The sequence below is a fragment of the Tachypleus tridentatus genome, chromosome 13, assembly GCF_004210375.1.
Source record: "Tachypleus tridentatus isolate NWPU-2018 chromosome 13, ASM421037v1, whole genome shotgun sequence".
NCBI lineage: Eukaryota > Metazoa > Arthropoda > Merostomata > Xiphosura > Limulidae > Tachypleus > Tachypleus tridentatus.
The window spans coordinates 91,804,458-91,876,546 of record NC_134837.1 but is presented as its reverse complement, the minus strand read 5'-3'; the positions used below and the strand labels follow the sequence as shown (position 1 = coordinate 91,876,546).

Sequence of the window (72,089 nt, the reverse complement as noted above, 5' to 3'; positions counted from 1 at the left end):
GCTGTCTGAGGCAAAGGTCAAAGCTGGTGTCTTCGTTGGTCCACAAATAAAGAAGATCCTAGAGTGCACACAATTCACCAACAAGCTCAGTAGGAAGGAAAGAATAGGTTGGGGCAGCTTTGTCGCAGTGGCTTGGGGCTTCTTGGGCAATCACAAGGCTGAAAATTATGTGGAACTGGTTGAGGCTATGGTGAAGAACTACGGCAAAATGGGCTGCAAGATGTCCCTGAAAGTCCATATTCTTGGCATTCGTTTTGATAAATTCAAGGAGAACATGGGAGCATACTCAGAGAAGCAAGGCGAGAGCTTCCACCAATATATACTGGACTTTGAACGCCGCTACCGAAAATCGTATAACGAAAACATGATGAGAGACTATATCTGGGGCTGATTCGTGAAACTGATTTACAGTCACAAATCTCGAAAAACTACTCACATCTAAGCATTTTTGTTCATTTTTGTGTAACTTTAGTATAAATACATGTAAATCTTGATTCATATGTTGTTTTATTCAGACCTTATGTAAATGTAAATGTGCAAATTTGCCTGCTTTTACATAGAAAATAGGTTAATTTCTAAATTTCATTATTCAGATCACAAAACCAAAGTTTGAAGGGAATATTGTCCATTTTCTGTACTTTTACAACATTAACAATTAAGAAATAACACGTACTATCCAGGAACATAATTTGTGTTACATAGTACAATTACTATAGGTGTTACCACTTGTAAGTCTGGAATATTATGACGTAAATTCATATTTTTGTCACAGTTTTACACAAAATTAACATTTTGCTATATTTTGTTATGTTGGCAATAATAAGTAAATATATTTCATATTTTATCAGGAAATGTTAGATAATTGTGTGAAGTGAAATAGTAATTGTTAGATAGGAGAGTCTAAACATTATCACAAAAACAAGGATTTTCAGGTTTTGGAAAATCACTAACTGGAGATTTTAACATTATTTTTATCAATATCTCGAGTTCTTTAACTCGCAAGTCACACTGGAAATAATGCCAGTGTTATTTAATAGCACATGTTTAACAAACAGTAAAATAACTAAAAGAAAGGTCTAGTTACTTTTCGAAACGAAAAGTGTAACATGATATGGGCACGTTGACTGAGTGCCAACGTTATTAAGAAATATTGACAGTATATTAATTTTATAACTTGTTTCAGATTATTGTACAATACTTGTGAACAGTACTTGAATATGGCATATAGGTTAACACAGGACCGACAACCCTTGACGTTCTTAACCAATATTACCCACACAGAAGAGATTAAAGTGGGGTACAATTAACTTATAAACAAACTTGCATTTTTATGATAAAGCATGATCATTAAATTAAATGATCAATTCACAATTAATAATTTTTGTGGTTTGGTTTGGTTTTTTTGGAATTTCGCACAAAGCTACTCGAGGGCTATCTGTGCTAGCCGTCCCTAATTTAGCAATGTAAGACGAGAGGGAAAGCAGCTAGTCATCACCACCCATCGCCAACTCTTGGGCTACTCTTTTACCAACAAATAGTGGGATTGACCGTCACATTATAACGCCCCCACGGCTGGGAGGGCGAGCATGTTTGGCGCGACTCGGGCGCGAACCCGCGACCCTCAGATTACGAAGCGCACGCCTTAACGCGCTAATAATTTTTGTGTCAAATAGTAATGATTTTGCGTTTTGAGTTTACCCAATTGATATGCTCTAAAGTGACGTTTTGTTAGTGGTATATAAAAATTGTGAATCGTTATTACTTTAAAATTATCTTTTCTGTAAGGCTACAATGGAGTTAATATGTAGTTATTATTAAAAAAACCTTCTATAACTGAACATGAATGTTATAGCTGTTTAGTGAAATATATAAGACCTCACGAATAGATCACATACTGTGCAACGTAAATAATAAAGAATAAGTAAGATAAGTTATTAAAATGAGTTTTGATTTTGTACAGTTAATTTTAACTTCAAGCGATCTACGTGTGAACTTATAATTAAAATCAATATACTTGTCCAAAGGTAATATGTGACAACTTATTAGCTATTGCAGCGTAGGAACATGAAAGAGAGCGTATTCAAAAATGAAAACATAATGTTAAATGTATAAAGTTATTATAATTTACTCTGTCAAAACCTTTGATATAAAATATCAATTTACGCCAGTGTCATCAAAAGATAATTTAAATGGGTTATTATATTAGTAGTTGTTGTTGTTTTGAATTAAGCACAAAGCTACACACTGAGGTATCTGTACTCTGCCCACCACGAGTATCGAAACCCGGTTTTTAGCGTTGTAAGTCCGCAGACGTACTGCTGAGCCACTGAGGGGCTATTATATTAGTAATGAGATTCAAAATATTGTTTAAAATATAAATAGAAACAGTGTTTTAAACATCTTCGGTCTCACATAGCTCTTGAGAAACGAAACTAAGTTATCATAAAAAACATCTTACCATATAATTGACATCTCTGTAATATAAATGCTTTGATATTTTGTAAGGGCTGGAATTGGAACATTCATGCTTCTTTGATTTACTAGCTTTGTACTGGTGAAGTACTTACCTTTTTTGATAATTGTTTTGCAAATTGATTTTCAACTTTAATATATAACAATCCTTATCCAAACATTTAATTAATTAACATTGCGACTTGTGTCTCATATTATTTTTTTCGTGTAAAGAAACTTAAGCATTAGATTTTATACATTTAAACTATCTTTCTTTGTCTCTTCTTCCTAGAAACGTAGGTGGCTGACTAGATACAGTTTCAAGGATTAACGCGTATTTTACACTAAATCTCGTGTAAAGAAACTTAAGCATTAGATTTTATACATTTAAACTATCTTTCTTTGTCTCTTCTTCCTAGAAACGTAGGTGGCTGACTAGATACAGTTTCAAGGATTAACGCGTATTTTACACTAAATCTCTCTTTCGCGCCTTTCATACCTCTGGATTCCTCGAAAGTTCAATCGATTATCTTAGCGAAAATGTCAGGTATCTAGGCGGTGATTACTGTTTATGCCAGTATATGTGTGTATGTTGCTAAATCACATATATATTTTTATAGCGATATCCTGTATAATATTTGAGTTTTTTTGCGGTGACCTTAATGTATCTTCTCAAGCTTACACAAAGTCATCGATTATTATTCAAACCTTATAAAGCTACAATAGTGAAAACCTATCCATATTATATTTACCATTCAATAAAAATGTGATAAAATAGAATTTTTGGAATTATTAATTTTTTAGTTATATTTTATAGAATTATAGTATTTTTGTGCGAATGATTAAGCTGTGGGGGAACCACACTTTATAAAATTGTTTGTTGTTATGCCCAAAGGGCTATCTGTACGCTGCCTACCACGGGTATCGAAACCCATTTTCAAGTAGTATAATTCCACCAGGAAAGCACTTTATAAGGAAATAAGTTTTCATCTATTGCAACAGAACACGTTTTAACTTCATCAACTGTTTCCTTAGACTTTTGGACTAAGATGTATATTAAACTGAACCATGTTTGTACATTTTCAAATATCAATTTTAATTGGTTTATTTTAGATCTTTGAATTTTGCTTTATGGCCGATAATATGGACCTATTGTTTTCAAAATTGACAACTGTTATGAGTATTCAGTTTTGGTAGACAAGTTTTGATGAAATTATTAAGCTATTAAAAGACAAAAGCTATATCGCAGTGACCTTTCAACATTTTTTTTTTTTTTGATAGAACAATCGAACACTATTGGTTCCTTGGATGTGTTCTCTGTCAATAACCACCTTAATGGACGTCATAATGTGTTTCTACATGTTTACTCAAGCGGTAAGTGTAGATAAATAAGGTTTTAACCATTTCTGTTACATCGGAATAAAATGCAATGAAAGATTTATCATAACTATATTTTGCTGTACTTCTGCAATAGAAATGTCAATCACAAATATGTCTACTTGGAAGTGTAACGAAAAAACATTGTAACTCTAGAGAAAAACTTAAATATGCTGAGCGACCTCAGTGTTGGAAAAAAAAAAGAAAGAAAATTAAAAGCAAGAATCCGTAATTTATTGGTAGTCATGTTAGTATTGTTATTGTAATTCTTTAAATTCTGGGGTTCTAGGATAATATAAAATAATTCTAATCGCAGACAAAGAAATCTATTTGCTTTAAGTGTAATATTACTTAAGCCTTTATTAAATACACTTTGTTTTGTTATTATGCTCAAAGCTACACAGAAGGCTTTCTGTGCTCTGCCCACCACAGGTATCGAAACCCAGTTTCTAGCAGTATAAGTCCGTACACGTGCTACTGTGTCACTTAGGGGCAATAAATAAGGCCTATGTTCGATGAAGATATAAATGCGTGTGGTTTTTGTTTTATTTCAGTTAGGTTTAACTCCACCGTATTTAATTCTCTCAATAAATAAACTTATGTTTATTTACGTTCTCGCTTTGAACTTAAACAAAAAAAACAACATTGATACGTTTTAAATACATGGTGCACAATATTATTTTTACTATAGTATATTTACGTTCGTCTTCGTTGAAATTAAGAGCGCTAGCAGGCATATTTAGATAGTAAGATGCTTGCACATTTTCAGGAGAGACCAAAACATAATACTATTATAATATAGTATAGAGGTCTAAAGTGAACACGCCGTTATAATCATTATTAAACAAACGACAACACAATTTATTCACAAGGCATGGTCAGGTGATTATGACGCTCGACTCCCAATAAGAGAATTGTGGGTTCTAATCTCTGTCACACCAAACATGCTTGTCCATTCAGCTGCGGGTGTGTACGGTAAAAGAGTAGCCCAAGGGGTTGGCGATTATGACTAGGTGCTTTACTCTAGTTCTACACTGCTGAATTTGGAACGGTTAGCGCAGATATCCCTCATGTAGCTTTGCGCGAAATTAAAATCAATAAATAAACAAGTTATTCATAACAACAACACTAATGTAAATTCAACATTTAACAAAACACCGTTAATAGACAAGTACCTGGCCAGGACTTTACACTAATCTTAATAAACATCTAATCATAAATGTTAATAAAACAATAAAAATTAAATCAGGAAAAAGAACTATAAATATAAAAACCTATTTGCAAAAGAGTAAAAAAACTACTAAAATAAATACAGCATATTAAGTTTTTAAACAATACGCTCCAATAAGTATCGGCCCGGCATGGCCAAGCGTGTTAAGGCGTGCGACTCGTAATCTGAAGATCGCGGGTTTGCATCACCGTCGCACCAAATACGCTCGCCTTGTCAGTGGTGGTGGCGTTATAATGTGACGGTCAATTCCACTATTCATTAGCAAAAGAGAAGCCACAGAGTTGGCGGTGGGTGGCAATGACTAGCTGTCTTCCGTTTAGTCTTACACTGCTAAATTACCGATGCTTCACTAAAAGATAGAGAGAGTGTCATGAAATACTTATTGGTTGGTTTGTTTGTTTTAGAATTTCGCGCAAAGCTACACGAGGACTATCTGCGTTAGCCGTTCCTAATTTAGCAATATAAGACTAGAGGAAAGGTAACTAATCATCATAATCCACCGCTAACTCTTGAGCTACTCTCTCACTAACGAATAGTGGGATTGACCGTCATATTACAACGCCCCACGGCTGAAAGAGCGAGCATGTTTGGCGTGATAGGGATTCGAACCCGTGACCCTCGGATTACGAGTCGATGAAGCATCGGCTAGAGTATTTATTCAAAGAGCACAAATTTCTGTGATCATAAATTTACACACTCGTCTGCAACATTAATAGTATTTGTGCGTCAACGCTAGGGCAACTGTTGTTAGTTGCTTAAAATACAAATTATTATGTAGAAGGTGAGTTAGCGTTTTAATGCAACAAAGAGTTGGTGGATAAGCTAAACGATAGAAGGAAGTAATAAGTGGACAGTAAACACAACCGTAACCATAAAAAAAAGAATAGAATTTGCTCTCTTGCAATACCAGCTGGAGATATTGGACAGATGAAATAAGAACTCGTTGGTAACTAAGGGTAGGAAATTGTGTTTATATTTCTGTCTTCTTAACATAATAAACATTAAAAATGCAATAAAAATACACAAAAGTTCCAGTACTGAAAATAAAGACATGCTGTTTTCAAGAATTCTATCAATATAAAATTAGATGAGGGTCTTACCCCCTCATGTCATCTTGTATCAACATAGAATCAATTCGCTCTCCGTAAACTGTCGATAAAAGGTTCAGTTTCAAACCAGATAGAAAACTCAGTACTGTTTGTTGTTGTTTTGAATTAAGCACAAAGCTACACAATAGGTTACTTGTGCACTGCCCACCACTGATATAAAAACTCGGTTTTTAGCGTTGTAAGTCCGCAGACATATCGCTGAGCCACTGGAGGGGGCCAGTATTTTTTGTAAAACTCTTATATATAAACCTTTATTTGATATACATATTTATAACAACAGTTATTATAAATTTATTGTTTTTTTGTACATTAAAATATATTTGTGTTGAGAAAAAAATTCTGTGTATCAAGTTTGTTGGTAAATATCATAAATTTGATATATACTGACATTCAATTAACTTCTAAATTAAAATTTCCGGGTATTTGAAATCGTAATACGTAACGTACGTGATGCAATAAATCGGAGACTGATCCCAGATAAATTATATTACGTAACAATTGTCCTCGTAAAAATACTAACGTCCGAAGTTAATTCACTGAAGTTAAATCATTTGTAATGTTTGAAATCTATAAATGTTCCTGGTCAAATATCTGTTTCTCTGAAAACTATCTCTTGGTGCGTCGATTTATAAACTTCAGGCAAGGTTCTCCAAAGTTCAGTTGGCAACAATGTGAAACATATACTGTTGATTCTTACACCCGAGAATCATCTACAAATTTAGAGAAGAGGCTGTATTTTCGCAATACACATTTAAACTATAAGTTATATGCATTTCTAAATATATATTAAACTGAAACAAACATATTTATTAAAATAAATATATGATAGTAAATCCGTTACATAAGGAATAGATACATGTAGATATTGGCGTTTATTCATATAGATTAATCATCTATGCAACTAATACGACGTTATTCGGTTATAAACATCCAATCTGCGATATAGGAAAGTTTAAGATTTAAGTGTCAACGACTATTTAGGATAGAATATCAGGATTTAATACTTATAAAAACAACTAGAAATAAAGAGTTTACAGTAACATACTGAAAAACATATGCGATTTATCAGATAATTCTATTAACCTGTCATCAAATTATTGATATAAGAGAAAAGTACGCACGTAAGTATTCATTCATAAGCAAGTTTCTTCTGTCTTGAATACTGCATGAATTGTTCTTAGAGTGACATTGCATAAGAAAATAGACTGTCTCATGAAAAGTAAATCATAGGAAACCACTGTTTTTAAACAAGTTAATCAGGTAGTATACTGCATAATTTGATATCATATCAGCACTATGACTTTAGTTTATGCTGGTTTCGCTACATATTCCTCGCTTTACTTCATATTCCATATTCACGTATCCTTTTCTACTTAATAACTGAACAGACCAGAATATATATATTCCTAACGAGAATAAATTATGCGTTGAGATCGTTTTTAAAACAACAAATATGCACATATGTTTTTCATGTGCTAGTTTCATACGATTACTTACGTTGCAAATATGAAACTGTAACAGGATAATGTACCAGCATGTTTTTTTTCTTTTTACCCAAAGATATTTTTAATGGTTTTAGAGTTATCGCTAATAATTTCCAAATACAAATTCTGTTGTTTATTTGTTAGTGTACTCTTCTTGTCATTCTATAATTAATAAATTATATTTATACTTTCAATAATCTCGTTCATTACACGTTATTAATATTTCAAAAGTAAATGTTTTAAAATATGAAATGTTGAGGAACATAGTGGTTTGTAAGTTAAAAATCACTGTTTGTAACATTTTTTAGTTTCATATCCCAAACGCTACAGAAAATTGGAAATTTCTCCAATTTCATTATCATTTTATACCCCACGTTTAGACATGAATTCGAAAATAAAATAGTCATTGTATACCGTCGATTAGTTGCTAGTTACCATAGGTAAGCTTATGGTAACTGAGCCAGCCAGCTATTCGTGTGTGTGTGTTTATCTTATAGCAAAGCCACATGAGGCTACCTGTTGAGTCCACCGAGGAAATCGAACCCCCTGATTTTAGCATTGTAAACACGTAGATTTACTGCTGTACTAGCTAGATATCGAACTGTTCGTGATGGAAGTCAAAAGTCCATTAAAAACAGGGATATTTCTTTTTCAGGGCTTTGTTCTTTTTTCTGTGCTATTTCGAAAAAGCAACCTAAAGATAAATTGCCCATGTATTCTTTTGGACAGTTTCCAGTTGCTATTTCAAAAATAATGGTATTCAAACCATCTAGCTCTGAGCGGCAGATGCTAACAGATCTAACACACACATGCACGCACACACATATATAGTAAGATTCATCAACTCCAGTTTGAAATACACAGTTTTTCCAGTCTGAGTCTCTGTACTAGAACTCCTCAATAAAGGTGCCGAACCGAAACAATGGGTTGTAAAATATCGTTTTTCTTGAAGTCTAAGGCCTGGCATGGCCAAGCGCGTAAGGCGTGCGACTCGTAATCCGAGGGTCGCGGGTTCGCGCCCGCGTCGCGCTAAACATGCTCGCCCTCCCAGCCGTGGGGGCGTATAATGTGACGGTCAATCCCACTATTCGTTGGCAAAAGAGTAGCCCAAGAGTTGGCGGTGGGTGGTGATGACTAGCTGCCTTCCCTCTAGTCTTACACTGCTAAATTAGGGACGGCTAGCACAGATAGCCCTCGAGTAGCTTTGTGCGAAATTCCAAAAACAAAACAAACAAAACTTGAAGTCTAAGGTATTATACTAATTTGATCAAGTTCAAAAACACTTTAGTTTGCATTAAGACAGCTAATCAAAACGAAATATTACATAACTTTATAGTATAAAAAAAATCGTCTGTCACCTCGTATGATGTTAAAGTAAGACAAAATAATCAGTTTGATAATTTTATATTTTAAAGTTTACTGTCGTTTAAAGTTGCGAATTTAGATTGAGTAACATATCGCACAAAATAACCAAATGATAGGGTTGAGAGCACAATGAAGTTTTATATAACCTTATTTACAGAATATGGCTTAACTCTTTTCTTTTCCTTTCCAGATCTACACATACTTTATGATCTATCATTTCGGATATGGCGTATGTTTAGTTTTGATTTTTCAGCTCAAAGCACAAGTTGTGAATGTTGTATATAGTGGAAAAACATAATAACTTAAAGCTTTCTTTGACACCACAAGTAAAAACAGATTGAGGATACATAAGCTCTACACAAAATAATTCTCCACACAACTGCATAAATTACTTGAACGTGCTCTTCTGGATTTTTATTTTATTAAAGCACCATACATCGTGAACTTCGATGATAAACATAACCAAAAATCGAAATTTAAAGATAAAAGAGAAAATAAGGTTAGAACATGAAATAATAATGTATGGGTCAAAGTTAAAATAGAAGAAAGGGTAGTAAAATCCGAATTTCCTTCAAAAAATCATATTTTTAAATATTAAATTTTCGCTTAATAAATTCGGTATCAGATATTAATATTTTAAAAATATATATCACTATAAAAATATAAACATTTTTTTACACTTTAAAGACATTACGTATGTTAAAATAACTGAAGACGTATTACTTCAGAAAATAATGGAAATTTATTTTCGCATAATTTATAAATCACAAAGTCTTTAGTTTGTCTGCAATAACTAAAAATATGCTTCAACAATATAATTCTCTTCAATGCGTTAATTGAAATTAGTAGCTTTTGGGTTTTTTTTAACTGTAGTTCAGCGTATTTTCAGGTTTCTTGTGTAGCTTGGATGTTTACAAAAACACACAAAAAACAAGAAGTTTATTAACATCACACCAATAAATATGTCTTTTTAGGCATGAAAAACCTGGTAGTGTGTGTTTTCTTATAGCAAAGCCACATTGGGCTATCTGTTGAGCCCGCCGGAGGGAATCGAACCCCTCATTGTAGCGTTGTAAATCCGAAGACATGCCATTGTACTAGCGGGGGGGTAAAGAGGGTAGTATTGAATAATAATGTGAATTAATAAGAATTTAATACTTTCTAATAAAGTCTAAATAACAAAATACTAGAATATCAGAACATGTGCTTTGTGGCCTAACTGCTATAGTAAAGAAACAAAGTGGTATCCAAACAGTTTATATTAGTCGTTTGCTATCAAATGATTCACATCTGATGAATTCAGTGTGTTAGACCGACATTTTGACTGTAAAGTAAACTTACTGCACAATAAGGCTATACCTATAACGGTGACAGTTGTTATTACAACACCCGTGATAATTGACAGAAACAGATAACGCTTAGTGATAGCTATCATTGATTGTTAGGAAGATAAACAATCAAATATTTATCCAGCCAAAGAACCAACTTTTATTCCTTTTCGATTTACGAAAGACAAAATTAACAACTGTTTATTATCATTCAGTATTTACTACAATAAAGACCCCTGTAAAGGAACAAGTTTGAATCTGGTGTTAAAAATAATCCAAATATGTTCACGACTATCAAACTCGATATCCATTACTCCCATTGATTCTAGAGCGTTTTTTCTGTTTTTATCTTTCTTATAAATAAATATATTAGTTCAAAGGATTATGCGGAAGATGCAAGATTGAGATTTAATGTAAAATTAAATTAGTAAGGATTAACTTGAAACTGGATCTCTTTTAACTGTTTTATTATTTTTTACCTCAAGTCATACAGAGGTAAAGTTATCGAGCTTGACAAGCAGATAAAATACGTATTTCAGTATAATACGGTTCTATCTAAACTCTAAGAGTGAATACAGAGTTTCAGGACGCGTGATATTTCACACTTCAATGCTTTTGGAGATCGAAAGATTGTTCTGTTTATAAGTGAATTAGTATTTCAACAAACTGATTTGTTTATGAAAATTGTCGATCTCTTTTATTACTGTCTAATAGTTACAAAAATCTAACCTAACTTTTATCAACTTGATGACTAAAAACTGTTTAAGTCACATGAAGTTTAATGAAGTCACATTAAAGACGAATTACGTATACAGGTTCAGATGAGTTGATTTATTAAGCTATGAACATCTCCAATCGCATGTAGCTTGACTACAAGTTATACAGCAAATAGATGGCCTTCAAGTAAAAAATATATTTACACTGGAAAGTTATTTTTACTTTTTTATTCACTTTCGTGCAATCTGTCTCAAACGGAGTGTTTTAAATTAACAATTGGAGCAGTTCTAATGTCCGTGATTATATTTAAAGCAGTCAACGCATAAACATGTATGCATTTTGTTACGTACTATAATTCATCTCGGAATAGTCTTCAATTTATTTTGTTGTGTATTACGATTTCAAATAGCCTGAAACTGAGTTAAATTGTAATTTGAACTTAGAAGTTAATTAAATGTCGAGATGTATAAAACTGATGACATTTGCGAACGTGATTGATACACATAATTTTCTATCTTAATACAAATACATTTTAATATGTAAGCAATAATACAATAACGGCTATTACAAATAATGATTTATTAACAAAAGATTTACAATACAAATAATATTGAGTATTTTATCCGATCTGGAACATTCTTGATATGTTATGAAATGTTCACGGTGAGTGAATTAATTTCTAGTTGATATAGATACAATTCACTTAACTGGAAGACAGCTAGCTATTGGCTGATCACGCATGAGTTGTTTTTTTGTTTTTTTTTACCACTGAAATTATATACTGTATTAGTAAAAGTACTATCGTCCGATGTTAATCCGCTGAAGTTAAGTGGTTCGTAATGTTCGAAATATGTAAATGTTCCTGGTCAAATGTTCGTAATTTCTCGATTAATAAACGTTAATCATAGTTATAGCTTTTGAGGTTTATAATTCCAACTGTAACAAACCAACAATATAAACTGATTTCCGCGTATTGAGATGGCTACCTTTTATAATCTTTAGGCAATATTCTAAGAATTAGAATTGTTGATTCTTACACTCGAGAATCTTCTACAAATTAAGTGAATAGGCGGGCGGGAATTTCGCAATACAGATTTAATAGTAAAAGTTACATGCATTTCAAAATACATATATATTACCTAAAACAAACATCGATATTAGAATATATAACAGTAAAACCGTCACAAGTTAAATAAAATATACATGATTTTTATGCTTTTATATATTTATACTTCTCGTGTATTTTATCTATTGAGTTGAGTTTTGACAGCCAATTTGCAAATAATCTTGTTAATTAACACTTGTTTTCTTTTTACATCGACGAAACTTAGCTTTCGTTTGAGAAATCAGCTTTATAGCTTTAATTTTTGATATGTATATATAAATACACGATGTACTGTAGTTTATGATTAATAAAGAACGTTGTTTATTCTCGTAGCGTTATTTATGATTATCCACACATAAATAGTCATATAAGCTTTAACGACATTACAGTCTGAAACTCCAACGTTTATTAGTATACGAATTAGCATGTAAATGTGTCAAGAAACGTAAGTGCATCCAATTAAGTAAAGCTGCTCTAAAATATTTTTATTATTGAAACATACACTCAATCTTCTCCATCTCAGTTCCGTAGCTACTTTAGTTGTCTTTTTTTATGGTCGCCATCTATTTTAGTATAGTTTCTACATTTAATTCATTTTTCTAAGGTACCAACAAACTAGTAAGTTCAAGATAACATTCATAATCTGATTATGATTTAAGATGCTATTTTCAACTAGTTTGCAACTTCTGCTATAACTTTAATACTTTGAATCTTCTTTCCATTGCTAATTGAATGCTAGATATTTGATGGAAATCTCTAATTGTTAAGTCTTAGTTGAAATATTCTGTATTTACTGTAGAGTACAATGTAGATTTTAAAATGGTTATAGACACTATCAGCAACATTTATATGCTAAATGTATATTTCTTAGCTAAAAAGAGTGATCAAGCTATAATTTTGAAGGACAAAAGAAACTGATGTCATCAGAATGGTTTTTGTTATTTATTTCTCGTATATTATTAAATTTTCTAAGGCTGAAAGCACGAGATTTTAAGATAGATAAACATTGTTGTTAAAGTAGTTATTTTGAATTAGAAAGTATTTACGGCACAGTAAGTACACGTGTAAGCAACTAAACTTTTCCTTATTTCATGTAACATTTACTTTAGTAAATAACGTTACTGCCTTCACAAATTCTCAGTCTTCATTTGAACTTGATATTCTGCTGTAACAAATTATATTAGAAGTTGAATGAAGCTAATATTAATGTTGAAAGGAGAAGCGAATGACAGTTTTAGTGTAATTAAATTACGTTAAAGTTATAAATTAAATTATAATTGAACGCGACACTGTAAATTGCTTATGTTTCAAGTCCATTATCTACGATTTTCTGCTGAGAGTAATAATAGTGTTTAACACAATTAAACTGTAGAACCTTTTTTTTCAGAGTTACAACCCTATACTTGGAGTTGTTTTTATCATCGATGTGTTCATATGTTCATTAAACGTGAGTTTTGTATTTTCATGGTTGTTTTGAACAGTTCTGTGTTCTCTATTTATTTTATTTATGTGGTTATGATAAGTTAGAGATGAAACTCTGTAGAATGGACGGCAACTACCTGTTGTGGAGACACAAGTGTAAAGGACGACGTTTCGAAAATCTTCCGCCTTTCGTCTTCAAGTAAGTGTGTGTATGTATGTATTGTCGGTCTTTTATAGTGTCCTGGTGGGGTGGGGAGAGCGTGTCATGATTGGTTGGATTATCACTGTTTCTGATTGGAGGAGATATTTCCTGTAGATTCAACCAATGGCAACTACAGGTTACTCACCTCTAATCCGAAATCTCTTTTTAGTGAAGGTTTAATAGTGTTAATATAAAATGATTCTTTGATATTTCTTGTCTTCCAGAATTTGTCTGTGTCGATGATTCTAGTTTTCTCCCAGTTTATTCTGTGTCCAAAACGTGGCGTGCTCTGCAATGGCTGAATTTTGTATTTTCATAAGTCTTCTGCTATCTTTATGTTCTTTTATTCTTGTCGTGAGTTTTCTTCTCATTTCTCCAATGTATGTATCGTTGAAGGAACACGGAATTTCATAGATGACGTTTAAGAGATTCTCTTTGGTAAGTCGCTGTTTGTTTTTTGCCAGAATGGATATTAAGGTATTGTAGGATTTCCACAATGTGGACTTCTGTGTTGAATTTCTTAGCTATGCATTTAAGTTTTTTACTGAAATGTTGTAAGCATGGTGGATAAATGGTGGTAGTAGTAGTGACTTTCTGGTCTTTTCTTTCTGTCGTGTTCTTCTTCAAGGAGTTTTGATCAAGGAGGAGGTGTAACCATTCTGTTTAAACTCTCTACGATCTTTTGGCATTCTGCTTCGATGGATGTCTTATCACAAATGCTTTCTGCTCTCTTGTTTAAGCAATGGATAATACCACGTTTTATCGAAGTTGGATGATAGGACTGGAAGTGTAGATATCTGTTGTTTTTTTTCACAAAAGAATCCACTTCACTATGGAAATAGAGGAGCAAAACAAGCTACCGTTTCTTGACATACTCATCAGCAAACAAGCAAGACAAATAATCACAACTGCACACAGAAAACCCATCTACACGAACAGATTTTTGATAGATTTTTCGGCGCCCAGGCCGTGAAAGTGGGATTTCTCGGGGTACTCCCGTTTCCTCCCACACCTAAATCTCTGGCACTGGATCTCTAGATCCCAGCCAAGGCAACATTCTTGCCTGGTCCTGAAAAGAGCTGTTTAAGTTAATCTTAAGTCAATATTTAGTAATCGCCAGCGGTCAGGTTATTCTGACCACGGGCTCTGGCCCAGCTTACTTCCCTTATGTCACTCTTGTCCAGGTCTCCCTTCTCTCGCGTCACTTTCATATCCCCCACCTCACTTCTTCATCTTAAATAAGTTAAAACAAAATAAAGGTAAACTTCAGCGTAAAGTTCAATAATCTTTCACGAGAGGGGAGAATTCTTCAGACTTCTCTCTCTCTAAACTAAACCCCTGCCAAGTTCGTTTGCGTTTGCGTTTATGCACACACTGATCTGAAGACGAAAGGCGGATTTTCAAAACGTCGTTCTATACACTTAATTCTTCACAACAGGCACTTGGCGTCCATTCTACAAAGTTTCATCATGAATACTCTGCCTAAACAATCCATCAAAGAATAAGTTAGAGTTTTTGATGAGCTTAGCTAAGCATTTGCTTATACATTTTTACTATGTACAAGTATAGTATTAAGATAATCAAACTGTGTAAGTCTAAGTTAACAACTTAATTATCGCAAATCAACTTTTTCATAAACTACTGGATATTTTAAACATTTTGTACCCAAATTATGATGTGACTGTCATATGAGTTTACTCATCCAGACAGTAACTCTTTTTAAAAATAAGAAAATAATAAATTAGCAAAAAACTTTCTCTCAGTCTGCTGCAATATTATAAAATGTATTTGTTAGTCGTTAGTCACTCAAAAACATTTTGCTTGTTCGTTGAATTTCGCAAAAAGCTGCTTGAGAGCTATCTGTGCTAACTGTCCTTACTTATGAAGTGATAGCTAATCAATACCATACACCACTGTTTCTTGAGATACCTATTGTTCAGTGAATAAAGAGATCGATCATCATATTATAATGCCACTACGGATAATAAGGGGAGTCGATATCGTAGCAAGCAGATTGACGAGTCAAGAGCCCTAACCATCAGATCATGTCAAGAGAAAAAAATAAATCTGTTCTTAAACTAAGTTTTTTTTTAGAGGTGATCTGATATTATTTCTTCAAAACATAAATTGATTTATTTCAAAACTTTTTCAATGTTAAGTTTGTTTGAATAAATAAAGTTTTCTAAGACATTACTGATTATTAAAACGTTTAAAAACATCCTGTGAATGTGTCTTAAGTAAATAGACTAAAACACTATGACACATTGATGCTGTACATCATTAAAAAGGTGTACATGCCGACCACAATAACTATTACATCCAAGCATCAAAATAATACATAAAAGTTCATAATGTTCTCCAAAATAATACAATATATTTCAGAACTCAGTTTTTAAATAAGAGGATAAATTAGTGTTGTTATACAGAAATTGATAAATGAAGATTTATTTGTTTGTAATTAAGCACAAACCTACACAGTTAGCCCATCGAAATCCGTATTCTAGAGTTATAAGTCCGTAGATATACAGCTGTGCCACTAGAAAGACAATAAAGCAAAATAAATCTATAAATTACTAAATCTCTTATATAACAATTTTACAAAATATTTCCCGAGAATTACTTATTTCAGTCTTTAATAAAATATTGAACAATCAAATAATTTTCTTATACTAATTAATTAACTACATAACTTATTTGATTTCAGGTTTATTGTCTGCTTTGTGTATCTTCTCGATATCAGGATCTTTCCTTAGAACTTCACAATTCAAAATTTCAAGAAGAGCAGGTAAGTAACATACTTAAGAGGTGTATTATGTATGTATGTATTTATTGTTGTTTATACTTTAAAAATGATATCTTAGAAACAAAAATACGACAAATAACATATAGTTTTACCACTTATTATACAATACCTATTTCTGTACAGCAGGTGTTTTATAAAAAATATGTACTGTATGATTAGAGTAAAAAAATACTATTTTATTCTCTTTGTGCTACATAAACGTGCTTAATTACGTAATTGTTGCATTAAGGAGGTATTTCACTATTTACGTTAGTTAACTCTACCTAACAACTTATTGCGACTTTTGCTTATTTTGAATTTCGCGTAAAGCTACATGAGGGTTATCTAGTGTAAGACTCCAAAGAGAAAAGAGTTAGTAATTGCCACTCACCGCCAACGCCAACTGTTGGATTGCTTTGTTTTATCAACGAATAGTGGGATTAACTGTCACATTATATCTACCCCACGACTGAACCATGGTTGGTGTGACGAGGATTCGAACTCGCGACTCTCATATTACGAGTCGAGTGCCTTAACCACTTAGCCATTCCAGGCTGCTGCTGCTACTTTAGTAATAACATATTTGTACTGTTATAACATTTAGTTAAGTGTGTATTGTGTATTTTATACACTCGTGGTGGGCAAAATCTAGCTAGCCCATCGTGTAGCTTTGTGCTTAATTACGAACAATACTCTAACTTCGACAACTGCACTGACATAAAATCTTAATGTCTGAATTAACACACTGAGCTGACTAATTTAAATACATGAGCCAGTGTCAATCTTAAAAAAAAATTAAACAAACGGCAATATTCATGAAATATGAAATGAAAGAATTTTGTTGAATTAAGGTAACTTTACGGACTTTTTTTTATTATCTGTTCCTTTGTATTTTAATTATGCTAGAGGGCTGCCTCTATGCGTCGTCAAGAGTCATCTAAAGTTCTAACCAAGAATGCCCCTTTTAAAAAAAACACTGTTTTAAGAAATGATGGTTCCACTTTGGCGATACGGTTGCTTCCGGGTGGCCAGAGAAAAGGATCAGCATCAGCAAACAACCAGCTACTTCCGGAATTAAGTACCATTTCAGAAGAGCGAAGTCAGATGTATTTCAACCGGAAGTTGAGTTCTGAAGTCAGTTCCTTTGGACCTGATAGTCAAGGTCTTTCACCTTCTGTTGATAAAAGAGCTTTTGCTTTAAGCTCCCCATCTCCGACACACTCTACTGATGGCCATTGTGAAGAAGACTTGGAATGTAGAAATGAATGTTTGGGTTTGTTCACAAAAGATGGTCACTTATGCCCACCGTGTACAGGGAATGGGTCAGTCTACTGCTCCCAGTTCGAGCTTGTTAATCTTTCTATATCTGAGGAGCCTTCTGATACACATTTATAAGGAAGTATTTACAGAAGATCTTCTTCTGCTTGTGAAAAGCAACTGCAGGTTCTAAATTTTAGAGCTTCGCAAAAGATACATTCTGATAATTACTACGTTTATTTGAAATAATACTTTAATTTCATTGCTGTGTTTTTCAAGGGTTTAGAAGGTTCAAAATGAATAGTGTTAGCTGGTTAAAATGTTAGATGTTTCAGATTTATTAAAATGAAGGAAATTCAATCAGTTTCAACCGTGCTTCCGTTCCAAACAGTTGAAAACTAGTTGGAATTACATTGTCTTATTATTTACTGTTCTATAAATGTAAATACTTAACAATATTCTTAACGCTTATGCTCTTGATTAATTGTTGAAAATTATGTATTTTTTATTTTAAGGTATTCAAAACTAATATAAGAAAATTATCATTTCATATCTATCTCTCTAATGAAAACTTTGATATTTTTCATAGTGTAATATGAGTTTGCGTCTGAAAATAAATCTTTAACATTAAAGACGTGATCTCAATGATCATTAAAAACAAATAATAATGAAAGTAAATAAAACTCAAGCTAATTAAAAGTTTCCAAAATTATCTATTTCTGTTTTTCATAATGTTGTAGCTTCATGAGTCTCAGCCATTCACTCAGTTCTGATTCTCAAATCTTCATTAAGGTGAAGAAATTTGCTTCTCTAAAGATTTTTCAGAAATTTCATGAGCCACTACTTTTTGTTAAATGAAGAGATATTTTATTTACTAGTGTTACTTTGAAACGTCCTTAAATATTTCCAAAACTGAGTTGTAGTGTTTTACGTAGAAGACAAACAAAATAAACTTCTTTTTATTTTATGTAGAAACTGTCAAGAATAAAATTGTGAAAGCAACTGTCTTATAAGTTTTGAAATATATTTTTTATTTTCGTTGTATATTAAGTTTCTATAAGTTTGCAGGACTAATTTTTATTTGTCTACATCTCTCTAACATTAAATTCATCCTGTGTGGAGTCAGCGTATAGGAGCCGGTGCACGCCGTAACATACTCAAAAGTAAAATTATAAATATAATATAGTTGAAACAGCTATTATATTACGTTACTTCTTGAAACACACTGTTTAATTTGGGAAAGCTTTAGTAGCGTTTCAGAATTGGTTCTTAGTAGTTCAATAATTAAAAGTAAATTGGTTTGTTAATCAATGCAAAGAAAAATTTGCGGTAAGTTACGAGCAGCAATCGTGTCATTTATCAATGACAGAATTAACGATACTAATAGTTCAAGTACGAAACAAACTTAACGCAACATTAAGCAAAACATCTCAAGAATGTGGTAACTGATAGTGTAAAATATAATTACTAATAAATAAAAGTTGGTGCATCAAAGTTTCTGTGATGTTTAGCGATGATTTGCTGATGTACTTAGACCTTCGACATAACTTTGGGTGTTTCATGGCTTAGATTTCTTCCTAATGGAAATCGTCAGGTGATTCCTTATATTCAATTCTTAATGATTCAGAGATAAAGAAGAAGAATTATTGTCTATTTGGGTTTGACAGTAATATTTTACGGTTGTGTACAAGTTTTCATATTAAGTAGACTTTAAGGTAGTTCGCTAACTTAGCAAACAAATTATCGTACTTAATCTGAATAACATTGATTCGGAATGAAAAACAGCAATTAATCACGTTATGACATACGTTGCACATTACACCTAAACTGACTTGTTATTTGCAACATAATGTTGAATCATAATAAAAAGTAAACAAGAAAATTCGAAAAAAAGAAGTTATCTTGTGTTGCGATAAACACTGACATTTGCATATAAAAGGGAATTTAAAATGTTCGGTAGTGTAGTGTGAAATGTGTTCGAAAAAAGCGAAATAAAACTAAATACGTCGCTATACTTCACATATAACACTTATTCAATGAAATCAAAATTAAATATATTGACTTGAATTTACTGGACTTTTTTTCTGTCATATTTCCCAAACAACTGTGAAATAATATGAAAATATACCGGTCAAGTAGCTAGTTGCAGCGTCTATTGAATTTTCATGTTCGGTCTATTGAAACGGGCGATGAAACAACCCTTTTATTCGTACACTAGATATTTTGGCTTACAGAATGCTTGCAGTGGAGGTTTCCTGAACATGGTGGCTTAATTATGTAGACACTTAGAATTTAAGCTACGTCACATGATTTCTATCAAGATATACAGTTGGCAGACAGAATGTGAGGGCATAGATTGTAACGACATGGTGAGGCTCCAAAATAATTTTTATTATACCGTACTCAACCTCTGTATAACTCATTGTCGTGAGAAAAATAGTTATTTAGGGATATCTTTGCATTTCACAAAACGTTAGCAACATTAAAGTAAAAAAAAAAAAAAACCAGTCTGTTAGGGGAATAAGAAATTCACATGCTACCCCAGACTTTATTATATGTTTTTTCCAGAATTTTTAGTGTTCATGCTATCTAGCTTTACAGTCACATTTATCACCTGTTTCAGCAGAAACTGTGTAATATTCATCACTAGAAAACTGAGAAAGTGTAGCTCTCGTGGTATGATGCAGAAAAAACAGACGAGAGTACAATATCACGTGCTTTCAAACAGTAAGTAACAATACTTCTGAGATTGAAGTTCTACTATTACAGCCAATGATGCGAATTCAAACCTTCTGGAGATAGAACTAATATATCTGTGCTTCCATTTTGGGCACTTGTATTCATACACTCTAACTTTTTATATGATACATTTTATTTTTACAACTGAATTTTTAATAAACTTATCTTTACATAGGAAACATTGTATTTCAACCTAACTTAATCAGTTTCTTAGTTTTCTCAATGACTATGATAGAACAAGATGTTTAAACAAGGTATGAATAGTTTTGATTACTTCATGAACAAAACTGGTAATTTACTGACATTTAAAGGCTCTGTAGGTTTAAAGTTCATGCAGGTTTACAAACCAGTAAAAGTAGGTTTTAGGTAACATTTGATCTTTATTTTATTACTGCATTTTAAGGCAAGAACGTCTAAAAACGGAAATTTGTGTTTGTGAAGTAACACTTATAATCTGTCTATTGTTTGTTTATTTGTTTTGAATTTCGCGCAAAGCTACTCAAGGGCTATCTGCGCTAGCCGTCCCTAATTTTGCAGTGTAAGACTAGAGGGAAGGCAGCTAGTCATCACCACGCACCGCCAACTCTTGGGCTACTCTTTTACCAACGAATAGTGGGATTGACCGTCACATTATAACGCCCTCATGACTGAAAGGGCGAACATGTTTGGTGCGTCCGGATTCGAACCCGCGACCCTCAGATTACGAGTCGAACGCCTGAAGCCAACTGGCCATTCCGGGCCAATCTGCCTATTCTAACGCTGCCTAAATATATTAAATGATTTAACATTGTAGTGTGTGTGTTTTCTTATAACAAAGCCACATTGGACTATCTTCTGATTCCACCGAGGGGAATCGAACCCCTTATTTTAGCGTTTTAAATCCGTAAACTTACCACTGTACTATCTGGGGACTAACATTGTAGAAAAAGCACAACTGAATCAAATGTATATATATATATATATCATACTATTTAAGCCTATACTGTTTAAGACATTATTTTATCCACATAATTTCATGAAAGCAAAAAAGTTCGAACCAATAGTCACACTGCCTAACTGCTCATACATAAAGCGCGATTGTTTTTAGAAGAGCTTAAACTGCTTTATAGCCAGTTTTTGTACAGTTTTGTTTTCAGAATAAGTTACATTAGTACAAAGATTGGTGCTATATTTATAAAAAACTGATTCAATATCATAACAGCACAATGAAAATTTTATTTAAGTTACACCTATTTAATACTGTCAACACATATATATATATATTTATTTATTCTATACAAAATTGTTCAAAACTGAGTTAAAACTTTCATTAATGGTTGCTATAAAAGCTTATTCTACATTCTGTATGACCTTTAAGCACACCAGCTATACTTTATAAAACACTAAGTTATAGAAACATTGATAGCATTTTGTTATTCTTTTTAACTTAATAAACTTTTTAATATCTTTCTTTCTGACTTTCCTGATTGTCACTCGGCTCCTTTAATTTGCACAAACATATAATTTAATATAGTTTTTGCTTATTAATGTAATCGCTCTTGGTTAATCCTTTAGTTATCTTACTTTTACTATTTTGAAATCAATCAATGCCTCAACTTACTGTTTTAATTTTCTCTACATTGTTACATCCACTGTATTTATTTTACAGAATTTAAAATTACACTAGTTGTCGTAGAAAACTCTCAAAATCTGCAAATAGCACTCTTTAATCATTCGATCGGAAAAATAGCAAATTATAGCTCTTTATTACATTCGACAGATATAAAGAATGGTGAACATACATAACGTATTTCATTTTATTCAAAAAAGAAAATATGTAAAACTATTTTAGAACACATACATAGCACTTTTGACTTGATTAAGCATCACACAACATACAGATTGTTACCTTTATACAACTACGAAAGCTAAACGTCTGATAGCTATACTCATATAGTGACATTTATTATGAAAACATGTATTATTAGTAAAAATTGTCTTTACTAAGATTTTATTTACCTATTTCCATCTACTAATTAACGTGCAGAATTCTGGGATCGATAATATTATATTCTATAAATCATGCTTAACATTTTCAGCGTTATGAAAGTGATATTAATTTCTAACTATCCTGTAAAATGAAACAATTAAATGGTAGTGTTGCTAACAGTGTGCCCTCCAAGTGGCCAATAGGTCAAAATTAGATGAGTTTCTTGTTGTTGTTATCAAAACCGTAGTATCTCTGACTTAGCAATATAACACTTGTTACGTAAGATACCACATAGATTGTGAAATACTAAGCGTCACTACTTCTTAATACTGAATGTCTTTTCCCATCATTTTGTATTATTTCTTCCATAATGTTAGCTGAAGACTTAAGTATATTTACACGAATACACGACAATGCATTATCATGGGTTGTTTATATTACTATTAGAACAATTAAAATGGTTTTTAATTTTTGGGTGATGAAATAATGAAATATATCAAACCAAACGATTCCTACTATAAAATTAAAACTTTGATAAGTTGTTTTATAGTTCGATGTTTTTATAAAGAGATGATACATGTTTACCCATAAATAAGAAACATAAGACGTTTTCTGATATAATATTAACTCTAATCTACGTTCAGAGTTCAGCTGAATCAAATGGACGAATTACTAATCTAGTTAACTTCATAATACCTTCAAATAAAAATATTAACCTTTGTGCTTAAGAAAGAGTACATTTGTTAATATAAAATACTGTTTATTTAAAATATAATACTGATGTTGGAAATGGAAGCATTACGGATCAAGGATCTTTAACGACCTTATTCAAGATTAAGTCTCTTTCCTTTCTTCAGCATCTGGTTTTCCGGATACATAAACTTGGTTTGTCGAACTTAACAGAGGATCCTGCTCATTATCCTCATGAACTGGATCACCGAAATCTATATTTGGTTGTGGAATTACTTGTGGTCTGATGTCATTGGTAATTCTGCTTTGATAATTATTTCTAGCAAATGAATTTAAATCCAAATTCTCAGAAGAGCATAAAGTGTCTTCAGGAAGGGTAAGGGTGTTCTCGTTTCTGAGGTTCTCACATGGTTGCTTCTTCATGTTATTTGAAACAATCGGATCTCCGAATAAGGAGCTTAACTCAGTGGAGTGACAAGAACGACCGACAATGCTAGAGGTTGGAGTGGATGTAACAATCCCCTTGGTATTAGAAACATCTGTAGCTTGAGTTGCTTTCAAAGAAAGATCTGGCGTTCTTGTTACCGCATTTATGCCTGTAGGATTCTGCTGGAAATGAACACTTGGAGGAATCTAAGAGGTAAGACGAATAGCTTTGAGTTGTTTACTGGAACCATGCTTGATGTAACATACAAATAATACATAACTTAAAATAACAGCCATCTTGTGAGATATAATGAAATACATCTTTATATATAAATAATATGAATTGTCATGTGAAATATTTGAATGAATCTCATTAAAAGTAAATTTGCTTTAATATCTGTCAACTGTTTACTTTTAGGCACCACCATGCCTCTTCGTATAATTACGCTTTATTGAATCAGTTAAGATAACAAATTAACTGTCTTGGCAGTTATAAATTAATAATTTTAATTTAAAATGTTTATGGTTATTTTAACACACAACCCATAAAGATCATCAAAGAAGAACCAATTCACAATAAACCATTTTAAATTCATGGTGTAAAGAGATATTTCGTTTTACTTTTGCTACTTACTTATTTAACGGGGTGTTCTAATCAGTTGTTTTCAGAGACTGTCTTACGAACATTAAAATTTCTCAAAAAACTTACAGTACAAAATTACTTTAAAAACCATTTCGATGCTTAAATAATTGTCTTAACAAACTATTTGCATAAAATACGTCAACCGTATTTCTGAAGACTGCAAAGGTAAAAATTACTAGTAACTGTAAAATAGAACAAAGTTTCACACACGACTAAAACTTTACCTGCAAAACATGGTTTCTGCGGTCTTCACTATATTCTTGAAACTTGGAAATAACGCACAACAAGCAGTATACCTAACCAAGAAAGAAATCGTTATTAAATAAAATAAACTACAAAAAATTTTGTTTGAGAGTTTGTTAATGCAATGTTTCAGCCATGGAACTGGAATTCTTTTCATTCATAATTTAGTTAACGTAGGCCTAAGGAGACTATTCAGTCAATATCAAACGTAAAATATGACAATGTTGCGATCTAGTTTATCGCATTTTCTAAAGTATTTATAATGAACAAGATACAATAAAAATATTTTTACAATGGTACTTCTAAGTAACAAACTCAATTAGGTAAAATTAAAATTGTTTCGTTAAGATGACTTTTCATCTCTTCAAAGGGAGATATGACTACATCAAATGGTGATCCTCGAAGTTAACAGTTAAGATGTTCTTATTGTTGATATTTTTAATCGCTTTATATATATGTATGTGTTTGTGTGTGAACTACGTTTTGAACAATTTACTTTTACTTTGAATGAAGGAAGCAAGGGTGATATTCAGTAGATGGCGTTATTTTGACTTTTCCCGTGATGTGGACCAAAAAGGAGTGTTGTGATGACAATCATAAAATCTTTTGAGTGAAACAGGGAAATGTAATGATATTTAAAATAAGTAAATATTTTATTTTCGGTGCCATCCAGGCCTCTTTAAAGTATCCGGACTTATCAAATCAGCCTAGATGCGACAACACCAAAAAAGTCGAAAAGCTATTTTTTCATAAAGTTGTTTCAACAACAATTGTTTCGGTATGAACTAGATGAAATTGCTTAATTGCAATGATTATAAATCTTATTTTCGTCACTATATACCGCAATTAGGTTTTATAACTTATTAAAGTAACCTATTTAACTTTTTTTTTATTCACGTTCAACTATCTGACCATAATTTTTAGAAATTTAAGGTTGAGGATGCAGTTGTTGTCCTGGTATGTTTTAGTACCAATGATGTGTATGTATTGTAATTTCTTTGATGTTCAGACACTCTAATATGAACAGGCCTCTTGCTTTCTCAAACATAATGTTTTGAGTGTTCAAGTTTAACGTGATAAACTTATTTTTTTACGGCTTGAGGTTATATTAAACTGAGTAAAGATGTTTTTAAGAGTAGGTAGAGATTCGAAAACTCTATTAATTAATATTGAATATTTCTATACAAATGTGTTAATTTTCCTCATATTTGGCATATATGGCAAAAATCAATTTATAATTGTCTTATTAAGGATAACAATTGCAAAAAAACAGTATATTTGGCACAATAATAAGTAGAATTATGATACTTAATGTAACTTACAGTAAAGATGTTACAATCATCAGAGTAAAATTCTATAGTGTTCGTTAAGTAAGAATTTAGTTCCAACCCATAATGGGCTACATAATTTTTTTGAAAACAAGATCAAAATATAGATAGTAGGTTAATTAAACCTGACAAACGTTTTATTAAACAATTATGACAGTTACAACACCATTAAGAAAAACAACATGAAAGCCAACACTGGAAAAACATTGAGAGGCGTTCTCAAAAAATTAAGAAAACCCAATGACATAGAAATCTGTAAAGCCGACAAAGACAATTTAACTCCAAAAATTATGAGTGTGACATCTCAGAATTATTGACAGGTGAAACGTAGAGGAACTTAAGAAAGATGCATCACAAAAAATACTGTACAACGTTAACTTCGCTGTAAATCACTAAACATTTTAAGCATAAAAAAAAGGAATTATATTTCTACCAACTGCAACACAACCAGAATGTGTGATTTACATAAAATACACAAACCTAGTCTACCATACAGACTCACTGTAATAGTTTAAATTTTGCTACACACTATTTAGCTAAGTTGTTGGTTAAAAAGTAATTTAAATATCAATAAATGTAAACACACTGTTAAAAAAAACTATCGGTTTTATGAATTGTTTATTTGTTTTGAATTTCGCGCAAAGCTACATGAAGGCTACTTGCGCTAGCCGTCCTAAATTTAGCAGTGTAAGACTACAGGGAAGACAGCTAATCATCACCATCCAACGCCAACTCTTGGGCTACTCTTTTACTAATGAATAGTGAGATTGAGCGTCACATTATAACGCCCCCACGGCTGAAAGGGCGAGCGTATTTGGTGTGACAAGAATTCGAATACGCAATTTGTGTACCCAGTGTGCGGTACGATTAATTGTCTTTGATATATTCAAATGGTAACTCTTCAATGTCAAGTAATTTGTTTAATAAAGTACCTATAGCTTTCTCTACTGGAATATTTGTAAGCAAGGAAACATCTAGTAATAGACACAAGACATTCTCCTCAAGTTCAACATTTTAAAGATCTTTCACAAAATCGGTCCAAACATGGCCAGGTGGTTAAGGCACTCTACTCGTAATCTGAGGGTCGCGGGTTCTAAACACAGAAGTTAAAGGGGGGAAACCATTGTAAGACCTTTGATATGTTGAGTGAAAAACTTGCGATGTTTCTGAAGAACTAGGTTAAAGCAAGCTGTAATAAAACCTACACACTATAGGAGATAGGTAGACAACGCTTTCATGAAATGGCGAAACAACAGCGAAACCCTGAAAAATAAGAACATCTAAGAAAGATAATTCATGTTGAATGGACTCTATGGCAAATTAATTCTTAGTTCATTGTCGTCCATGTTAAAAAATGTGACAGCAAATTAAAATTTAGTGTATTGTGTAAATTGTCTGCCGTCAGCATTCCATCACATTACAACTCTAGCCACCCTTTGAGTCAAAACCTAAGTACGTTGTACACATGTGTCTGGCGTGCCCTCAGTGAAAGAAAAACAACTACTGATGAAATATTCAAAACGAAGTTCATTCCAATCATCAAAAAGTAAGTTAACCAGTATATCAATTGTTCCTGTTATTTCTGAAATATATTGCGAAAGCATTATGATTAAAAGAGCGTTTATTTCTCAAAACAAAATTGTCAACCAGTTACGAACACTAAAAGTTTTCGAAAAGAATTGGAGGTAAAGATGGAATATACTACGTCAGTTGTAGTTACAGTAAAATATACACAGGGCAAACAAGAAGGAAATTAAAAACAACAGTGATCTAAGAAGACTAGTTTAATTTTAAACATGGTAATGTAGCATTCTTTGCTGTAACGTAAGTTTCAAAATCAGTGTTTCTTTGTTATTAAACAGAAAGCTATATGCGTTGTGAGCTCACCACGAGCGTCGAAACCCGGTTTTAGTGACGTAAGCTCTCACACTTACCGCTGATCCATCACGGGGAGGAACACTGGAAAGTGTTGAATAACAATAGCTCGCATACAATTATTTTCTTTGCGAAACTTTTTGATAGTTTGGGTCTTTAGGGTAAAAGTACCTAGTAATCCATCTACGACCTATCCATCATATTTCAGTGATGCAAGTCCGTAAACTTACCGTTGATCTGCAAGGAGAGGGGTGGCAGGATTTTTGATACTTTGTTACTGTGGTAATGGACCAGAATCACGAGCATTGAGACGATGCAGCTCTATAATGAAATTATGAGTTTAAAAATTAACAATTAATGATTCTTAAATACATCTTTGCCTTTGTATGAAATGTATTTATTTGTTTCAGACGTCTTGCCTTAAACTACACAAAAAACTACCTTCACATAACTGTTTCCAATATTTAAGTGATAAGCTAAATGAAAATAAGCTGCTTAATAGCACCCACAGACTAATCTTATCTGGTGATATAGTTAAATTTCACGGTTATTTTTACAGCACCCAAAGCTTAAACTGGGGAATGTGTTCTTGCGACAAGAAGTCGCAAACCATGAGCCTTTGCATTCGCAGTCTGAGTACATTAACACTTCTCTCCTCGTTCCTGGCTGTTGACCATATTTGAACACTACTTTCCAACACCGCAGTATTATATACATAAGCGAGCTTTTGTAAAAGACGGATAAAGCTTTGCAAAACCTCTATTGCAAGTAAATGTAGATTTTTAAAACCAAGTTCAAGTAAATCCAGTCCATTAGAGTTAATCTAATGGCTTCATAGATACCTTATTGAATGGAAATATACTGATTACAATTTCTTCGGCCATTTTCTTCGTAGAAACGGTTATTTATTTTCAGGCGGTTGCTGCTAGACGTTCGTTCTACAAGCCTTGATCAAATTCGTGTAATTGCTTAAAATCTTGCTAACAATACCAGGAGATACAACTATGTTTACTATTAGGCACTTGTTTGATGGGAGAACTCTTTTTTCGGAAATACAACTCGAATTGTCGAGAATGTGTTATGAGATAAACATGTCACTCGAAGCGCCACGGCTGCCATCAGCGTGCATTAATCGAGCTTAAAAAGTGCTATTAACCCTTTGAATATAGAAGTATCTTTAATTTGGTGTTTTTCTGTAACATATGTTGAAATCAACGATAATAGCTTGTTAAATTGAAACACCATGCGATAATATAATGATGTTTTGTATGCATAATTCATTTACATGTTTATTTATTTATCAATACATATTTTTAATGTTACTTAAAAAAGGGAAATTGCATGTTCTACTTGAAGAGTTGGTTCACTCAAAAAAATAATTTTACCGAACGCGATAATATACATTGCATATGTAAATTACTTTTATTAAGTTTGCCATAGATTTAAATTCACACTGACATAGCAAGTGTTATTTGTGTAGCAAAGTAATATTATACTATCTAGTTAATTAAGATAATCTTTACAGTCACTATTGCCAAGCAAACACTTTTTGTCAGGCTTGATTTTAAATTAATGTACAGTATTTATACTCTTCTATCTCCACTATACCTGCGGTGGACTCAGCAGATCGCCCGTTGTGGTTTTACTACAAGAAAAACACAAACACACGCTGTACCTAAACTTAAGTGCTTGTTTGTCAGGTGTTTCTTGTGGTATTAAGTAGAAATAAATACCTTCAGTGTAAGACAAATAGTTAAGGCTATGTAAGAAATCTTCTAAGTCCTAAAACAATTAAACATCATTGCGACACATAAATAAGCTGTTGAAATATTATTTACGTTTCATAAGGAAGGTGACAAACATTCAATACATATACACTGAATACATTTTAATGTACCATGAAATCCAGGTTTTTGATTGCTTCACTGTAGTTGCGATCAGGTTAAATTGAATAAAAATTGACGGAATTACTATTAAAATAATCTGCTATAAAGCTATTATAATTATAACTGTTACAATTAAGCAGTAAAAGCGAATCTTATAAAAGAACATCACAATTTATATGTTATTGTCAAGTAAATTATTCAACCAACAGCACTTAAGAGTGTCGCGAATTAATCATAAGGGTAACATAATTATAAAACGATTGAAGAAAATATTACGTATAAAAAAAGAAAACCAACAATATAAATAAGTGCCATTTGAAACACGTGCATGTATAAAGTGTTTAAGAAAAACAAATAGATAAACTACGTATATATATTTACAACTGTAAGTAAAAAATATGTTTGAGGGCCAACAGTAAACACTAAAGTAGGTCAGTCAATAATGTATTGATATCATGATATTTCAGTCTCTGTTGTCTCTCATTCCCGATCCGCTCTTCAACTTCCTGACCACCACTTTATTTTTATGATGTGTTGTGGCACATTAAACGTCATGGAGGAAGTTTTTCCTTTTTCATAAACTCTATTGGTTATATTCCTAGCTATTTTTTTTTACAGATTCCCAAAACGAATGTGATATTTTTCTTGTTTTATTACAATAAGCGCAAATTTTCCTGTCTACCTAATATAGTTTTTTTTTCGCATCCACATTCTATACTGTACGTCGTATCTTTTTGTTAAAGTGATTATATTGGTTCTTTACGTCAAATAATATGATTTTAAATGTATTTTAATACGAAAGCTACTTAATAACCGTGCCTACTGTTTGTTTCCCTAAGTTCTTCACTCATGCCTCTCGCATACGAACTTAGGTAATATTCTGACGGCCCGGCATGGCCAAACGCGTAAGGCGCGCGACTCGTAATCCGAGGGTCGCGGGTTCGCGCCCGCGTCGCGCTAAACATGCTCGCCCTCCCAGCCGTGGGGGCGTTATAATGTGACGGTCAATCCCATTATTCGTTGGTAAAAGAGTAGCCCAAGAGGGGGCGGTGGGTGGTGATGACTAGCTGCCTTCCCTCTAGTCTTACACTGCTAAATTAGGGACGGCTAGCACAGATAGCCCTCGAGGAGCTTTGTGCGAAATTCCAAAACAAACAAACAATAATATTCTGACATGGTGAAGTTCAATGGTTACATTTTTCATTCGTTGATTTATCGTCTGTTTAAGGAGATTTATTTATTTAACTTGGGTAAACGTTCGATTTAATATTTCCGAGTCCCACAGTTTATTCTCTGAGAATACTTTTAGAATTTAGTTTTTGCTCTGTTTGCCAAATATTTAAAAATTCCATGTTTTTCTTCAAAAAAGTGATTCAAAGAAAAAAAAGTGTTTTCTTCCTGTTTACTTACGCCATATGCTCAGCTTGATAACTAATACGTCCACCTATGGGGGTTGGTTGTTGCTAACTTTTATTATGTGAACTTTATAGCTGAATATTTATAGGTCTCTTTACATGTGATGCCATACCAAAAATGTTTCGTCAACGAAGTGAAATCAAAATTTTACCGCCAAATCTGACGTTTTTATAACATATTCAAATCGTGTCCACGCACAGTTACTACGTGAGAAGTGCTGGTGGAGGTCCAACAGAAGTATCATCTATCGTGTTGAAATAGGAGCAGTTCGAAGAAAATTAAGTTATTTGAAGGAGTTCGTCAGCGGTTGCTCAAATGAATTAAGAGAGATTTCAGTCTTTGCTGTATCATTTATCCATAATTTATTCATAACAACAGTGAGAGGGCTCTTATAAACAGAAAAGGTCTGTGGAGTAAAATAGGTCTTTGACAAGATGTTACCTGTTTCCATATAACTGTTGTATTAACTTATAGATTGGAGTTAAATAAGGAATATGATAGGACAAACGAAAGATTGGGTATGTAAATTTTGCATAAGCCATATATATATCTGTGGACAAACAAAGTTAAATTAGGTCAATGTATTGTAACTACATTCATTTAATTATCACATTTGACGCAATTTCTTAAGTTTTTGCTTTATTTCATACTCTATCTTAAGAGCAGGCCCGGATGTAAGCTTTCTCGAATTTTCACAGATGAAGGTATTGATTTTTCACCATAGTCTATCTTATACAACAGTAAATTTTCTTTTATCAACTGATAATATAATAAAGTTGTTGGCTGTCCCAAGGTTCTTTATTTTCTCTTTCTTTCAACATATACTAAATCCTGTTTTTTATACTATGAGACATTTTCTGTAGGACTGATAAAGTTCATCACTTATATGATTGTGTGTATAATGGAAAAATGTAAACCTCTTGATAGTACTGAAGTGTGTAAACTAGAAAGCACTTAAATATGTAATTTTAGTCTTTAAATTTGTGATGTGGCGTTAACACGGGGAGATTTGTATTTTACATTGATTAGTTTTTTTTTAAAGCCATGCGTACTTATGCATCTGTTTAACTTTAAAGAATATTACATCTGTTGTATAATTGCATATGTTAAGATCTTTGCTGCGTCGGTAGGCTGAAGTTTAGCTGAAATATACAATACAATAATGTAAATATATTGCATAATATATTATATATAATAATAATTGTGAAATATTGCTTATCTTTGACAAAAACAGTGTACACATGTTCACCTGTGTAAGATGCTCATTGTCCGAGCCTTTTTGACACAACATTATAATCATCATGACATTTATTCAGTACCTACAATGACGTATAATTATGCTAACTTACATTTATGTACATTATGATAAAACTCCTGGCTGTACTGGCTATTTATAGATTCTCTCAAACTAAAAATGTGTTTCGTTTGTTTTTTTGATTTTGAATTTCGCGCAAAGCTACACGAGGGCTATCTAAGCCAGCCATCCCCGATTTGGCAGTGTAAGACAAGAGGGAAGGCAGCTAGTCATCGCCACCCACCGCAAACACTTGGGCTACTCTTTTACCAACAAATAGTGGGATAGACCGTACATTATTGCGTCCCCACGACTGAAAGGGCGTCATGTTTTGTGCGACGGAAATTCGAGCTTGCGACCCTCAGATTGCAAATGGAGCCCTTAATCACCTGCCCATGCCGGGCCTTCCTTATGTGGGTAAGAAACGTTCAATAAATAAATGATGAGCTGGTTTTACCCGATGTTCAATATAACCGGCGGTCCGGCATGACCATATAGATAGGGCGATTAACTCTCAATTTGAGAGTCGCAAACTCGAATCCCCATTCCACTAAATACGTTCGTCCTTTCAGATGTGGGGACGATATAATTTTTCGGCCAATACCACTATTCGTTGATAAAAGAGTAGCCCACGAGGTAGTAGTGGATGGTGATGACTGTTAGCTGACTTCCCTCTAGTCTTACACGCAAAATTAGAGAGGGCAAGCGCAGACAACTCTCGTGCAACTTTGCACGAAATTCAAAACAAAACAAACCAATAAAAACTGGTAAGCACAGTGAATCGATCAAACCGAGCTTTGCAAAACTTGCTAATCAACTTCAAGAATCCAATGGAACCACTTGAGCGAAGAAGAGTGGTATACAGTATAAACTGTGGATATGAAAAAAAAAAAAACTATTGATGATACAGGAAGAACCGAGGTCACCCAATTTAAAAAAAAAACCCAACAAAATTCCTCATCCGTTCTCTAAATCTGTAAAAATTAGCTGTGGCGACCCATGTATGAGTATGTAGCTTAGAGACTTTATGAAGCTTAATACACTACAAAATAATACAAATAGGAACTGGTGATTAGGAAGTTGAAGAACAGACCTAGTAAGATTTTGAACAAACTCTGAAGGAATTATGATATCAATCCATTATGGTTTGACCTACTTTAATGTTTCTATTAGCCCTCGAATATATTATTAGCGTTAGATTTTAATATAAATATGTGTGTGAGATTATATGTTAAAAGATATTTGTGTGCCCATACATACGTTGTTTGTATTTATTTTTTTATTTATGAACATATGCTCTCGTGTTTAAAATGACACTTGATTTTAATATTAACATTGTAGTAGTTTTCCGTTGATTTTTTCTCACATCTAATATTTAGTTGAATTGTTCCATAAACTGTTTCCCTCCCAACGATTTACTCACCACGCAACATGTTGTTTGTCACATAAACCCCTTGGCAAAAATGCATACACTTAATGTTTATTACTAGATTCTCTTGTAGTATTCCAATTATATCAGCCATACTTTGTTTATAATGTTATTAAAGTTAGCCTGATGACAGCTACTACAATAGTTGAAAGCTAGAAGTGATTAAATTTCCACGTAAAGTAAACACCTACTTATAGTACGTTTATTGAATATGTGTGTAAGTTGTATTAAATGAAGTTACAAACCCAACAACAGAGTAAGTTTAACTATGGTGGTCTTGCTTGAGGGATGTTTATAGCGAGTAGATCTTATAAATAATGGCAAAAGAAGAGGGAGGACTAGCTGCCACTAAAATTGCATTGGAGGCAAATGGCTTTTGAACCCCCAAGAAGTAAGAGCACGCGCTAATGCATTCGTTGGATATCGATTAAAATTCCAGCTTCGTTTTGATGATCACACCCTCTTTTATACACTTTGCCACCCACTCCTCAAAATAATTCCAGTGTCCGTGCTTACTAAAATTCTGATGTTTTCACTGTTGTCAAAAATAAGAACCCTTATTGTACTTTCATTAGTTTTCACTATATTCTTAGCTATATGTTAAATATACAAGTACGTCAGAGGATGAAATCTAAATCGAAGAAGTCAGGTTCTTTAAACATTTCTAACTCTGTAATTTTTAAACTAAAAAAAGGTTTGATTTATATGCATTTTATTAGTATTAAACACATTTAAATCAATCAAATATTATTTTTGGAAGTTAATGCTCAAACGAATTATAAAGTAAAATGCATATTCGTTGCCCATTATAGAGTAGAAAGAACAGATCATCTGCATCACGAAATATCTCAGAAGAATTAATTCTCTTAACCACTCAAGCATAGACAAACTAATAAATAATGCTATTCTATTCATTTTTATATATCAAAAACTGAACCTTTGGAAATAATAAGCTAAACAATTAGTAAGATGTTTTAAATTAGGGAGTTAAGCTCGAGTGACCATCATTCACACGTAAACAAACAAGAAGATATTTTTTCTTCTAAAGGTTAACCTAAATATATGCCATTATTGAATCGATTAGCACAAGAACATAAGTAACTTCGTAAACTTCAGAAAAAATGTTAATTATTAGGCAAAGTATGCTATAATTAAGGCACCATCAAATATAATTAATTTATGGATAATTATCATGTGGTATAGTTTCATAAAACTAAATTGTTAAAACAGTTATTCATGAATCACAATATAAACTTGGTTAGCGTTTTGATAATTTCAACAAAATAAACAATCACTATTTCCTGATTGGTTTGTTTTGAATTTCGCGCAAAGCTACAAGAAGACTATCTGTGTTAGCGGTTCCTAATTTAGTAGTGTAGGACTAGAAGCAAGGTAACTAATCATCTCCACCCGCCTCCAACTCTTGCGCTACTCTTTTACCAACAAATAGTAGGATTGATCGTTACATTATAACGCTTCTATAGTTGAAAGGACTAGCATAATTTGGTTTAACAGCGTTTCGAACTCGCGACCCTCAGATTACGACTTGAATGCCTTATCCACCCGGCCATATCAGGCCTCGATATCTCCACAAAAATAGAGATTTATCAACCACAAGTAAGTTACAGAACCCTTATCACTGGGTACAAGTGACAAAAAGGTATAACTCATGGGTTTTATAAGTAAAAAAAAAATTTTTTTGTTCTTATTTTTCAGGTAGGGTTTCTAAAATTACGTTACGTTTATAAGCAAATATCTTGTATAAGTTAATTACGTGTGTGTGTGTTTTCTTATAGCAAAGCCACATCAGACTATCTGGTGAGTATATTAAGTAAAATATTAAACAATTCACAACTGATTAAATAAATAAATGTGCAAATAAGAGATATAGTCAGTTCGCATGAAGCTATTAGAGTGAACTCTTACCTCCAGATGGCTCAGCAGTAAGCCTTAGTTTTAATATATATAAAAACTACTAAAAGAGAACATAGCTGTTTAGTCCTTAAAAAGCAATCAAGCAATCTTTTATATTACATTTTTGTTGATAAGAGAAGGCAAATAGCAATAGCTTTCACTTAATGAGAAGGCAAACAAGGGCTCAGAATATTAGTAGTATAACCTTTGTGTTAATTTTTAATCATGTTTTCTTTTATTAACGTATAAAATATATTACCTTGGCATAAATAAAAGATCAAAATTTTATCTTAGAAATTTGATAACTACGACAGATAATTCAATGACAAGTGTATTTACTTTAATTTTTCATGATTATATCAGCTTTTAAAGGATATTTCTTACGTTAATTTTTAAGTCTTAAAATCTGTTGAACATAATAATAGTTGAACTTACTTTTGCATTTTGCTTATTGTTTAATTCACAAAGCCATTTTTTGCTTATTATAAGTACGATTGTTTGTTTGAAATCAAGACAGAGCTACACAATGGGCTATCTGTGCTGTGCCCACCACTAGTATCGAAAAGCGGTTTTTAGTGTTGGAAGTCCGTAGAAATACCTCTATGCCATTGGGAGGATATTGCAAGTAATAACCTGCCTGTGTGACTAACTATTTGTTCAATAATAGAATAATTTTTAATATACTTATATCTGGCTTTGGAATTAATGTTCGTGTAGTTCATATAAAAAGTTAACAAAACATTTATATATATAATATATATATGTATTTGTTTTGAAAACGTCTAGTAAAGATAATCGCATAACATTTTTCTGTCGTGAATATGTAGTTCAATAAATCATGAACAACATCTATAAGAAAGCTCTAAATAAAAAAATAATTGAAATAAAACATTAATGTTTAAGCTTTAAATTTCCGCTCTTTTATCAAGAAAGATTTCTGCAGTTTATATTCAACTGTTTTACCCTCAGGTTCTCAGTCTTTAAAGAACTGGACGAATAAAACAATAATATTTCTAAAGGTATGGGAAGTTCTTTTATCTTACCTTTTTGTGAATAACTAATTCAATAAACGAGGTTTATTCGTATTTTATATTAAAAATAATTACTTTCAACAAGAAATTTTTTCAACAATAAAAATAATTTTTATAAAAAAGTAAATAAAAATAAACTTACATTAAGTATAAAAGTAATAAAGTCAACAGCAAACAAGATGATTACGCCAGGATCAGAAGACTGAAATGAGATACAAAAAACAGACATCTTATCACTAAATTACTATTTCCAATGTTTCTATCTTTTACTTTTAATCATAACTTGTTCTTTGTTTCTTTTAAGGAGGGTTAGTTTGATTTAATCTCACGCAATCTATAAATTTTATAACAGTTGTTCAGAGAAAATTGTTCAATTAATTGCTACTTATTTCAACTGATTAATATTTATTTCTTTTATAAGTATGTTTATTTTTCTTAAGTACATTTTAATATTTCTGCCAAGTTCCATAAATAAAAGGTGCTATATTTGGCAGATTATTATTTTGCGAAAAACGAACTGATAAGACACACTGACTTACTCACCACGTCATCAAGAAGATAAAGAGATACAAACAAGTCCAAGAGCGTTGCTACGGGAACAGAGATTATCCAAGGGAGCAAGAAAATTCTATTATCCTGCAAAAGAAATAACGTTATTACATGAGTATTTGGGAATACCTTTTGAAACCCGGCGTAAAATTAAATTAACAAATTTCAGATAAAAAACTGAAACGGTCTGAAATGAATAGAATAAAATCTAAAATTAATAAGCAATAAAATGAAAAACACCAGGAATGATTTAGCTTGTGTAAAGTGCACCATGTTATAAGCATAACTGATTGGTTCATTTATGCAAGTGAGTTTAACACCGACCAAAAATAGAGTATCTTCGCAGTATGTTTCTGATACGTAGTCAAGATAGCGTGGCGCTGTCCTCAATTCCGAACTACTGACCAAAGGGTTTGTTTGTTTGTTTGTTTTTCAATTTCGTGCAAAAAAGCTACATGAGGACTATCTGCGCCAGCTCTCTCTACTTTAGCAGTATAAGACTAGAGGGAAGACAGCTAGTCATCATCATCCACCGTTAACTCTTGGACTACTATTTTACCAGCGAATAATGGAATTGACCGAAACATTATAAAGCCCCAAATGCTGAAAGGACTAGCATGTTTGGTGTGACAGGGATTCGAAGCCGTTATCTCAAATTGTGAGTCGAACACCTTCAAGCACCTAGCCATACCAGGCCTGACCAGAGGGAAGCAACTGGCTGGGAGTAGGACCTATTACCTTATCATTTTTCAGTGTTCTTTATAGTTTGTTATTATTATTTTTAGAAACACACACCCGGTGTAAATAAACTGAATTTTACCTTCTACTACTGTTGTACGCTTAAGATGTTTGACACCGATCTTGTCACAAGCTCTCTTCCTTCCAGTAATCTATTCAATATTTCTCTAGTAATAACGGCTAACTTTTGAATTAAGAAGTATTTGCTATTTTTATTTTTAAAACACAAGTTTATCAAATAAAAATGCTTCTCTTAATTACATAAAATGATATATATTCAATATCATATGTTAGTTGTGTTGTTTTTTTTTCTTTTTTTTAGAGCAAAACCAAATTGGGCTATTTGCTGTGTCCTCCGAGGGAAATTGAACTCTGGATGTGAGCATTGTAAAATGATAAACTTAGTGCTATGAAACCGGAAGACAAAATTATATGTTATAGACTAAACATAAGAATAACTAAATTAAATTTAGAAAACTGTTCATTAAAGTAAATATTTTGACTTCTTCAGAAAAAGTTATAAAATGACAAACATGTTGACACTTTTATTTTGGGAGTGTTCTAAGCAAACTGATTGCTCAGAAATGTAGTAGAAGCAAGCAAAAGTGTTCATAGTATTTACGTCCAATACGCTAACAAATATATCCATTTAAAACTGCTAAGACATGTTTGCAACATTGCTGAAAAATTTTATCAATTTCCGGATAGAGTTCAAAGAAAGTTTTCCGCATTCCTGTAACAATACACTTTTTGCTGATCAAATATGTTTAGTGGGTGAGAGAGGCATGAAACTCGTCCCTGAAGTTGGATATAGATGTTTGCCAGGGTAGAATTTGTCCATTCAATTCTCAACATAATTTATGTTCAGAACTAGAAGAGAAATGTCATATGTGCATGGTAATGAAGCAGCCTCATTATTCATCAAAATTATATCAAATCTAATCGAATCATCGAAAGGCTCAATAGTAGTTACGAGCACCTTTTTACCATAGCAGACAATATTCAAGGCACCATTCGTAATAATGTACAGAAAGTTCGCCAATTATAGACGATTTGGCCAGGTATGACCAGGTGGTTAAAGGTGATCGACTCGTAATCTGAGGTTCACGGCTTCGAATCCCAGTCACACCAAACATGCTTACTCTTTTAGCCGTGGGGATACTATATGTGAGGGTCAATTCCACTATTTATTAGTAAAAGAGTAACCCAAGAGTTGGCGGTGGGTAGTGATAACTAGCTGCTTTCTCTCTAGTCTTACACTGCTAAATGAGGGATGGCTACCTCATATAGCCCTCGTGTAGCTTTGCGCGAAATTAAAAAAACAAACAAACATAAAATATTTATCTTTGTCATATCATGAGAATCTGTTATGTTTAAATTTTATGCAGCCGCTACAATAATTTCAAGATAGAATCTAGAAAAAACTGGTAGTCATGAACGAGTTTCTCAGAGATTATTTTCTGCAGATTTTCTTAAGTTTGGCAAGAACTAAAACTTAGCATATTTCCAAATTGTAAATCAGTGCTGAATTTGTTTTGACAAATGTTTACCCCTTATACAGAGACCGTCTAACTCTCAGGAGGTGGAAGAGAGATCCTTTTCGATGTTATTAAGTGGCCTGCTACCTGTCTGTCATATTTTTGATTCCCCATATTTTGCTTTTCCTAGCTACCTATATAAGGTACATTATTTTCAGCAACTGTCTCATTGCTCCTGAATTTCAATGGAAACTTTCCATAGCTGACACAGTCATCTCATTGACTTTAGTTACTAAGACATAAGTCTAGCATTGTGTTGTATAATTTGGAAATTCTTTGTTTTTTCCCTGACATTTTTGTTGATTGACTGGTATTTTGTTTTTAGAACATGAACATTTTTTGTACCTGTAATATCTAAAAATTGAAGAATTCAGTTTCTAACATGGAGTTGTGAAAAGGCTGATGTAGAAATCTTCATCGAGATTCGACGGCATTAACAATAGGAATGACATACATACTGAGAATAGTGTCTTTAAAGACAGATAGATTGAATATTGTTTGAAGTTGAACAGATACAAACTTCACAAGCCAAGTAGAGGTAGATATGTTATAGATAAAATAGAGAATGAGTCATCAACAACAAAGAGTGTAGTAAGAAAAGAGTTTAGCCAAATGAATAATGTGATAACAACCGGCACTGATGACATTGTTGGAAAGTTGTGGAAGATGGTTGATATCATATTGCAAATAAGTATAGATATCTGCTTGAAAATACTTTTGCCCAGAAACTGATGTTGAACGATGTTCATCCTGTTATGTAAGAAAAGCAATATGATAGAACGTACAAACCACTTTTCAATTTGTCTGAAAAATTACATTAGCAAGATGGTGATGAAATTCATTAGTGGTATGTCGGAAAAAATATAAGACAAAATATCACTGAAAAGCAGAAAGTTTTATAAAAGATATATTGACTATAGACTATACTACGAAATTCCAGAACATTAATGTGAAGATTCCAGAATACTTAATATAAGTTTATCCCTGTTTAACTGATTATGCAAATAGTTTTGATAACGTAGCAAGTTTTGGGGGATGATCAATGATGTTTGAGATGATCAGCTGTCACTGTCAAGATCAACAGTTTGTTATGTGGATGAATATAAAAAAGACCAAGTTGTTCAGCACTGAGATGTCTGAAATTACGTACTGGAATGTGTGATATTTCCATATCTCTTTATCAGAAAAGAGACCAAGTTGTTTAGTACTGAGAGATATTACATGCTGGAATGTGTGATATACTCATATCTCTTCAACGTTGATGCTGAAAACATCAGAAGAGAACTACTAAACAGTATTAATCGAAGCGTTAAGAACAGATAAAAGCACGTAACCAATTTGAAATATTTAGATGATACGATATCTACGTGATTTGGCAAAATGTGTCAAGGAAGTGATCGAGTGACAAGAATGTTATTAAATACTTGGAAGACATATATAATTGTAACTGATAAACGAAGATATGATAACTGAGAACATTTTACGGTCAATGGGAATGATCTGGGAGGATATAAACAGTGAATGTCTTGACACAGTTATCAGTACTAAAGGTGGCAGTACTGAAGAGATCAAGCATATTCTATGAATCGCCACAAAGTAGCGCAATAAACGACGGTGAAGATGTGGAAAAGCGGTATAACAACTGCGATAAACCTTCGACAGTCCTAAATTATTTTTTGCAGTGGTAATGTATGGTTCAGGATCATGGAACATAAAAACACTCAAAAGAAAATGGATGCTTTTGAGGTGTGGTATTACTGAAGAGTATTGAAGGTGTCATGGAACAAATGAATAATAGGATCAAGACATAATAATCTCTCTTGATTCGAGAAACTTACGTCACAAGACGTAATTGTTTGATAGAGATAATTTATTCAAAGGATGGTAGGCGGATGGCGAGGAAGACGAAGGCTAGTGACACTATGGACAAGCGATATTAAGGCTTGAACAAGTAGGAGCGTGCGTCAAGATTATGACCAAACAGATATTTGTTTCTCTTTCTAACTTTCAAGGTAGATATACTTACCAACATTCGAGATACATAATTCATTCCTAAAACTACGTTTACTTTCACAAAGAGTTTGAATCATCTCACTAAAATATAGATCTAGTACTACGAACATATTACTGAAAAAATTGGGTGTCAATAAAGAATAATTACATTAAGATATTACAGAATAATGTTCAGTTAAGGTAATCCAATCAATTTTCTTTTAATTTTCATTTTCCCTTAAAATTGCTATAAATCATGGAGATAAATGTAAGTACGTAGTCTCAAGGATAATTTTATAATATTTTATAACCCTAATAAGTATCTTTGAAGCTTTTTCTTCATTCCAAATATAGTTGAAAACTAGATCTTTACCTCATAAAAGAAAGTATCAACTAAATTACGAAGCTTATTATTCCTCGCTTCAGTAATTCAGCAAATGAAGAAAGGTGAAGTTATCATGCCTATGTTCATTTTTGGATTACAATTTTAATAATTCATACTATGTCTGTAAGAAAGCGTGCTCTCGATGCTTGATAGTTTTTCTCTTGTTTTTTATAAGTAATAAATATTGCTACATACCGAAGTATTGAAGAAAATGGGGTCATTAAAAAGAATCTATAAATGGCATTGAAGCTCAAGTTCAAATTTCATTGATGTATATTATGATGAAAATGTCATAATGAAACCAGTCGCATTCAATTTTCTTTAAGTATTTTGATCTCTATTTTTTAAAGATCGGTAAACCTCACACATGACTAAATATGGATAAAGAAACAAACAAACTTAAATCAACTGAATCATCATAGGAAAGAGCTATGTATAAGTAATGTATAATTAGCAGATGAAACTCAGAGGATGTAATTTAATTTTAAACAAGGATCAAACTCTGACCCTTAAAGCAAGTTTTGACAAGTTTTCATCAGTAGCATTTTTCCAGCTTCTTCTGTCGAAGGCACTAGAGTTTTTGTAAAATGTTTAATATACTTTTATGTTTTTTTATCCTAACTCTGATTATTGTAATGGATACATGAACATACCTTCATTTTAATGTCATAAATATATCTATGCTTATATCTATGACGTAGTGATTTTTAACTATGATTGTTTTTCCTTGTATCATTTACGAAAAGGTTTGTTTTTAGATATGTTTGTTTTAGAGCAGACACATTTCGTTCTCGCTTTGTCTACCGAGAGGAATCGAATACCGTATTTTAGCGTTGTAAGTCGGTAAACATACCGTTGTCCTGCCGGGTAAGTACATTCAGAGAAACAATTTGTTTTCATATTTGTTCCATTTATAATTTCTCCCTTCTGTTTTTTAGATTTTCATACCAGCAAAAGTATGTACAGCGAACACTGCATGGTGAGCGCTATGTATTTGTTTCTAGCTGATGTACGCATGGGTACTGAAAGTGAAATATGTGAGCCGGGCTAAACACTTGGCTATGACCTTATATCTAACTAACTCTATGGGAGTTAGGCTTGCATAAGGGTACATATCAGTCTTATGGTGACAATCAGACCAGCAGTTCGCCAATTATAAGCGGATGTATACATATATGTTAGCTTATATAAGTATGAAGGGGTGAATTTTCTTATTCACATATACTTTTGCTACAGTCTTAAGTAGGAGTGATGCCATAAAAACAATATTGTCATGATTGATTTGTTTGAATTTCGCGCAAAGCTACACGAGGGCTATCTGTGATAACCGTTTATAATTTAGCAGTGTAAGACTAGAGAGAAGGCAGCTAGTCATCACCACCCACCGTCAATTCTTGGGCCACTCTTTCAACCAAAGAATAGTGGGATTGCCACTCACATCATAACGCCCCCACGGCGTAAAGGGCGAGCATGTTTAGTGTGACGGGAATTGAAATCCACGACACTCGAACTACAAGTCGAGTGCATTAACCACCTGGTCATACCGGGCTATACTGTCATGAGATTTTTGATTTCATAAAATATATTTTTATTAAAAAGTTTGAGCAGCTGCTTTTTCTAAGCATTAAATGCTCAGAGTTTTGAAAATAAATTGTATATAAAGAATGCTTAATAAATGTATTACTCACTATTGATATTATTATGGACATCACAATAGCAGTTTACTTTTAAATACGTTGTTTTAGAGCATACTAATGTATTTAGCATCTACATAAACAAAATTGAGCTCTATACTTCAGAATTGTCTTAAGACATATATATGTGTGTACACGCACATTGAGTTATTAAATAACACTCATACATAAGGCGGTGGTGCACAAATATAAGGAAATTTTTTCATCTAAATGCTAAAACTGCTGTTTAGGTATTTATAAATTATTTTAATTTCCTATAAACTATACTTCCACCATTAGTGCAACTAAACTTATTATTCTGTCTAAACGCTAGTTTTCTTTGCAAATAAACAACAAACTTTTCATTTTAAGAAGATCAGATAATTTTCGTGTCACTTAATCGTAAACACCGGGTGTTTTTGGTGAATACATGCTTATACACTAATCTATAAAAATAGGAATACAAAAGAAAAAACTAATAAAACACAAAATGTCTGAAGGAGAAATACGGTGAATTTTTGTGGCCCTTTATGCAAATATCACAAGTCAGTTTTGGTATAGAAACCTAAACAACACAGTAAAAGTAAATGGTTAAAGGATTACAACCACCAATTATAATTGTCATATAAAATGGAGAACATACACATGAACTATCTTTATTGAACGTTTCAGATTGTTTGAAAACTAGGATTTACTTCTATTCGCAGTACCCAAGGAGAGTTGAAATAATGTAAACAAAAATGGTTGTATGAAAATTATTATGTGTATTAATAATACACTTGAACATACTTTTCGGAAGATTGAGAAAAAAAGAATCCATGCATGAAATAATTGACATAAACACTTACCATTGCAGTCAGTATAAGTTGTTTCATCATTTAGACGTAACAAGAGTTGTGTCAAAGTAATTTTAGAAAATGTTTGATGTCGGATGAAACCACGTATTAATGTGTACATCGTTTTGTCAAATTAACCATTATATTACCTAATACAACAAATAATGGTTGTAGCACAACTCTTGTTGTGCAAAACACAGTATTGTTTTACCTAAGATTATAATACTTTTCGAGTTAAATGATGTACACTTCACACCATTGCATAATTTATTAATAGGTATATCATTTTAATCTGGCCTAGCATTGCCAGGTGGTTAAGGCACTCGACTCGTAATCGTAGGGTTGCGGGTTCGAATCTCCGTCACCCAAACATGCTCGCACTTTCAGCCGTGTAAGGGTAAAGGGGTAGCCCAAAAGTTGGCGGTGGGTGGTGATGACTATCTGCCTTTCCTTTAGTATTACACTGCTAAATTAGGGACGGCTAGCGCAGATAACCCTAGAATAGCTTTACGAAAACTTCAAAACAAACAAACCAAACCATTTTAAGCTTTTGGATTTACGTGTTCTCTTATGACAGAGTTTGCGAGATCTCAGTAATAGCAGTGTCAACTATGTTCACAGAAATCTCATTAAGTTTCAAAGACTGCGACTGATTACATTAAAATACCTGATTAACTTTCCTAAAATTCTGAATATAAATCATGTCACGACAAGAGGGAACCATATGGTACACTCTTCACGATAACAACTATGCACAACCCAGTTACTGACAAATCCAAATGACATACTTTCTTGTTAAAGTGCTGTTTAAAGTATTCAAATACAAAATGAAGAATATCAGAACTAAAATACCATAGGTTATTTTTGTTTCAAAACAAATCATATCAATAGAGATTATTAAATGTAGTTCTATGTATTTACTCTTTATAATATCTTATTTTACGAAAAAGAAGCAAACAATGATTATATGAATTCAGTGTTTGATTTGGATTTTTTTTTTAATTTCGCGCAAATCTATTTGAATACTATCTGCGCTACCGTACCTAATTTAGCAGTGTAAGGCTAGAGGGAAGACAGCTAGTCATCACCACCCACCGTCAACTCTTGGGCTTTTCTTTTACCAACGAATAGTGGGATTGACCGTTACTTATAACGCCCCTGAAAGGGTAAGCGACCGTCAGATTACGAGTCGAGTGTTTTATCCACCTGGCCATGTCGGGCCATCAGTATTTATATGATAAAATTGTAGATGTTGGAAAAGCTTTCTGATTTTTAAAATTACATAATAATCATCAGAAAGTTGTGCAAAGATAGGAGCTTAGGCCATCTATGACTGTAATAGAAATCACTTGATTCAATTATATAATCATATTTATTTAACGAAAACAAATTCAAGTACTCAGTCCTGAATATTCAACATTTTTTCTTCCTAAACTCAAAATCTGCACATAATGTATTACGTTATCAAGTTATATTGATATGTTTCGTACTATGATTTAATATAAAAGATAATGCAACAGATACTTTATTGTTTCTCAATCAACTAAAATATTGTTACTAATGTATCGATTAAGTTTAAGCTATTTACTTAAACCGTGATACAAATCTTGTTAATGTGTGATTAAGTTGGAAAATATTTGTCTACAGGCCACACGAAGGAATAAAGTATTTGTTTTTGAGGTAACGTAAAGCCTCCCAGTGTATGTCTGCGGACTTACAACGTTAGAATTCTGGTTTTGATAAAGTGGAGAGCAGAGCACAGAGAGCCCATTGTATAGCTTTGTGCTTAATTACAAACAACAGCAGTAAGGTAACTTAAATATCTTAATTTCTGCACGAAACAACATAAAATATTTAGCTGTGTGAATCCTCATTTTTATCAAAATAGAAAATAATAGTTATGGTAACCGTTAAAGTACCTAAAAATAGTGTACAATCTATTTAAATAATAATTATTTTATTTACAGCGTAAATGACTCTAATCGTTGAAATATTTTCTATATTGTTTCTCTAGTACTGAAACCTAAAGTTGTCAAATACCATTTGTAAGGCACAAAAGATAATGTTCTATAAATTCAATGGTATATGCAACCAAAATATATTTTCAAATCTGAAACCTAATTATTAGAAAATGTGAAGAAATAAATCGAGTGTTTTAATAACCGTTTCAAACTAATATCACACATTAGTAGCAATTACATGCACGATTATACAAATAAGTTATAAGAAAGTAAACTGATAACATTATATTTTATTTTTGATTAAATTTTAATGGTACATTATAAAACAGTTCTGAATAATTGGCAATGAGGTAACAATATGTTCCCTTTTTTAATACTTATATTTTAAAGTATTACATCATAATTAAAATTAATTTATAACTTTCTTATGCAATTAACAAAACGTAATGACGAAAAACATTATAATGCAGTAACTTTGCCATAGACTCAGTCTTCAATTCGTTATACCATGAAATAACATTTATCGGTTAGCTTCTGCGTAATACTTACGACACAAAGGCCAACGAAAAGAAGGACACAGGATAGAACGCAAGTTCCAGATGATACTACCATAACAATGGAAAACGTAAGAAGAACTGTGGAGGAATAAAAACAATGGTTTGTAGTAAAACATAAGCAACAGAAAAACAATAATAATTCTAAATGGATATTGAAAACTCTGTAATATATACATACATAGCTAAATGTAATAAAATATAGAACTTATTAATCAATAATTCCCCCAACAATATGAGATATTTTGTTGGAACAATATAATAATACACAAACACTCTCATATAAAAACAATAAAATAATGTTTCTGTTTCTGTAAGCCATCTCATAAGCATGACTGATTTAGTAGCTATAGATGTAATCAAGACCGATTGGGTGATATCAGTATATGTTTTATGCAATAAATAACTCGAAAAATAGACTTATTATTATTGTTTTTATTCAGAAATGTTATTTCAAATATAGGGTTAATCACATAAAAATATACTGATCTCGATATATTCAGTTTTGTCTCTTCTTTAATCTATAAACAATTTAAATTTATTTAAACAAAAAATCTCAAATTTTGCTTTATCACAATGAAAGTAAGAAAAAAAGACAATAAAACAAAGTAAAAAAATTCAATTTCTAATAAACAATTGTATTTTATGTTTTACTTGTAGCTATTTGCTTATTTTGTGGATCGTTTTCGAATTTCAAGAAATGATGTACCTGGAACTTCAATCACGACTTTTAAATTGAAGACACTAGCAATCAGAACTATCGTGTAGAAAATCTGAAAAATAAAGATAAATAGTTAAAATTTTAAAAATATTGTATTTCACATGTTTTAAGTAAAAAGTTAATAATTATAAGAGATTAGAATTTTTTTTGAAAGATGTGTACATTATCTGGAAATACGTGAATCATAGTTACGTTACATAAAACTAGATGTTTTCAAAATATAAATATGTATTTTTAAGAAGCTTTTAAACGTTGACGCATTATAATGTTACGGTCAATTCCACTATTCGTTGGTAAAAGAGTAGCCCAAGAGTTGGCAGTGGGTGGTGATGACGAGTTGTCTTCCCTCTAGTCTTACACTGCTAAATTAGGGACGGCTAGCGCAGACAGCCCCCGAGTAGCTTTGTGTGAAATTTAAAAAAAAAAACTATAAAAGGAGCAAAGTGTGAGAGGAGTTATTGTTTTGTAAAGTTTGACTAATACGTAGAACATATGATATTCCTTGTGGCAGTAAGTAATAAGGTTCGAACCCGGCTTCTCAACATCGAAATCCAGAATTATGTTATTTGGTCAACTCGCATCGAAAGTTTAAAATGAGAAGAAATAATTTCCACAATAAACTGTGCTATTTTTATCAAATTCCTTTAAAACATAGAGATATACTTTTAGTCAAAGTGAATTATTTAAAGTCACTTAGATATCTAAGAATACCAACATAATTCCTAGCAACAACTATAACTATATTGATATAGGATATAGTGTTTGATTTTGGACCTGAAATAAATTAACCTAATTTCTTACACAGTTCAATGAATTAAACAATGTTTCATTTAGAATTGCTTTAAACAAGAGTGGGCGTGTTTGATCATTGTTATGTTGAAAGCTCCACAATAACCTTTCTGTATTCTTTATTCTCATATGTTAGCTAAACAGCATAAACACCAAAAGGTTGAGGCATGGACATCCCTAATTTAAGACTTCTTACCTGCAGCAGTCTTTATTCTCATATGTTAGCTAAACAGCATAAACACCAAAAGGTTGAGGCATGGACATCCCTAACTTAAGACTTCTTACCTGCAGCAGTCTGAGTGGTACTTTCAACCGAATAGCGGATTTAACTGTCACATTTATAAAGACGCACAGCTGGAAGTACAGAGCGGGTCAGAAGCATAATGAACAAAACCCATAACACGTTCTAGTCACGCGCTGCGACACATTACATGCACTATTTTCATTCTTCATAAAAAACTGTTTATGTAGCGAACTGGTTTTGATCATCTTTTTTTTTTTATATTTCATGACTTTAAAAATTATTATTGATGTATTGATTTCTACTTATATATTTTCTTTGTGACAATCCATCGCTGGTACAGCGATAAGTCTACGGATTTACAACGCTAAAATCAGGGGTTTCATTCCACTCGGTGGACTCAGCAGATACTCCGATGTAGCTCTGCTATGAGAGAAACATAAACAAACACATACTTTGTGACAGTGTGTTTCTGTATCAGACTTTCACTACTGAGTGTTCCCTCTATCGCTCTTCAATGTTTCTTAAATAATGTTTGATACAAAACACGATTGCAAGAATTTTCTCTGACTATCTGTGTTCTGTAGAAAATGGACGACCTGATGTTTACCTATAAAGTAGGCCAGGTAGGTTAAGGCGTTCGACTCGTAATCCGAGGGTCGCGGGTTCGAATCCCGTTCGCACCAAACATGCTCGCCCTCTCAGTCATGGGGGCGTTATAATGTGAAGATCAATCCCACAATTCGTGGGTAGAAGAGTAGCGCAAGAGTTGGCGGTGGGTGGTGATGACTAGCTGCCTTCCGCCTAGTCTTACACTGCTAAATTAGGGACGGCTAGCATAGATAGCTCTTGTGTAGCTTTGCGCGAAATTAAAAAAACTAACAAACCTGTCAAGTACTGACGCGTGAATTTTGTGACTATTATAAATAAAAGGTTGCCTCATATGCAGGTCTTAATCATGAACGTTAGAGAAAAGACTTTAGCTTTCATTTTAATGATATTAACAGCTTATATATGTTTCCAAGTTATAATAATTTTCTAATATTTAGGGTGCATTACAAATGTGTTTCATTTCCTGTTTAGTTTCTGAAGAATGAACACGCTAAGAATGTTTTTACTTTCAGTAATATCTGTTTTTTTTTCATAATACCTCTCCTCCTTCTCAAACACGGGTTTTAAATTTTCTCTTTTGAAACACATTGAACATTGTGAGCGTAAATAGATGTTATTTTGTAAGGACATTTACTGAAAACGTTGTGCAAACTTATTCAATTCTTTTATCACAAGAGGAACTTATTTTAATACATTTTTGTTTTCAAATCAATATTATTTACCGACAAACCAAATCTGGTGTACTTTGTTTATTTTAACGCATAGCTTCACAACGAACCATTGACTGTGTGTCTTCTGAGGCGATTGAAGCTGAAAATCTTAATGTTATAGTTGTCAAGTTTACCCGTTGAGACAATGCTAATAAACTACAAGTTTACTTTGAGCACTTTATTGTAAAACTAGAAATTTGTAAAACTATTTAGTTATATAAGTTAAATAAATCTCACAAACACGGTTTGTTTGTTTTTGAATTTCGCACAAAGCTACTCCAGGACTATCTGTGCTAGCCGTCCCTAATTTAGCAGTGTAAGACTAGAGGGAAGGCAGCTAGTCATCACCACCTACCGCCAACTCTTGGGCTACTCTTTTATCAACGAATAGTGGAATTGACCGTCATATATAACGCCACCACGGCTGAAAGGGCGAGCATGTTTGGCGCGATGGGGATGCGAACCCGCGACCCTCAGATTACGAGTCGCATGCCTTAACACGCTTGGCCATGCCGGGCCCCACAAACACGGACAAATTCAAGTTTTATACTTGAAAACCTCTATAAACTGCATATTATATTTAAAGAAAATCACTCTATGGTAGATATTCACAGATTTGTAGAACTATTACTAAAAAGTATATTTTTAAACCTTATATAAGGTAATAAATAGTATGTAACATTGCTTAATAAAATAGATTATTATTGGATCTTTTACACGTTAAATATATTACATTGATTGTGTAAAATACAATACATTTTCTTTACATATGAAATTATTTATTAGAAAATAAATGAATAAATCACACCACTTCAATTAAGATTAACATCATCAATACTGAGTATAATGTTCAAGTACTTTATAATTGAATATTAAATAAAACATTATAATCACACACTATTATAAAAATTAAAATCTTAAGTGTCTCCTAGTGGCACGGCGATAAATGTGAGGGCGAATAACTCTAAGAACTGGATTTTGATACTCGTGCTGGGCGAAACACCGATAGCGCATTGCGTATCTTTCTGTTTAACAACAAATTAAAATTTCTTTGTTCCACAAGCTAAATCTGAATTACATGTATTTCTGACAATTAAAACCATAATAACTATGCATTATCGTCTGTATTTTAGAAGGATAGGACGAAATCGTCTTTCTATAAAGAGAGTATTTGGGAAATGCTTTTATGAAACGAAGCTGATAAATATTGTGTGTTTAATTTATTGCAATCATCTTGTACCACATAAAAATAGCTGTGAATAAAAACGCCTTAACCTGGTGGAGAAATACATTGTCTAAGATTTAATGGTGTATTCCTATTAAGGCAAATAAGGCTGTATTAAATTGGTCGTTGTCATCCTTGTAGAGTATTTTTTACATGTTTTAAAGAGTAATCCGGATCCAATCGATATTCAGCTTTGTAGACATAAATCAGTAGTCATCAGATGTCAAGCAGTAAAAAAAAAAAAAAAGAATACCGTCTCTTAATTTCTTTAAAGCACGAAAGACGGATTTGTTGCTGAGCAAAATTGACGTTGCAGAGCAGTTGGTACTTACTAAACATGAATAAGGGAAGTTTTTTAAAGTTAGATATTTTTGTTCAAAGTTTTTACATGATCTTACTATTTATTATCCTTCCTTCTTTCAGCTAGTTTCTTAAAAGGCTGTATATTTTAGTCCTTTAACTGATATTAGAGCGAGCCATAAGTGCAAAGCTAGGTGATATTCAATGTACCTTTTGACCTTTAGATGCTGTTCTAAAGGTCTTTGCTGTAAAAGAATTTGTGAATATTGTCAAAACGCAATTTATGTTATTGCTGTAACAGTATAAGAGCTTTGAATACCGACAATGTAAACCGCCAAACAAAGTTTGAAAAAAGTTCTGATATGTAATATGGATTGTTTTATTTGTTTTTGAATTTCGCACAAAGCTACTCGTAGGCTATCTGTGCCAGCCGTTCCTAATTTAGTAGTGTAAGAAGACTAGAGAGAAGGCAGCTAGTCTTCACCACCCACTGCTAACTCTTGAGTTACTCTTTTACCAACGAATAGTGGGATTGACCGCATATTATAACGCCCTCACGGCTAGAAAGGACGAGCATGTTTGGCGCGACGGGGATGCGAACCCGCGACCCTCAGATTACAAGTCGCACGCCTTAACACGTTTGGCAATGCCGGGCTTATGTAATATAAAACCGATAATCTGCTGATTGTATAAAAGTCTGCTAAAGTACAGTTTCTTATGTATGTAAAAAAATGTGATTTGTTATTTCCTATTTTTTACAGACATAGCTGAAGTAAAAATGGATAAAGGAACATTTTAAACATTTAGTAGTTGATTTAGAAGTGACAATTTTTTTAGAATTTCATTAAAAATTGTAACATTTTAGGCACGATAATTTCGGGCTACTATCAAATACAAAATGTGAGTAACTTGCACGTTTTTAGAATTATTCTGAGATATAATATAATTATAGATTTCTTTGTTTGTTGTTGAGATCAAAACTGTACAATAGGCTCTCTGTTATTCTTATCACTGATATAGAAAACTGTATTCTTAGCATCACATAAATTTGATATTAAATCTAGGTTTAAATGGTTATAAAATGAATAAAGTGATTCATTTATTATACAATATATGTATATCAGTTCAGAGATACTGAATTTTGTCAATGAGAAATTCCTGTTTCTCTTCAACTTTTTTTTTTGATGAACTAAGTAAATATTTATTCTATCTCTATTTGTTTTAAATTTATGTTCCAATACATCGCATATTTACCTTAATAATAAAATATCCATAATCGAATCCTTCTTAGGAAAATAGTCGTTTACTATATGCTGTTAATGGTGTTAATCTAAATATTAGACCTTTTATGAAAAACACGTGTCTCAATATTGACAAAATAAACATAATCAATAATAATACAATAAGTTCTAAGATACCGTTTTACATTTATAAAGTTTCACACTTGAAAATGATTGATATTTGTCATAGTTTTTCTTTAAAATGAAGTTCGAAGACAGTACTTTAGTACAATCTCCAGACTTAGAACATCTTCTACACCATTAAGTCCGAACTTCTTTCCAACAACCTCTTTATCCACTTGCAACATTAGAGTCTATTCACGATCGGAAACGTAATTCGTTGTCTCAAATTCTGAAGCTAAGTTTGTTGTCCTTTTTTCTAAGATTGTGAAACATCAAACAACTAAACCGTCAATGCACTTCTTTTGGGCCTATTTTTATAAGTAATGTGACGCTGCGAATGTTACAAATTATTACAGATACTTTTTATCCTATCTAAAAACGCATTCAGCTTATAACTGATGAAACTTATATTTATTTATAAGATAAAAATATCTTATTTAGTACATTTGTATTATTTCAGGAATTCAAAGTTTCTCTGCTTGAAGATAATTAATTCATTTTTCATTCACTAGCGTATTTAGGATGAAGTTTATAAAACTATATAAAAGTGTTGATGGAAAACACTAATTATTATATTTATAACAGTTTCTAAATATGACGATATGTATCATGGAAAACATCCTACGTGTAATGACAATACAATCAAAAATGCAAACAATTGTATTGCTGGTTCTGATGTTGTGAAAAATCATCACATTTTAAGGATTAAGTCGCGAATCAAGGCTTAAGATTATACAGATAAAAGTAAAAATGGCAGTTTCTTTAACAAATATTAACTCGTAATTACAGTTGTTTTTCCCATATATTGTTTGTTTTCTTATAGGAAAGTCACATCGAACCACTGATGTTAGCGTTGTAACTCCGTAAACTTACCACTATACCAGCGGAGGACTTTCCTATATAACAAGTATTAAGTAATATAATTTTGTAAATCCTTTAAAATATTGCAGTGTTTATTTAACAGTTTGCTGTCTTTAACAGACGATTTTACACATTACTGTATATCGTTATCTCTGCCATCAGAGGTGACGAAGAGTAAGTTTTCATCCCCTTTGTGTATTTTATTTGTTAGCAAAATTTCTGAAAAATGGCTGAACAGATTTGGACAAAAGTTGGTACACTTGGACTATGAATAAACTTAGAATTGATTAATTTTTGGAGAGTCAAGGACACAGCAATCTAACATATCTTTGCCTGATAACACGAGGACTGATTTTTCATATTACTTTTGTTCTAAAATTCATTCCAGAATTATTGGATTTTGATGTAATTTGGTGGCATTATGTAGAATATAATTCTTCATTATCCTACTTTAAATGGTCCATGTGCATAGATAATTACGGACATATAGACACATTTTTATATTTTTTAAAGACAAATATGATCAATGCTACCTAAAGTAAATTATTTAGAGAGAAAATTCTAACTTTTGATATTTTGAAGCTGACTTCAGATTACCAGCCCCAAAACTCTCACAAACCTTCATTTGTACCCAATTTTCAGCTTAAACTCATTATATTAAAATCATACAGATGGTATCAAAGCTTTTATCCTTTATACTCTGCCCCTTCCCCAGTGTAACAACGGTAGGTATGCAGAAGTATAACGTCAGAACCCTCGTTTCGATATCTGTGACTAGTAGCAGGCGTAACCTTACTGTGAATCCGAGGACTTATAGATAGAGTTTCGTTTAAAAAAGCGCTCCACACTTTAGTCTTGTGGATGCGAAATAAAAGTGATGTTCAAACCCCACTATGCAGTTATATAAAAGCAGCCTAAGAAATAGTAGGGTTGCTATTGAAATGATGATGTCCTTACATTTTGTAGATTCAGATTTAGGGACTGATATGAGTAGTTAGCCATTTGCTCGAACATTCTAAAAACAACATCGACATAATTTATCTAGAAATGTTAAGGTGATTATAAAATAAGTGAGATTTTCTGAATATTATGGTTATTTGTATGTGTTGTGTTTTTGGTTTATTTTAAATTCACAGACACACAATAGGTTTAACGCAATGTGTCTATCATTAAAATCTACCGTTGGAAACCTGAATATTAGAGTATCAGCCCTCAAGTTTATTGCTGAGCTACTGGAAGAAAAATGTCTTTATAGTTAACTTTTAAAATTTTTTGGTTAACTTATTATACAAAATTTATAATGTTATATTATGTAATATTTATAGTTAATTACCTTATAAATGGTAAAAAAAATTAGACGATTTTGATGTTAACCTTGATGGCTTATAATGGTAAACATTTGGGTTCGATATTTACGATATTTACAGTGCAGTTAATCTATTGTACACTTTTCCGTGTAAAAATAAGCAAGCAGAAAATTTTGAAATACAATTTTTTTATACCTATTTTATTGATAACGTAATCAGTGGATATTTAAACAAACCTGACATTCCCCAGATTTTAGTGTCAATTATACCAAAAAATCCATTCGTTATATTTCAACTTAATATGAAACAACATCTTATATCTATAATCAAAAGACTACGTACTATCGTAAGCACAGTATATTACCGTATTCATGTTAGACATATCTAATTAAAAACACCTTATGTGTGACAAAAACAACAGATGCAGCCAAAAAAGATTGAGTGTGCGACTTTAAAGAATGAAACCAAAATTAGCGGTCAAACTTGTAGCTACATTTATAGCATTGATAAGAACTTTACAGCAAATATTTATTAATTAACTACACAGGGCGTGTTTTATGTTCAACTTGGAGCATTATAATGGGTAAAACATAATATACAGCCTACCTAACTAATGAATCAATATTTGCGGTAACATTCTCAAAAATGCTACAACTGTTGCTATTTGTTTGGCTGTCAATTTTTATGTCGTTCCTTTAAGTCGCATGTTAATTACTTTTTGGTTGTACGTTTTTCACATCTAGGGTGTTTTTGATTATATATCATGATTTTTTGTTCACACAAACCAAAAACCACAAGTCAGAAAAAGTGAAATTCGATATTAATCACCATTACATTTAGGCCCTCAACCAATGCTATTCGGAACAATCTATTCTCTACAGAACTAACTATATACTTTACAAACTATATGGTAGTAGTGTATCTTCCCTAACACGGTGTTAATAACTTCCTTTATAGTAACACCATGAATATTAGATTAACAGCTTTTGCCATCACCCACATGTATTCGGTACAGCTTGGGAGAAATTAATAACATTTACCAAATTTGTGCTTAAAAGCTAGAAGATAATCAATAATAACCATCCATTCATGTGATTTTTTTGAAAACATGAGCTAGAAACTGCTATTCTAGTTTGCTCGACCTAGCCTGTATTTATATATCCGCATTTGCTTCCTCCCTCAAGTTTTACTGGTCTAAATCAGCTGTATTTAATCCTAGTGACCGAAAAACTACAAACAGTCTGCCTTTTATCTTAGGTGAAGCTATAGTATACATTTCAGACTGATAGTTCACGTTACTTCATGTTCAAACATACGTAAAAACTTTGTTCAATAACTTTGAACCTACAGCTTACATTCCAACCAAACTTAACATGTAATTGTATGTTGTACAGATCTCTCTATGTTCTAAGTTTGAAAAACATTTTTGAAAGTTAAATATGTTTTTCTATCAACTAATATTTCGTACTTTCGGCGCGAAGGGAAAAAATAGGGAAAAACTCAATCAATATTTGATATTTTAAAATCTATGTATTTCTTAATGGACTGCTTTGAAATTTGGCAAGTGAAGTAAGGATCCAGTAGATTACATACACTGAAAAGAGTTAGTACGTTGCATTACACAGTCCGAGCTACAGAGAGTGGAAAATTGTATCTCAGAAAGACTGGTATCGGTATTAACACTTTTATTGATAAGCAGCGAACAACATTTCAACCTTCCTAACAATCTTTTGTTTGTTTGTTTTGGAATTTCGCGTAAAGCTACACAAAGGCTACCTGCGCAATTATTTATTATATTGGACTACTTTCATCAGTTTTTTTTTTCAAATATCACTATCTTTAAAAGCACTTATTTGTTTCGTCACAGTTCACATCTATTTTTAATATAAACTCTCTTAATTTTTCCGTATTTGATTTGTGTTGTAGAAAATTGTCCTCTGCTTTCTACATACTCTAGAAGATATCTGTACGTAGAAAAACGTCTTTGTAGCTCTTACAAATCTCGTTCTAGGTGACAATTCAACTTTTGCCTCGTCCGTACCACAGCGGAATTCGGATACATAGGTTGTAGTAAAAATAAAACACCCATGAAATGAATGGCTAATTCCAACCTTATACCCAACATTAACTCATGCAATCGGGCTGGTTCTGTAATATTTTTTTAATATGATGTTGAACAAACTGCTTCCTTATCAAAACTAAATTAAGTGTCTCTATTTCTCCATGACCGACGATTTCAAAACAATTTATTTTTATTTACTACTTGTATATGTTTTATTTGTTTGAAGTTAAGCACAAGGCTATACAATAGGTTGTCTGTGCTCTGCTCACTATGAATGTCGAAACTCGGTTTCTAACATTTTAAGATCGCAAACATGCCGCTGTGCCAATGGCCAAACTCACTCTTTTTTCTTTACATCTTTGTGAAAGAAATAATAATAATCAATTTTTGTGAAATAAACCATTACTTAGATATTTTTGCTCAAACCTACAGAAAAGCTATCTTCCAACTCTTGGGCTACTCTTCTACCAACGAATAGTGTGATTGACCATCACATTATAACGTGCCAACGGCTAAAAGGACGAGCATGTTTGGTGTGACATTGATTCGAACCTGCAACCTTTAGATGGCTGTCTGTCTTTCTAATTTTGAACTGATACTATGACTAGAAGGAAAACAGCTAGCCGGTATCACCCATTTCAAACACCTGTACTATTCTTATTTCCCTTTGTATTAGGACTTGACCATCATTCTCATAATGGACCTATAAACAAAAAGTGTAGAAAGCGCTTTTTTTATGGCAGTGAAAAGAAAAAGTTAAAAAAAAAGAATTGTTGGATTCACAATCCTGACACTCTCATCACTAAAACTTGACCGGTCGGGTAAGTTATTCGTAGACAACTTCATTCACTAACGTTACAGTTTTCATTTAAAATAGTTGACTTATGCATTACACCTAGCCTCCCCCCCCAGTGGCTCAGCGGTATGTCTGCAGACTCACAACGCTAAAAACCGGGCTTCGATACCTGTGGTGGGCAGAGCACAGATGGCCCATTGTGTAGCTATGTGCTTAATGCAATGAGAGAAAATGCATTACAGTTAATCCCACTACACAGAACCGAAATGGCAAAGCATTAAAGTCATTTTTAGATTTAATGGGGACACTCTAAGTAATTAATACTTTTTCTTCTAATAAAATTACTTTGTGTATGTCATGAAACATCACCATCATAAAGTTGTAAAGAAATGTTCTTTAAGATATTCTATTACATGTATCTAAATACTGTTTGCCAAAACAAAATATATTGAGTTGACTTGAAGTTACTGAAGTACTTGTAGACTGATAAATTACATGTTATACTGCGAGTGAACTCGTTTTTTCAATGTCTTTCTGAAGGCGAGTCAATATTATTAACATTTTCTCTCTATTGTTTAACGTTTTTATACAAACATAAGATTTAATAAACGAGAAGCATTTAGTCTTTTTTGGTAGAAATACAATTTCATACCGAAAAATAAATAAAAAACTTCACTCTATTATTTTTAGTTCTGGTTGAGAAAACCTACAAACAATATTGAAGACAAATCACCATGTTTATGCACATAAGTTTAATTTGTCTCTAGAATGTATGAATTAATAGGAAGAAAATCATAGACTGGTGAATTATTGGATTCCACGTGTTTCCTGAAAATGTGTCTGCCATCCGTGAGAATTCTCACATTGAAGTTGGGTGTTTTCTTCATACTGCAAATATGTCGTTTGTTGACTCTACGACTAGTTTCTCAGAAAGTTGTTATAAACATATTTTTTGGTTAGCACGTTTTAAAGTATTAGCAATTAACGGGGAACTACAGAGACATTACAGTAGCGAATGGAGTTTATTAGTGATTGTGTAAGTTATTTTGATTAACCGATTCCAATGTTGTATGTAGATGTACTGAAAGAATAATGTTTAACACTGTGATATCTGTGCTGATTAGTTTTAATTGGTAACCTTTCTTAAGATACGCATTTCTACTAATGTGTTAAATATACGCAGAAAGGAACATGAATCCACATTAGCAGTGACTTACAGTTTATTCGTCTTTACAAATTTATTTTCTTAAAGAGGAATTCGTATTTATTGCAAGAATACAAATACAATCTGCTACTAACCCTTATTCTGAACTACTAAACAAAATACTCTATGACTCACAATCAACGTGAGGAATTACCTATCACTATTTTAATGTGCACACAACTTAAAGTGTGCAGAATATTTAATGATATTGCGAAGATTTCAACTGGGTTCACTATCTCCAAAATCCAGAGCTCTATTGCGGAGAAAACCCAAGTTCCATTAAACATATCCCAGAATAAGTTTGTTTGTTTTTGAATTTCGCACAAAGCTACTCGAGGGCTATCTGTGCTAGCCATCCCTATTTTAGCAGTGTAAAACTAGAGGGAAGGCAGCTAGTCATCACCACCCACTGCCATCTCTTGGGCTACTCTTTTACCAACGAATAGTGGGATTGACCGTCACATTATAACGCCTTCACGGCTGAAAGGGCGAGCATGTTTGGCGTGACCGGGATGCGAACCCGCGACCCTCAGATTACGAGACGCACGCCTTAACACGCTTGGCCATGCCGGGCCGCCCAGAATAAGAATAATAGTATAGTGGATATATATTAGCGCATGTATAAAAAGAGAAAAATCAAGAGATTGGTGACGATAAGCAGATGTACAGATGATTAATTTAAAAAACATGTTTATCACAATTGTAAGAGACATATTTAATTTTATATGGATTCCAACAAATTCCTCACCATTCAAGGTTGCAATATTCTCACATACAGCGTTACGAGTGAAGGAAAATATATCAACTTCTCCAAAGAGAAGCAAGCATTCATACACAAAGATTATAAAGTGTTAGAGTCAAAAGGCATAATACAGGGTGGATCTTGAGTACATTTAGCAAGTTCAAAAATCAATGATTTATGAAATCAGGTGTGCAATACGAAATATAGTTAGTTATTGCTACAAACACTCCAAATGGATGAATAATTTTTATTTATTTAACAAGACACTATCTTTTTTAAAGCAACTATCCAAAATGTCTGTCTTCCCGATTTTCACAGATTTTCTAATGTTGAAGACAGAGCAACAAATTCGTGATGACGATAAACCACTTGAAGTAAAAATTGTTTCTCAAAACGGTTGGAATAGGTATTAACATTAATTAAAACAAAGTACAGAGCAACATTTCAACTTGTTTAGGTCATCTTCAGGTATGAAAATATAGAGCAATATATATTTTTACGCAAAGTCGCCATTTCACTAATTAGCAAGTACGATCATCGACAGGTTCTGAAAAACAACCATGAATTAAGAAATTGAGGTAAGATTATTGTAATAAGAAGTAACTTACTTATGGAACAATTCGTGTTTTAGAGAAAGAAGCTTTCAATCGTTGACAATGAGCGAATTAATAGACATCTATATAGTTATATGATATACAAATAATTAACGATAACGGACAGAAATAAGAAACCCTATAACCAGAGCGCTTTGGAAAGCTTAATCTTTCTCCAACCTCCTTCACTCGTTTGCTCCAAATGAAAACATGTCTACGTTCCGAAAACGCTTGAGCTTATATTGTTTGTTATTTTTGTCTTTAATTGCGTGTTTGAAAACACGTTTTCCCAACACCATAAAGATGGACTAAATAATTCCAAAGGTAATACAGGGCATTTGTTTTATAAGACATTATTAAACCTATACTAGATTTGTTGCATGCCTATTTTATGTAGTCTTTTAGAACCATGATGAAACTTACTTCCGACAAAGTACATATTCATAAACACTGCATAAATCAGCTTAATATTAACATGAATAAATAGGTAGTCATTTATATGATACGAATTCGCAAGTTTCAATCACAAAAAAATACACATTTAATACTCATATAGTATAAAAATATAATATTAATGTTTTATTAATTATTGATTCGAACATTATTGTAACTTAAATACATTGAAAATAAACAGGTAATTTATAACTTTTGTTGCAGCACAAAACGATAAAAATTTTTAGACATGCATAGTAAACTAATTACAGAAGACGCACTTATCTCATAACTATTGTTGGAACACTTTTGGTTTATTTTTAGGAAACAGGGATGGAAATATACAACATTGTCAGTTGAATAAAACTAAATGTAGAAAAAAAAGCACACGTGTTTTTTGAGAATGGTAAATGAAGCAATAGTACTTTAATAAATTAATATTCTAAGCTTTCTATATTTTGGTCAAAACCATATTGATATTGAGCTCAATCAGTGATTCTAAAATTTTAAACGGATTTCAAGGATTCATAAACACCGTCGAAGGCAGTGTACTCATCATTAAGCCTAATATACAAAGAAAAATTAGGGCTTAGAACTTACGGTGGGAACAGTGTAGATAACCCATTGTATAGTTTTGCGTGTAACGTGTAAATAAATAAACGAGAGTAATATAAATATATTGGTAGTTGTTGCACGGTGACCGCATCCATTTAGTCATTTAGTTATTAGGTCGAATGTCTTTCATTTCTCTTGGTTTCTCGACGAATGAAAACAAGTGCGTTAATCTAACTTCTTTTTTATACAATATTTATTTACTTGTATAGCTAAAATTGTTATTTCTTTTATGAAATCATAAATAAATTATAAAACGTTTCAATAATAGTGTTATATTTATCTAGACTTATTAAATAACACAACGAGCGAATTAAAACTTTAACATCCAGAAAGTAATAGTAAATCTACGCTAAAATTATATTATAAATTTTACGACCTACATTGTTCTACGTATAATAATAATGTTAAAATGTGTCAAAACTATTAAAACGTCAGTAAAAATAATGATTTTGCAAGTCTTTTATATTTGTTGCTTGTCACATTACTAACGAAATAAAATGAAGCGTGGAGCATACAGACGGAAAAGTTATTTAATTTTATACTTAAATACGTATTGGTGACAAAGAAAAACTCAAACTTCCTTTTAGATATCAAAATTTACTCAAAAAATAAGTAATTTTGTCAAGCACAAAGTTAGTTAATTGATTTAAAAAGGTGAGAAGTTAATAAGTTATAACTGTCAGTTTCTTTCACTTAAAAATCATTCTAAAAATCGACCACTATTATAGCTTACCAGAGTGTAGCTTCCACTGGCAATGCATCCTTTTTTTAAAGATTTCCAAAAACAACAAGATTTAAGTAGAACCATATTGATTTTTCTTAAAAACTCTGGAAGCTGAAATCGGAAAATATTTCAAGTTTTTTTTTTTTTTTTTTCGTTTTATGCTATTACTTTCTCTTCTAACAGTTAGATTTCACGTGCTTGGTTCTGTTCCGGAGCTAGCATCTACACGTAATATCTCAGTGACTGACCACTCTTCGCCGCTTGGCGTTTCTGATAGGAGAATCACTATACAGTCTCGTCCTCAGTAATCACATGGTAATCGATAATATTGTAGTGGGAAAAGGCTGGTGCTTTGTTATATTGGTATATGCTTCTAATGTTACTTTTTTAATTTAGTAATTTCAGGTACCAAGATTTGGAGAAAAAATAATTGTGATTAACCTTCATAACGTTTTTGGTTTTCAATTTAACGATACCTTACACACGGAGTATTCGAACAATGCTATTGATTGTAGAAAAATGTGCCTGTTTTTGAGCAATTTTCAACAAACCTATACTTTGTTTCGTAAATCTTACTGCACATAGCATAATGCACATGTATTAATAGAAACATTATTACAATAGTTACCTGACGGTGTATTCCCATCGCAAAGTCACTTCGGTGGTTTAGTTGTAAGGTTACGCCTTATAATGCTCGATTCCCCACTGTGGACAAAGATCTAATTGCCTATTGTGTAAGTTTATGTGAAACAACAAAAATTCCATCGATGTATGAATGCACTTTCACGAGACACGTTTCTGACAGGATGTTTTGTATTTTATTGTTTCACACTTTAACTTTTGATCTTGTTTTAATCTTCATACCTACACGTACAATACTCGCGCGTTTGTTTTGTAAAGTCATCTTGTAGTAAGAAGTCCATGCATTAAATTTGTTTGTTGTAGAAGTTTCCGTTCAATTAAAAGTTGTGTTGCTACTATAGCAATCCGTATTTTTTGTGTGTGTGTATGTACATGTATATGGAAGGCTATCGTGTAAACTAATTTGTGTATAAACTAACTTGTATATGCATATATGGCATACACTGGAGGGAAGGCTAATTTGTAGACTAACTATTCTGACACTGTATCCATGTAATAACTACTACATGTATCGAAAGTAATTAAAATTAAACAAATATATCAAATATATCTCTTATTACAACTTACCTACGTAATAAATACATAAAGTAAGCATGGTCGAGTACATGTTAATTTTATATTGTATTCAGCATAATTTCGCTTCTTAAGCTCTTCTTGCTGAGGTACAACAGTTTTTGGTTTAAAGATAAATAGATACATGTATATGCTGCATGTATATATGTATGTATAGTAATATTATGTCGGTTATTTGATTCCGAAAAAAATGGTTACGGGTTTTTATCCATACTACTTATGAATACATAAAGCCCAATTCCATCCTTTCTAACGAAATTTGTTTTGATTTTTTCATAGATTGTTCTTGGTTCAAATAATTTTGAAAACTAACTGGTAACGGTTTAGTTATGATACAGTAATATATTGGGAAGATTTAGTGTGGTCTTGGAGGAAGAACATCATGGAAAAGTGTGTATTTCCACTCTTGCCTTGTTATAAATATAATATGACAAGTTCGGATTAGAGTTTACTTTCTTGTTATATTAGAACATTTTTATGACTCGTGAGCAAAAGAATGTCAGAACATTAACTGCAGTACGTTATACATTTCAGATGTAATAATTATTCATTGTCTATATTGTAGACTAAAATATTTTTTACTTGGACTGACTTATCACTTATGTATATGAAACACTTTATTTTCAAATTAACCTTAAGAAGCAAATTTCTTCAATGAAATTAAAATTTCATATTATGTACGAAAATGACAACATTTCTAAAGACAATGCAAGTAGCGATGAAGTTGTTACGTACTTACATAAATAAATTAAATTATAACCTTCCAGTAAGCTCTCACACTGAGGTATGAATGTAACATGTAACAGAAAAGATCAAACTGAAATTCTTTGTTTATTAAAAAAATCACCCAGAGATGTATTTAGTATGAAATAAAACAAATGAAATTGACATTTTTTATCCATAGTTTCCAGAGAAGAATTTAATACTCAGTAACAGAAATCAGAGTGACATTTTTTTCTTATTTAAAACACCCAGAAATAAAAACAAACGGAATTTTATGTTATTCTATAAGACATTCTAGAATAATATAACACATATTGACAAAATAGAACAGCACAGCAATTTGCAGAATACGATTATTACTAAATATTTACTGATAATTAACAGTTGTTATCGCTTGTTATCAGACCCCACCCGCAACGGTTCAACGGTACGTCTGCGGAATTACAAAGTTAAAATTCGGACTTAGATACTCCTGGTAGGCTGGACACAGATAGCCCATTATGTAGCCTTTTGCTTAAGCAAACAAACAGATTGTCATCAGAATAATTTTTTTTTTCACACGATAAACGGCTCGACACAGCCAGGTGTGGCTTGAACTTGGATTCGTAAGCTGCTGGAATCCATCTCCCACCGATCATTCTCCTACTTTCAGCGTTAGTTATTGACAGACAATCCCCCTATTCATTGATAAACGAGTAGCCCAATTCCTAAATTAGGGACGATTAGTGTAGGCAGCTCTCGTGTAATTTTTTTCTCGAAATTCGAATAGAATTAAACAAACTCGCTCTAAAACAAAGAACGTATTTTATTCAAAGAACAAACGTTATGTCCAGTTCTATTATTCAGTTTGACATTTGTCACTAATTTATATCTATTTCGGGAAATTCCATCCCATATCAAAAACCTGTACTGTACTGTACAAAAGACAAAAGAATTAGGACAAGAGAATATTTTGTCATTCTTTCCATGTCATGAGGCTAATTCTTCCATGCCATTAGAGAATGTAAATTTCAACACTATGGAAATGCTTCACTGATCCCTGTTGACAAATGAATGAGCCAGGTGAGAATATTTATTATTCTTTACAATCCCCATACTTGTACCAAGGGCATGTCATAAGGGTTCTGCTTGAATGAGCATACTGATCTTATTTAGGGTCGGAAATAAATGTCAAGGTACCCCATGCAGTGTATTAACTGTATTGAAAGAAGCTAGCATAGCAGAAGAGCGCAATTTAATACCACTTCACGTATAAACCTTCATAAAAAAGTGTTTAACACTATATATTATGTTTTGTTGTCATGCCACGTCCCAAAAAGCGGAAAGAATTGTCACTGTCAATAGAGCAGAGTGTTCGCATAAAAGCTTTACGTGATGCTGGTTGGACTCTCCAACAAATTTTGCAGACTTGGAATGTTCCCCAAACACTGCCAAGTACAACGGTAATCATGAGATAGAGACAGATAATTATGAAAATAGGAGAGAATTGTTTGTTTTTGAACCTGCGATCCTCAAATTACGAGTCCAGCACCTTAACCACCTGGCCATGCGACCCATAAAAAAAAGAAAGGAAAGGGAGAGACAGAACCCCTAAAATAAATAATACTGACGTTAAGCATTTTCAGGATAGAAGAAAGACCGCTATTGATCTGAAGCATGATATAAACGATCATGTGTCAAATGACAGAAAAGTGTTTACTTATGCAGTATCAAGATGACTAAACTAAAATGAAATATCTGGTAGTTTAGCAGTTAAAAATTATTTACTTTGATCTCCAAATATTGTTAATTTGCTAAAATAGTACAAAGTTGGACACTTGATGATTGGAAAAGAGTGTTATGGACGGATGAGTCTAAGTTTGAAATACTTGGTTCAAAGCGTAGGTTGTACTTCCAGCGAAGTACTAGTGAAATTTACTTAGCTGAATGTATAGGACCTACCATGAAGCATGGGAAGGCAGTGTAATGATCTGGAGGTGTCTTTATGCTAAAGTAACAGGAGATATTTACAAAATAGATTGCATAATGGACCAGCGCATGTACCGTCAGATACTGTCATGGTAAATCCAGTGGTTTGAGTATTATTGGTAAAAATTCTATTACCAAGAAGATAATGACTCTAAAGACTCATATAACCTACACGTAGCTAAGAAAGAAGCTGCTGGAGTAATTGAAATTATGCAATGACCTTCACAGAGCTCTGGTCACAATTGAACTGAACAAATCTGGGATTTGTTAGGTGAAGAACTTCACAAATCAAAGGTTACTTCCAAATAAAGTTTATAGGAGTGTAGCAGAGAGATATGGAGTAAAATTCCAAAGAGCACTTTCGTTAACTATGTTGCAACAATGCCTGAAAGACTGTTTAAGCTATTAAAGCAAAAGTGGGACACAGGAAATATCAACTGTTTGCTCAAGCACTTCCACTGAATTTAGATTGTACTAAATAAGAAGATAAATGAAAGTTTGATTTTTCACCTGTTATTTATCTTCCATTATTCTTTGAAAGTAGCCTGAAATATATTTTGTGACATTGTTCTACCATCTTTGCACAGTACTGTAGCTATAATGTTTAAAATACCCAGCGACAACTTGTAAATCGAAAAAGAGACTGGGCTTCAAGTTAATTTTTTAGTATGTTAAATAGCTTTTCAATTCTTTTAATTATTCATGAAAACAAATTAGCAGCATCAATTATGCATATTCTTGAAATTCCTATGTAAACATGGGATCACTGTATAAGTAAAGGACATCAGAAAACGCCATACACTACACCACTGTAGGAGATGCCAAATTCTCTTAAACTGATTATTAATCCATCATTAATTTCTCACTACTTTTCTAGTTTGACTTCAATGCTTAAAAGCATGCACAACCTTTGACTGGAATGAACGACACACTTACAAACATTACATTCCCATTCAACTCTGCACCAGTTAAGTATTTTATTGTGATTCATACCGCATTTTTCACAGTTAATGAAACATTTAAAATAAAGAAACCCACCTTGACAAAAAGAGAAAAGGTCTGTACATGTTGTTAACGTTGTTCAAGCATTCATAAAAGTAGTATAGCCATATACAGGGATTTTGTCTCATTCTCAATGAAAATATTCCAGTGAACGTAGTATTTTTTTCAGTCTTGTTTGTTTTACATTAAACTTGTCGATAATGTGTATTATATAGATTTGTCTTATATAAAAATTATTCCAAAAAGAAATAAAATAAAAACTGATCTCATTTTTTCAAGAACAAAAAATTCATTCAAACTGAAAAGTTTTATATGTTATTTTTATTTCAAACAAAGCCTTATTAGTTTTCACTGACTGTTATGACACTAAACAAATATCACTAAATATTCTCTACAGTTTTTAATGTATCATAAAACGTAGTATCTATTTTTTAAAGCTTCTTCTATCTGAGTAAACCACAAGCTGATCGGACTTACAACGCTAATTATTCAGGGTTCGATTCCTTTTAGTAGGCAGAGCGCAGATTCTCTAATATTCAGCTTTGTCCTTAAAAAAACATGACAAACAACTGTCTTGAGAATTGTCTACTTGGATATCCAGTTCCTGCAACTCCGCATTCAAGTTTTTTAAATTATTTGTCATTTGATTCCAAATACGTATTTAAAAGTTCAATATAAGAAACACTTTATGATCTAGTAATAATTATTACACACTTAATAAGAAAGCTAAAATATAGGAATGAAATGTGGATTACTTACTTGTAGTTCTAGCAAAATATCATGACGTGATAACTACCTTAATCTTTACTACAAAGAATTCTTTCAACATTAAGAGATAACGTTGAACCGAGGAATTAAAAAAATAACTGGCAAGTGAATAAGGTACTAAAAGTAACTTTATCACATCTAAAGAGAAATACTGAGATAAGCATATAAATACTCATAAATTAAGCTACACATTACTCAATAACAATTTTATATGCTTTTAATGTTACATTTGAAAAAGAGAATGGCAAGGCATAGCCAGGTGGTTAAGGTACTCGACTCGTAATCTGAGGGTGGCGAGTTCGGATCCCCGTCACATCTAACATACTCGCCCTTTCATCCGTGAGAATGTTATGAGGTTACGGTCAATTTCACTATTCGCTGGTAAAAGAGTAACCAAAGAGTTGACGGTGGGTAGTGATGACTGGCTGCCTTCCCTCTAGTCTTACACTATTAACTTAGGGAAAGCTAGTGCGGTTAGCCATTGTGTAAATTTGCGTGAAATTAAAAAAAAATCAATAAAAATACAAACATGAAAAGTTTGTTTGTTTGCTAAGAAGTAAGCATGAAGCTACACAATTGGCTATCTGTCCACCACGAAACCCGATTTTGTTTAGCAGTGTGAGTCCGCTGTACCAATGGGTGGCAACGTGAAGAGAAAATGTTTCTTAGGAACCAAAACATTAATTTTGGGAAACAAGTAACATGGCTGTACAATGGCGTAATGTTATTACCTGTATATTTGTCTTTTGCTATAGATTAACTGTACTTATTGATACGTCGCCCTTTTGTTATTCTTCGGCTTGTTATCATACAAATTGGAATATTTTAATCAGACTCAAAAATTATCTTGATAAGTATTGTTCGATGGCATTTCGACATTTTTTTTTCATTTCGTAGTCTATAAGCAATATGTGTTTGCTTGATATGTCAGTCTAGAGTATGTGTACTTCTAATCTCAATTGCCCTCTTCATAGCACCATCACTGTATACTTTTGTACTTATTTAGAGTGCTCTTTTATATTTCTCGGTGATAATATGTCACTCTTTTCTCATATACGTTTCATAACAGGAGATTAAAGTGAATCAACATGCAAGATATATATGCTCTCATTCGGTCTTCTTATCTAATCTGAGATGTTATGAAATTTTGATCCAGAATATTAGGTGTACTGTTTATCATTCGATTATCAAACCAATGATGATATAATTATATTGGAAAAACCTGATAATAATAACTCATTCAAGATAAGAGGCACATATGAAACAGTTAACAAAAATGCGAATGAAAAAATCCTTTTATAAGTACATACAATTATTAGTTATAATTGAATAACTTAGAATTGTGTTCATTGTAACGTAAGCCACAAAAGGAAGTTAATCGTTGTATGCCGGAGATTAACTTCGGTTTCCTATGGCACAGGCAGAAGCGAATAATAATGACACGTTCCTTGCTAATAGGATGCAAGCCCATTGTAGATCAACCGCGGCTACCCGCGGATATTCATTACAACGCTGAGCAGGCTTAAGCAATTGCATTGTTCAATAAATAAACAAAATTATCCTAACTAACCTCGAATTCTCAAACTTTTAGTTAGGAGTTAAAACTCACAGCTCTTAGGCAATGCGGAACCAACAAAGTATATAGATATATCCATATCAGAATCATATCATAAAAACATAAAAACATCAGCTCTTGTAATACATCTAAAGCTCTGATTTAAAACGTTTGTCAGACATATAAATTACGATGTTGATAAACAATATCGTAATTTGATCTACAGTAGCTTTCAATGTTATTGTATAGGATGAATTTCTGATCGTAGAATTGACTCCAGCATAATAGTGTCCTGAAACACTTATAGGAAAAAAACTATAAGAAAAGCATTGTAAAATATTGCAAGATAAAAACATGTTTTGACTCAGTAAATGTGTGTATTGGCACAATATCATATTCGTGTAAACCCATTTTATGGTACAAAAACAACAAAAAATGATGTGATTCTTATGATAAAAGTACTTAACTTTCAATTAAGGTGTAGAAACTAAAATATGAAATTGTCTTTAATTTTATCAAAACGTTTTTATGTTTTCTTAATTGGAAGATGTTAAGCTATATTTCTATGGCATTATAATTTTCAAATATGTTTGAAATAGTGAGACAATAGTGGTAAATTATTTGTTATACGTAATTAAGGAACATTTTGGATAGCATTCACACGGCTAAAAAAACTAACAATCTAGCCTTTCACACTATAGCGTTCCCCACATTTTTACACACCTTCCAGCATTTTTCATGACCTGAATAATACAAAGACGCTCAAGTATATCATGTAGTAAATTGGTAAGTATCATACTTGAAAATTTTCAAGTACGACACTCAGTTAAAGTGAAGATCAAAAGTAATAAACATCTTTAACACTTATCCCAGTTTCTGAGATATTTTAACGCTTCCCTTCACAGTGATATAGAAATAGATTCTGATAGCTTGGCTCTCATCTCAACAACATGCTGTCATCAAACGATCGGAAAATCAGGTTAAAATAATCATATCACCATAATGACAGGTAAGGAATTTTGAAATTTATTTGTTTATTCAATAATTCAAAGACACGACAAATACAAAACTAAAAGAAATATAGCAGATAACAATGTTCACGTAATTATATATTTAACCGTTATAAATTTAGGCTTAGGGAGTATAGTGTACTAAATATTTAGCCAAGTACATCGATAAAGAAAACAGAGTCATCCGATAGAATATCGTTTCACACAACATATTCCAACCTTTAGGATTAAGGTTGTAAGTAGCCACTATAGAGAACAATGCTAATCACGCTTGGTACATGAAACGAAACTTTATTTTATTCCAGACTCTTTGGTTAATGAAGAATTTTGCTGCGCAGAAAGGATAAAGCATCCTTACTGGTTAAGTTGAGACGGATTACAAAAACAAAATCAGTAATATTTAACCCAATAAAATTTTTTTACGGCCATATGAAACATTTTGACGCAACTGTAAAGCAAATCGAAAACAATATTTTTTATATATTTTTAGGCCTCAATACACTTATAGAGGGTTTAGTATATTACACCAAACGGTTATGAATTCAGATACCAGCAAGTCATATAGCAACGAGAGCAAATTTAAAATTACTTTGGGATGGCATATATTATAATTACATTTAGACATTGCTTGATCGATTTTGGAAAGTATGTATAACAGCTCTTACATTTAGATTATAAAGATAGGAGATTTATAATTTCTAAGACGAGGAAACTGTTTATGCTTAACGACATTGGAAAACAAAGGAACATGGATCAATTTGGAGCAGCACAATTATCCAGAAAAAGGAATGCAACAAATCATAAACACCCCGTCGTAAGAAATGTGTGGTGTCTTGTAACAGGTGCAAATGAACGAATAGAAATATCAATTGCAACGGTATGCAACGCAATGAATAATATTTTCTGTTTGAAAAAAAGTTCAAAAGACGAACATATTTGTTCAATTGTGACATACCTCAAGCATCTGAAGAATGAACGGTTATTCGTAATATTTCTTCCAGACAAATTGAAAGAAGAGCTGGAAAACTGTCGTCCTTGTATACCAAACCAACTAGCTTATGTAAAGCATGCTGGGAGGAATGGTGTACTTTAGTCATGACAACCTTGAATTTTTTCCAATAGAAACTACGTTGCAGTATTATTATCATCATACAAGGTTATCAGATAGAGAATTATTAAATGTGGTGACATGAGCTGTAACAATGTAGTGATGCTCTAACATCGTTTTAATTAAACATACTCATAGTCTGTAATAGATAATCTAAATACATACTCTAATTCTTTATGTATAACACGTGCATATTTATTGAAAGTATGTCTATAAGCATAATTATGTTACAAGTCTCAAAATTATGTCACATTTCAAAATCAAAAATAGATAGCCTTAGCAGCTTTGCTATAAACACAATAAACAAACACGTAATTAAGGTTTACTCACAAATACGTACTTGTAGAATTTCTACTTATATTTATGCAAAATATGATTATTATGTAATACATCAGACGACTGCCTAAGCCCTATTAATGTCACACTGTAGCTATAATTGTGGTTAATCTACAATATCATGGATA

General features: G+C 32.4%; 2 protein-coding genes across 2 annotated transcripts in view; one reads left to right on the top strand and one right to left on the bottom strand.

Annotated features, from left to right (window-relative positions):
- LOC143237431 (uncharacterized) overlaps positions 1–19,020 on the top strand; it is a 61,653-nt gene extending 42,633 nt beyond the window's left edge. Inside the window, exons 4-7 of the mRNA XM_076476669.1 lie at positions 3,733–3,825; positions 13,555–13,614; positions 16,496–16,576; positions 17,480–19,020. Coding sequence (XP_076332784.1) covers positions 3,733–3,825; positions 13,555–13,614; positions 16,496–16,576; positions 17,480–17,968 — 723 coding nt within the window. The 3' untranslated portion in view covers positions 17,969–19,020. The remainder of the gene's footprint in view (positions 1–3,732; positions 3,826–13,554; positions 13,615–16,495; positions 16,577–17,479) is intronic.
- A 2,744-nt stretch (positions 19,021–21,764) lies between these two features.
- LOC143237038 (uncharacterized) lies at positions 21,765–62,483 on the bottom strand. Its single transcript, XM_076475872.1, has 7 exons — positions 62,286–62,483; positions 47,649–47,712; positions 46,935–47,020; positions 37,257–37,349; positions 36,856–36,915; positions 24,522–24,593; positions 21,765–23,861 (listed from the first exon to the last, which is right to left on the bottom strand). Exons 1-7 carry the CDS (start codon positions 62,358–62,360, stop codon positions 23,373–23,375), a joined length of 939 nt encoding a protein of 312 aa, XP_076331987.1. The 5' UTR covers positions 62,361–62,483; the 3' UTR covers positions 21,765–23,372.
- Between the last annotated feature and the right edge of the window lie 9,606 nt (positions 62,484–72,089).

Coding starts and splice junctions, on each gene's coding strand:
- LOC143237038 (XM_076475872.1), bottom strand. CDS start 62,360: ATGGTTCTACTTAAATCTTGTTGTTTTTGGAAATCTTTAAAAAAAGGA. Junction 47,713..62,285: donor CCAGTGGAAGCTACACTCTG/GTAAGCTATAAT, acceptor TTTATTTTTCAG/ATTTTCTACACGATAGTTCT. Junction 24,594..36,855: donor TTATTACTTTTATACTTAAT/GTAAGTTTATTT, acceptor TTTCTTGGTTAG/GTATACTGCTTGTTGTGCGT.